Genomic DNA, 67,748 nt, shown 5'->3' on the forward strand with positions numbered 1-67,748 from the left:
AAAAAGGGTAAAATGTACATAGGTTCTAAAAATACCTGATCAAACATTAATTAAGCTAGGTATAATTATTAAAGTGACCGTGCTAGAACCACAGAACTCGAGAGTGCCTAACACCTTCTCCCGGGTTAACAGAATTCCTTACCCGGTCTGGTTTTCGCAGACTTTAAACGGAGTCAAATTTCCTTGGTTTGGGATTTTAAAATAAACCGATGACTTGGGACACCATAATAATTATTCCAAGTGGTGACTCTGAATAAAATAAATAATCTCATTTCGATTATGTCACTTTAATTGGAAAAACTTCCTATCCTCCTCGGAAAAAAGGAGGTGTGACAGCTCTGACGACTTTGTTGGGGACAATAACCCAGAACTTCTGCTCAGGGTTCAGAATTCGAGCTTGTAATGTGATCTATACTTGGCTTTATCGATTTGATGTTATTAGTGTATTTTTGGGCCTAATGTGCTAATTGCCGCTTATTTATCGCTTTGATATTATTTGAATTGTATTAAACTGTCTTTTTACGCCTCCCTTATGAGTCTTCTGAATTTATGGTGCACACGTGCGCGTGGCTCACTTTTCTGTTAGAAGTCGTACCAATTAGAACAAGGTTGGGTTAGTAACTAGGCCGGGTAGACTTTCGTGCTCCTGGTACGTTGCCCCCACCTCAGCTCGAGTTGTCCGCTTGGGTAAGCCAGGTCTAAAACACTCCCCCTAGGATTTAAACCTAGATTAACATAGCCTCATGCCGGATCCCTAGTAGGAACGTTTGTTTGCATCATGTGCATTTGACTTTGGGAACTCAACACATGGGTTGGGTCCGTCTAGGACAGGTGTACCCGAGAATCGCAAGACTATCCTAATGCATCTTATGCGTTACTTGTGCATTATGTTTGATTCGGCTTGTACATGTTGACCGATTTCTAAAAAAATAATAAAATAAAAATACAAAAATTGAGGGAAAACCAGAAGGGAGAAAACAAGAGAGAAAATTTACCCGATTTTCAAAAAATCTCGATATTTACCCCAAAAAGATTATTACAAAATAAGCTTGAACTTTTTCAAAAAGTGTCATCCAATTCCTGAAACATTTACGAACTATACGGGTCTGACTCTCACCGGATGTGAAATACGTTGGCAACCTTCATCGGGTCCGGCCTCTCATTTTCAAAAATCCCAAAAAAATATTCTCTTTTAATTCCTTCTTTAGAAGTATTTCTTTAAGACGTCAAATTCAAAAATCCAAAAATATTTTTCACCTTTTTAGAAGTCTTTCTCCTAAAATTAAAAAAAATCGAAATCCAAAAAATATTTCTTTCTTTCGAAAATTACCACAAATGAAAATCCAAAAATATTTTCTTTCTTGTTTAGAAGTATTTCTTTTGAAAATTTTAAATAAGAAAAGAGAGATAGAGAATTCCAAGTTCAAAAATATTTTTCTTGTTTAGAGCTTTTACGATTTGATTTTTTTAAAAGTAAAAAAAGAGTTAGTTTATTTATTTTATTATTGATCTTCTCGAACTACGCAAGATCTGATTCATGTCTCCATATGATACGTAGGCAACCCACATCAGGTTCGATCGAATCATTTTGAAAAGAAAAAAAGAGAAAAAGTGGTAAAAAAGAAAAAAAGTGTTTATTCTAACATGCTTGTTGTTTTGAAATAAAAGCTAATTAAGGTGATCGGTTTGTTGGTTTGTAATGGCGGGTCACGCAAACAATCCAAGATCCTCGGAAGTAAAAGGACCTTCTCAACAAATGGAACAAGCACCACCGTTGTTGATCCAAGATCACGAAAAGGCAAGTAGGCAAGTTGGTGGTGAAATATAAAAAATGAATGCAAATATGGGTTGGCTTTACCAGATTTGAGCAATAGGACATGGCCTGCTCGGGATGGTTTGATGATAGAGAATTTAATCCATCATTGAAATCCATAGTAGCAATTGCCACGGCAGAAGAGAAACCAAAAAACGGGCGCCAAACCAGAAACTTTCCTTATCAGACGGGAGACTCGGTAGCCGGTCTTGCTATCTTTTCTGCCTTTCGAGTTATTTTTGTGTCCTCCGAATGTTTTTACTTTACTGTCTTACATTCTAATGTAAACCCTTCTATATTTTTTTTCTTTTCTAAAAAAAATTCAAATAAATGAAACCAATATTTCATCATCCATGAATGTCTCTTTTCTTAATCTTGTCACCTTTCTTATTCTTTTTTCAGTTCTGTAAATGCAGATTTTAATAACATGACATGCTTGCAGACTTCATGCCCGGATCCTAAAATGCTGCTAGATTTCGAAATTATGAACCAAGAAGCATAATTTGTTGAAGATAAGGCTTGCAAGAAAATAAGCAAATAATTGGAACGAAAATGAGATTCCATCTCTTTAGATCATTGTTGGAGCCGAGATCGATGATGAAGATTGAGTTAAAAACCGATTGAAACACCGTCTTTGATTGATGGAAAGTGATTTGCCGGAGTCTACCATGGGCAGTTGTACAACAAAGAATGGCCCATGCTTACAACAAGAAAGTGCGTCCTAATAAATTTGAAGTGGGGCAACTCATCCCGAGACATATTCTCCCGCACCATGAAGAAGCTAAGGAAAAATTTGCTCCAAATTGCAAAGGTCCATACACTGTAACAAGATTATTTCCAAATGGAGCGTTATATTTGGGAGACATCGAAGGGAATATCCCCGAGACAACAATCAATGCAGATGCAGTCAAAAGGTACTATGCTTGACTCACTACTTGGTGTTAACATTCTCTGATTGGGATGACGAAGGCTTTCATTTTCGCTACCCAAACACTAACAACCCATTGCAAACCCTTTGAGCTAGATACGTTTTCCTTGATCACCCTCTTTGAAACCTTGCATGTAAAAAGAAAGAAAAGAAAAAGAAGAAGAAAAATAGACAAAAAGGGGAGAGAAGAAGACAAACAAAAATTAAAACAAGTTCATGTAATTGAATTAGGTCCGACCTAATTCCAAAAGAATACGTAGGCAGTCTCACTCTGAGATTCGGTCACACCAAACAAAAAATCCACATTCCCCAAAAGTGAAAACTAGGGCCGATGTTACAATGATTCGGCGATGGTTTCTCCGAAAGGTTCCAAAGTTGTAATTCAATCCAAATTCTTTTTACCCAAATCCTTTCAAGTCCTTTCGATCAATCGGCGAGAACGTTCAAGAATTGGAGGATACGTTACTTGGATCGGATGCAACCAAATGAGAGAGTCCTATTGGTGAAAACCCTCATGGGCATTGTAGGGTGATGGTGAGTAGACAAAATAAAAATGAGAGAGTCTTGTTAGTGAAAACCCGCAAAGGGCATTGTTGATCGAAAAGAGGATGCACGCAGCCATGACATCAACACAATCATGAGAAAGATTTCCCGGTTTCAAGTCAAAAATTGTGATGAGTTTCTGAGAATCGGACGGTTTATACATATCAGGCATTCAGTCCAAAAGGCATGTCATGTTAATTAAATTCTGCATGTACTCCCAGATAAGTCCGTATTTCTGTTCCCCGAAATGGACACCTCTTATTTTAAACTCATTCTCTATTCCATTGTTTTTCTTTTCTTTGAATCTCTTTTGGTCTAGCTTTGTTACAAAAATAAGGAAAAGAAAAGATGGCAATACCGATTTACAAGGTTCTCGTTTGAAGTGAGCAGATATATTCAAAAGGCACCCAGCCTCGACAAAGGCATCAAGTCAACCCCGACTGTCCATGATTGGCCGATGCTTTGAAATGGAAAATATTAAAAGAAGTCAAAAGTGAAATTCCCACAAAGGCAACATAAAGTTGAAAAAGGTTAAGTACCGTCATGGCAAAGTTTGGAAAAGCCAAAGGTTCTCCAGGGTCAGAAATGTAGTTGGTATTCAGGAAATAATCAGTTGCAGTTCAAATCAATAAAGAAGATGAGCCGAGATCAAGATATTTAAATAATCAAGGCCATAAACCGGCCTCCATTTTAAAACTAACAAATCTTTCGTTGTTCAGAACAAGAACAGAACAATTTTAAGAAACAGTTTGTGAAAAAACGAACACCACCAAGTGAAGTTCTCAAATCCTTGATTTTTTTCCCAATATACATGTAAACATGTTATTCTTAGTTTCACTATATGGAATCAATACCTTATCTTTAACACAGGGTACTACATCCTCTGGCTGTATTTTTCTGCCAACATAGGATACGACATTCCCTAGTAGCATCTCAGAATGCCACGAGCCTCATTTTATTGCCAACATAGGGTATAATATTCCCTAGTAGCATTTCAGAGCGCTACGAGCCTCATTTTATTTCCAACACAGGGTAATACATCCCCTGGCTGCGTTACTTTCTGCCAACATAGGGTACGACATTCCCTAGTAGCATTTCAGAGCGCCACGAGCCTCATCTTATTGCCAACATAGGGTACTACATCCCTTGGCTGCATTACTTTTTTCCAACATAGGGTACGACATTCCCTAGTAGCATCTCAGAGTGCCACGAGCCTCATCTTATTGCCAACACAGGGTACTACATCCCCTGGTTACATTTCTCATTGCTAACATAGGGTACGACATTCCCTAGTAGCATCTCAGAGTGCCACGAACCTCATCTTATTGCCAACACAGGGTACTACATCCCCTGGCTGCATTACTTTCTGCCGATATAGGGTACGACATTCCTTAGTAGCATCTCAAAGTGCCACGAGCCTCATTTTTATTGCAAACACAAGGTACGACATTCCCTAGTAGCATCCCGAGTGCCACGAGCCTCATCTTATTGCCAACATAGGGTACTACAATCCCTAGCTGTATTTTTCTACCAACATAGGGTACGACATTCCCTAGTAGCATCCTAGAGTGCCACGAGCCTTATCTTATCGTCAATACAGGGTACTACATCCCCTGGTTGCCTTCCTTCTTGTTAACACTGGGTACGACATCCCCTATTATTTCTTTAAAAAATGTCTTTTTCAATTCTTTATTCTGCAATAACAAAGATAGTTTAATGTGTTTTCAATAACTCATAAAAATTTCCTAGTACAAACTGGGGCAAAAACTTTTTTGTTCGTTTTGTTTATTTGTGATGGCTTGTAGGTTTTTCTGCAAAGCACGGATTGGATATGCAAAAAAAATAAGATTTCAGTTCTTTCCAGAGAAAGTGGAACGTTTTATCCCAATATCAGTCGCAACCAGCTTTGGCGTAATGCATGCGGAGACATATGGTCAAGATCCATCTTTCCATCATCTGATCAAGAAACAAGCATGCAAGAATATTTCATAGTTTGTTGCATCGAGAGCATAAAGTTTCAATCTAAAGTCAATGGGAGTAGCAAGTCAAGAATCAAGACAAGACTCCAGATGGCATTTAGATAGGAATTTTGTAACTCTTAGATTTCAAGAGTATGTAATTTTCTTTTTATTTTGATGTAATAGTAGGAACCACGAATCGGAACCTCAGTGGACTCTCCATCTAAGTATACTCCATCACTCTTCTTTCACTTGAACTACATGTGGCCCGATTCCGCTATAACCCTGGAATATGTATGTTGCCTAAAATCAAGGTTCAGTCGCAACTCCTTTTTTTTCTTCTTTTCCTTTTTAAATAATAGCGAGGTCAAAAATTAGTCATCTTGTTTATTTTCTTTGCCTAAAAACTCTTCATTTTTCCAAGTAAAGAGGGGCATGCTGTGAACAACTAATTTTCTATCACACCCAAATTCTATACTATTTGTGTAAATATTTCTTCTACGTCTAATCTTAACATTGAAAACTTTTATCTTACTCTTAATAGGTTTTATTTAAAATATATATATATATATATATATATATATATATATATATATATATATATATATATATATATATATATATATATATACATATATATGCTAATTTTTCTTTTTTAATATCTTTTAAAGTACATGTAAATATATTCCTATATTGTAAGAAATAGTTCTTAATCTTCATAATTTAATATATCTTTAAAAAAAATACAAAAAAAGGGAAGAAAACAAAATGAAGTAACTTAAGTAAAAATGGATAAAGTTTGACAAAAAAAAAAGTCTGTTTCTCATCTTTTCCCCAACTCCTCACATCCCACTCCTCACATCCTAACCTCCATATCCCCTCAATCACATGATCATACACATAAAATTCTTTTGCACAAAAGTCGATAACTAACTTTTATCCTCTTTATAAATAAGAGAAAAAGGAGAACAGAGATATACCTGGAGATATGCACACAAGCAACCGCAACGCTCTTCTTCTTCACGCCAAAATTATAGTCATTCACCATTTTTGGTAGATTTCATTTCCACCCTTCATCAGTTGCTCAACTCCACCCTATTCATCAGCAAAAACTGTCCCAAAAACAAGTTCGAATCCACCCCCAAAACAAGCCAAAGACCTGCTGAAATCAGCTAAAAATGCTGCAAATTCAGCTCCAAAACCACTTCAAAACATCCCCCAAAATCAGTTAAAAATTCACAGCAAAACAGCCCGTAAACCAGCTTTTAAAAATCAGCAAGATTCCTATTTTGTCTCCTCATATTGGTGGAGTTATAAAAGTATAAAAGGTACGCACTTGTCACCTCACGTACACGACCTTCACGTATCACATATTGTCACAACAGTACCAAATCCTAAGGGGATTTTCCCCACACAAGGTTAGATAAGTCACTTACCTCAAACCACGCTCAATCAATCAATAAGAAGGCATTTCCCTCAATTTTCCGAATCCGAATATCTCAAATCTAGCCAGAAATAATTATATACTATAAATATAACTATAGAAAACTAATCTAAATAATGAAACTATGATTTTAACAAAGAATTGAAAAATCACCCCAAAAAGTCAACCCAGGACCACGTCTCGGAACCCGACCAAAATTATAAAATCCGAACGCCCATTCTATATTGAATCTAACCATACAAGAATTATCCAAATCCGACCTTATTTGGCCTTTCAAAACCCAAGAATTTAGTCTAAGAACTTTACACATTTTTTCCCAAAATATTAAACCCAAATCCTTAATTAGATGAAGAAATCGAAGAGAGATTAGTGGGAATTAATCAAAAAGGAGTCAAGAATCCTTACCCAAATGTTTCCTCCAAAAATCCCTCAAAATATCTGATCACGCCCAACTATGCTTTATAAAAAGACAATGCGGTCGTTGCAAATATAATCCGGTTTACAAGTCCGGAGTCGAATCCCATAGAGAACTAAGGCTTAGCTACAACTGTTCAATATTGCTAAGAAGACAAGCCCTAACAATTCCTAAGTTATAAATATTAAGATTCTTGTGTTTAATTAATTAACTAACAAATTAAAATACTAAATTAACAACTAAATATACTAAGGGTTAGAGATAAGATTAAGGAGGTCTAGAGTTATGATTTCCTCAATTGTCGGAATCCTTCCCGCTATGTCTTCTATAATTTCGCCTAAGTATTCTCTACCGATCATGAGCACTCTTATTACCGTAAATCTCTCCCGAGTAATCACGACAATTTACTAGACGCACTCTCCCGAGCTACGCTAGCTGGCTTTTGATACAGCTCACTTCAGATCGCACCCAAGGCTTCGTTATCCCTAATCCCGCCTTTAAACCCTCGGTTATTGATCCCTCATATACTCTGGGAGTGGTGTTGTTCAACAATTACCTAAATATGCACTCTCTCCCGAGTTATGCATACTAAATAGGCACAACTAATTGAGAGCTCTTCAATTAACTACAATAAGAACATAACTGAACAAATAGAGATTATACTACGGCTCAATTATATAAAAACATAACAAGAATTAATCCTACAAAAGGTTCTATCAAAACTTTAGATAACAAATTAGCTATTCATAATAGTATGTAAAATTACAATACTAAAAGGCATAACCAACAATGAAAAATAGGAAGAGGAAAGAAAAAATTTGTAGAAGAATTCCCAAGCCTTGCTCCTATTGTGTCTCTGCCTCCTTAGGTCAAACCTCTGTCAAAAATATGTCCAATTCTTTTCTTTGCCGGCTTCCTTGGTTTAATATAGGGTTTAGGGCTTAAAATCCCGTATTTTACACTTTGGTCCCTGAAATTTACGCATCCTGCCACGGTTCCACCGTGGTTACGCCGGAACCGCGACCAAACACCCTCTCAGGTTCTTCATTTGTCCGCGACTGCCTTCTGCCGCGGTGGAACCGCGGTTTTGTCACCCTATTCCGTTTGGAATTTAGAAAGACGCAAAACATAAAAGTTGTACCCCTTTGAGTTATCTTTCCAACCATATATTATAGAGGCCAAATTGAGTTCTGAGCAAAAAGTTATATCTATATTACTAGACAGTGCGCAATATGCCTCTTCGAGTTTTTGTTTTGTTGTTTTATCATCCGTTGATCCCCGAACGTGATCCCGGATTAATTCCTTGAGTTCTTACTCAGACTTCAAAGCTCCAAACCACTTAAATTCATTCCATAACATCTATATAGCTCGAAATCACTCTTACAAGGCATAAAACACACCGTTAGTGCAAAACACTAGCGATTAAAGCGCAAACTCAACTAAAGTGCAGTAAATTAGAGTGTAATAATCGACTAAAATACGTAATTATACCCTATCATCAACACCCCACACTTAAACCATTGCTCGTCCTCGAGCAATCAAACTACACTTTTTTTTATAGACACGGCCTTTTTAAACAATTCTCTTAACTCATCACACCAAGAGTATTTAAAATAGACTAAGCACAAAAGCGTAACATCTTCACCTCAAGATTTGACTCACAAATACCACGCATTATTCACAACTCACCTACTTACTCTAACATAGAGGCCACTGACATTACCTTTCCTTCATGAATCAAGTGCCCTCACACAACAAAAGAGAGTAGTTCCACACAATAAAATTTAAGAACACTTAGGAACTCAAGATAGAAAGAATTCACTCACTCTCAGAAATAACATTCATATGCCACAAAAAATGCACCATAAGCTTGCCCGTAGTGTACTACTCCACTAATCGAGCTCATTCAATCTTGGATCAATTAGGACTTTATTTGGTTGTAATGTAGGCTACGGGACGGGTAGGATACATTTAGATATAAGAGTGACTACACCTCCCTAAGCACTTTAATACATATACTTTAACATTCAAACCTCATACTTATGTCAAGCCAAACTCCACCTTCACATCAATATACATCAACTCCCAAATTATTTAAGCACAATTATATCAAGAGTCACCACTATCAAAGATTTTTTTTTTTCACAGCAATGCAACTATTTTTTTTTTCTTTTCTTTTCTTTGTCGATTCGAGTGGCTCTTGCTCTTTCAAATCAGTGCACCTTTCTCCTTATCTCATTGCTTCCACTCAAAAGCCAAACCAACCACCCCACATTTTAACTTTTACAAAGTTCATAACAATTCAAGTGCTCATGAGAGGTTACAATGGTTCAAATAGATGGTTAATTCAAACAAATGGGTAAGACTTGTAATGTGGTTGCCAAAAAAACAGGATTACAGGCTCAAAGGGGTTAACTATGATACATAACAATTAGGCGGGTAAAGTATACATATCTGGCTCAACAAAGAAATGTCTATATCACTTCCTAGACTGAATAAAACTACTATTTCGCTTTGCAAACACACAGGGCAAGTTCTAGGCATCAAATGCAATGCACAGAATAAAACAATTCCTTACACACACATGGCACATAACTCACTCTGGATTGGATTCATGGACACTCTAGTCAAAGCAGTTAAGCAATTTTATGATCATACAATTTAAGGTACTTCTACAAGAGTCAAAAACTGAGCTTAAGCGTCACAACCAAAGTACTCACTCTTCTCAAGGCATAACAAAGTCAAGAGATATTGCTTCAATTCAAAACACAACGCAGTGGCTCCTACTCCAAAAAAAAACTAACTACACCCGGTTCAAATAAAACTCTTGGAAAAGAATCGTGGTTTAAAGAAAAACCAAGGGGTAATTATTACACTACCGAACAAAAGAAAATCTTTTTGTACTTTTTCTTTAGACTTAAATCCCTCAAGAAAATTGTCTAATAGATCCATCATTGGGAAAAGTCCAATCTTTCTATTTTTAAAAAAAATTATTCAATTAAACTAACACAACTAAAATAGCATAGAAAGTCACCCAGTCAATCTCCTCACCCCACACTTAAAATTGGGCATTGTCCCCAATGCACACCATAACTAATAAAAAGGGTAAAAGAAACTCCCTGGTAGGCCAAAGGCCGAAGCATTAACAGCTCATGGGGTACTCAGACTTCTCCCCAGCTTGGTCCTTTGCGCGGGTACCTCAAACTTAGTTCCAACCATTTGGTTTGCTGTTGCATCCTTCCAATACCTTTTCTTTTCATGCTCCTAGAAAATAAAAAATCGACACTACAAACATAATACAATTAAAAATAAAAAAATAAAAAAAATAAAGCAGTAAAGCTAGGTTGCCTCCCAACAAGCGCTTGATTTAACGTCGCGGCACAACACGAATCACTTTTTGTCTCCACTTCGAATTTATGAATCGCACCCCAAGTTTTGCTTCAAGCTTATGATTATGCTCTTGGGGCGGTACAAATTCTTGCGAGCCAAAAATTAGATAGAGTCTAATGCACTTTTTGGCTCTTGACCGATGAGTGTCACCTTGCCTAGACGGCCTTGAGAATTTCAAAATATAAGGCCCATCTACCTCTTCCTTGGACTCCTTTTTATGCTCGTAAATATCCATTCCTATTTCACCGTCCGAACATAATGTAGAGAAGTGTTTGGAATGAGGTCCAACACGTTCCAATACATGAACTTCAAGATTTTCGACCTCCTCAACACCCAAAACACTAGAGTCAACTAAATTTGTATCTTCAACGTCCCTGGTTGACTCTAGTATTACTTCTTCAGCATCGGCATCCTCAAATTCTAGATGGTTAGAGTGTTGGGGTTCTACTTTGGACCCCTCCATTGGCACCTCAATTTCCGTCTCTAATGCAAACTGCTCCTGGCTTCTATCGATGTAGGGGTAAGCAACCTCCACTTCCAACCAAGAGGTTGTGAGTTTGAGTCTCCCCAAGAGCAAGGTGGGAAGTTCTTGGAGGGAAGGATGTCGGGGGTCTATTTGGAAACAGCCTCTCTACCTCAGGGTAGGGGTAAGGTCTGCGTACACACTACCCTCCCCAGACCCAACTAAGTGGGATTATACTGGGTTGTTGTTGTTGTTGTTGTTGAGCATTAAAAGCTTCAACTAATTGACTCACTTGAGCCTCTAAGTTGTAAATAGTTTCATCTTTCCTTTCTATCTGCAACAGTATTTTACTTTGTTGTTCTATAAGACACTTTAACATATCTTCGATCTTCTTTAGGTCAGCTTCCCGAGGTTCTTTGTTCCTATTATCCTCACAAGAAAACATAGAATCATCATAATAAGGGGTTGGGGGAAGATAAGAAATATAAGCACAACCATGAAAGTGACCATCTTGACCACCACTCATATCACACACATTCCACACATAAGATTGAGTTGGTGCACATAACTCGCTCTCGGAAATATTTTGATAATTTTGCCAAGGGTGGTTTTCATCATAATATACATAAGGAGAATTAAAAGAAGAATTACCAACATCAAAACTTTCATAATTCCATGATGCCATGTTTTTTTTTAAAATCAACAAGTAAAATGAAAAAAGAAAAGAAAAAAAATCAAATACAAAAAAATAAAAATAAAAGTTCAAATTTGAAACCTAGCAATATGTACACCTACAGCTACACCGTTAGTTCCCCGGCAACGACGCCAAAATTTGATCACGCCCAACTATGCCTTATAAAAAGACAATGCAATCGTTGCAAATATAATCCGGTTTACAAGTCCGGAGTCGAATCCCACAGAGAACTAAGGCTTAGCTACAACTGTTCAATATTGCTAAGAAGACAAGCCCTAACAATTCCTAAGTTATAAATATTAAGATTCTTGTGTTTAATTAATTAACTAACAAATTAAAATACTAAATTAACAACTAAATATACTAAGGGTTAGAGACAAGATTAAGGAGGTCTAGAGTTATGATTTCCTCAATTGTCGGAATCCTTCCCGCTATGTCTTCTATAATTTTGCCTAATTATTCTCTACCGATCATGAGCACTCTTATTACCGTAAATCTCTTCCGAGTAATCACGACAATTTACTAGACGCACTCTCCCGAGCTACGCTAGCTAGCTTTTGATACAGCTCACTTCAGATCGCACTCAAGGCTTCATTATCCCTAATCCCGCCTTTAAAGCCTCAGTTATTGATCCCTCATATACTCTGGGAGTGGTGTTGTTCAACAACTACCAAAATATGCACTCTCTCCCGAGTTATGCATACTAAATAGGGACAACTAATTGAGAGATCTTCAATTAACTACAATAAGAACGTAGTTGAACAAATAGAGATTATATTATGGCTCAATTATATAAAAACATAACAAGAATTTATCCTACAAAAGGTTATATCAAAACTTTAGATAACAAAATAGCTATTCATAATAGTATGTAAAACTACAATACTAAAAGTCATAACCAACAATGAAAAATAGGAAGAGGAAAGAGAAAAACTTGTAGAAGAATTCTCAAGTCTTGCTCCTATTGTGTCTCTGCCTCCTTAGGTCAAACCTATGTCAAAAATATGTCCAATTCTTTTCTTTGTCGGCTTCCTTGGTTTAATATAGGATTTAGGGCTTAAAATCCCATATTTTGCAATTTTGTCCCTGAAATTTACGTATTCTGCCGCGGTTACGCCGGAACCGCGGACAAACACCCTCTCAGGTTCTTCATTTGTCCGCGACTGCCTTCTGCCGCGGTTCTGCCGCAGTTGCGGTGGAACCGCGGTTTTGTCACCCTATTCCGTTTGGAATTTGGAAAAACGCAAAACATAAAAGTTGTAGCCCTTTGAGTTATCTTTCCAACCATCTATTATGGAGGCCAAATTGAGTTTTGAGAAAAACGTTATGTCTATTTTACTAGACAGTGCGCAATATGCCTCTTCGAGTTTTTGTTTTGTTGTTTTATCATCCGTTGATCCCCGAACGCGATCCCGGATTAATTCCTTGAGCTCTTACTCAGAATTAAAAGCTCCAAACCACTTAAATTCATTCCATAACATCTATATAACTCGAAATCACTCCTACAAGGCATAAAATACACCGTTAGTGCAAAAGACTAGCGATTAAAGTGCAAACTCAACTAAAGTGCAGTAAATTAGAGTGTAATAATCGACTAAAATACGTAATTATACCCTATCATCAATATCACCTCAATCCGAGCACTCAAAGTCCAAAAGTGAAAAATAAAACCAAAGCCTCGATTTTGAAATTTAAGTTCTGATGCCCAGTTTTCCTTCTTCGGGAACGCAAAAATAGCCTCGCATTATTGAATCACAAAATGCCTCAAGCCCAAATTCCTTTTACGCTAATGCAGAGGGCCACTCGTGAATGTGGTGACCAAAGGTCCTCAAGCTTCGTGTAACGACTCGGCCGGTCGTTTCATGAGTTACCTCTCTGTTTCCCACAATTCTGCTTCTTTATGTCTTGTTCAACTATATTATATGGTATCGAGTTGATTGGTTTGAGTTCAGAGTGGTTTTGGAGAGGTTTGAGACACTTAGTCTCTTTTGAGAAAGCTTAAGTTGGAAAAGTCAACCGGATGTTGACTTATGTGAAAAAGGGCTCGGATGTGTATTCTGATGGTTCGGATAGCTTCGTTAGGTAATTTGGAACTTAGGAGTGTGTTCGGAATATAATTTGGAGGTCAGTGGTAGATTTAGGCTTGAATTGGCAAAATTGGAATTTTAGCGCTTCCTAGTTGGTTGTGGAAATTTTGATATCGGGGTCGGAATAAAATTCCTAATGTTGGAGTAGGTTCGTTGTGTCATTTATGATGTGTGTGCAAAATTTCAGGTCATTTGGAGGTGGTTTGATTGACATTTTGATCATTTGAGGAATTCGGAAGTTTTGAAATCCTTAGGTTTGAATCTGAGGGTGATTTGGTGTTTCGACGTTGAAATGTGAGGCTTGAATCCTTAGGCTCGTACTTTTGGTTGAGGTCCCGAGTATCACGACCCATTTCCATAATAGGTCATGATGGCGCCCAACACCGTTGCCAGACAAGCCAACGCGGAAATTACTAAATAAACTTTGATTTACTTTTACCCAAAATGGTTGAAACAATTCTTTAAGTTGAAATAAAATCAGAATTTATCAGTAAAGTCAAAATAATCATACAACCCAAAAATAATACAATCTACTAATGTGTGTGCCAAGACCTAGTGTCACAAGCTGTGGGCAACTAGTAGAATATACAAAAGAATCACACTATCCTACTGTCCGAAATAGAATAGATAGCAAAAATACATAAGAAGGACTTCTTCAGGCTGCTGAACGGCATGGAAGGGAAGCAACTCACCGTAGAAGTCTCGAAGTCCGCTCAGGGATGCGCACCAGACTGATAGCCAGATACACCTGCCTCAGATCCTGTACAATTAAGTAAAGAAATGTAGTATGAGTACATAAACAATATGTACCCAGTAAGTATCCCGTCTAATCTCGAAGAAGTAGAGATTAGAGATCGACTTGATACTTACTAGGGTCAAATAATATGAGAAGAATTTATAATAAGCATGGGTACCACAACTTATTAACGTTTTATGCCGATGAGTAACAGTTCTTTTTCCAAATAATGCCATGGTACCCATTTACATTTCAAGGCATATATGAAGTTTAGTCCACCGAGAAATACTAAGTAAAGCATGCGCAAATAACACCGACGGACGTACGGCCCGATCCAACATAAAAGTAAATTGTGCACAGCCGAGGGTCGAACGGGTAGAACCATAGATGCATCTATTACCCCGCTCGCGAATCACACGTGCGACGCGGTCAAATATAAATAAGCTCATCAACAAGCAGACATTAATATATATATATATACGAGGAGTAGTTATTCACAGGAATATCCAAATACTCTTTTAAAAGACCAAGCAGGATAAGGTTCTTCCACTAGTCTCATTTACCGTAATCAAAATAATTTATACGAATCCGAATTTATCATCAAGTTACAAGGATACCACGTAGAGCATGCTTTTGGGTCCTAGACTACCCGGACTTAACATAATAGTAGCTACGCACGGACTCTCGTCACCTAGTGCGTACGTAGCCCCCACATATAATAGCAATTAATTCAATTATTACACCTATGTGGACAATTCCCTCTTACAAGGTTAGAAAGGAGACTCACCTCGCTCCAAAGTCCACTTCTAATACCAAGAACGAGCCTGAATTCTCAATTTGGAGCCGAACGATCCAAAACTAGTTAAATGAGGTAGGAACTAGTCAACATAAGCTCAAAAGATCATATTCTAGCTATTCAAGAAATTTCCCAACCCTTAACACAAGTTTTCCAAAATCCGACCCCGGGCCCACGTGCCCGAATTCCGAAAGTTTTCGAAGGAAGTTGCTCTCCATAACCTAAAGATCAATAATATATGATTTCTAATTCATTTCATAACAAATTACGTGGTTAAATCTAACTTTATTAAAACCATATGTTTTTGCTCTAACCCCATGATTTCACCTTAATACTAGCGTTTAATCTACCTAAGACATAAATATTAAACTAGAAATAGGTAAAACACACTTACCTCAAGATGCTTGGTGAAGGTCTTCTCTCAAAAACTATAAAATCGCCCAATGGAGGAGTGAAATATACAAAAATGAGCTTAGAACCCGTAATAAATGAACTCACTGCCTCTGCGATTTCCGCATATGTGGTCAGGAGACCGCATCTACGAGAAAGGGCCGCATCTGCGAAATGGGCAAAAAGGGTTTGGACCGCTTCTGCGGAGCTACTTCTGTTGTTCGAGTGCCGCTTCTGCGGTTTGGTCCCGTCCTCCCCTGGGCCGCATCTGCGATAGATAGACCGCATCTGCGGTCTCGCACCTGCGGTCCACCAACCGCAGAAGCGGTTATGAACGAAGCAGCAACTTCAACACTTTCTCAAAAATTTCCACTTCACTCGAGCCTCGTCCAATTGACGCCTGGGGCTCCCGGGCCCACCCGAACATATGAACAAGTCTAAAATCACGAAACGGATCCACTTGAACCTTTGGAACTCCCGAAACAAATCTAAAAATCACTCTTTAAAACCAAATGAATCAAACTTGTGAACTTCAAGTTCTCAATTTTCCTTCAACGGGCCAAAATACCCTTACACTACTCGGATTGACACCAAATTTTGTGGAAAATTCTTAAATGATATTTCGGACCTGTACCGCGCTTCAGAACTAACATACGAGCCCGATACCTATGAAATCAATCATTAATTAGTTTCTTCAAATCCTTAAAACTTCAGATTAACAATTTCTAATAAAAATTCATTACTCGGGCTAAGGACCTCAGAATTTGATTTCGGACATATACCCAGGTCCCATATTTTCCCATGGACCCTCCGGGATCGTCAAATCACAAATCCGGGTCCGTTTGCTCAAAATGTTGACCAAAGTCAAACTTAGTCTTTTAAGAAAATTCTAAGGAATCAAATGGGCATATTTCACTCAAAACTCCTCCGACTCCCGAACCAACCGTCCCCGCAAGTCGTAAATTAGCTAAAGCAAGCGCGGGAAGTTTTATTTAAAGGAACGGGGTCCTAAAAGGTAAAACGACTAGTCGGATCGTTACATTCTCCACCTCTTAAATAAACGTTTGTCCTTGAACGGACATAAAAAGTACCTGAGCTACTGAATAAATGTGGATATCTGCTCCGCATGTCCTCCTCGGACACCCAGGTCGCGTCCTCGACTGGTTGGCCCCTCCACTGGACCCTCGCTGCATAAATCCTGTTGGACCTCAACTGGCGATCCTGTCTATCAATAATGGCAACTGGCTCCTCCTCATAACCCAAACTCTCATCCAGCTGAATAGTACTGAAGTCTAACACATGGGACAAGTCGGCATGATACTTCCGAATACATGAAAAACTGGGTGAACTCCCGATAGGCAGGAGGTAAACCTAGCTCATAAGCAACCTCCCCAGCTCGCCTCAACACCTCAAAGGGGCCAATAAACCTTGGGCTCAATTTGCCCTTCTTCTCGAACCTCATAATGCCTTTCACTGGAGAGACTTTCAAGAGAACCTTCTCTCCAACCATGAATGATACATCACGCGCCTTATGATCCGCGTAACTCTTCTATCTGGAGTGATCTGTGCGAAGCCTCTCCTGGATCAACTTCACCTTGTCCAAGGCATCCCATACCTTGGCCTCACCAGGCTCAAACCGCTTGATAGGAGAACGACAACGGCAACCATATAAAGCCTCGTATAGAGCCATCTCTATGTTGGACTGATAGCTGTTGTTATATGTAAATTCGCCAAGGGCAAGAACTGATCCCACTGCCCTCCAAAGCCAATCACACATGTTCTGAGCATGTCCTCCAAAATTTGAATTGTCCGCTCCGATTGCCCGTCGATCTTAGGATGGAATATTGTGATGAGCTATACACAGGTCCCTAACTCACTCTGAACCGCTCTCCAAAAATGGGAAGTGAACTGAGGGCCTCTATCGGATATGATGGAAACAAGCACAATGTGCAATCGAACTATCTCTCGAATGTAGATCTGAGCGTACCTCTCTGCTGTGTAAGTAGTGACCACTGGAATAAAGTGGGCCAACTTGATCAACTTGTCCACAATGGCCCATACTGAATCAAACTTCCGGAAAGTCCGGGGCAACCCAACTACGAAATCTATGGTAATGCGTTCCCACTTCCACTCTAGTATAGGCATCTGCTGAAGTAGGCCACCCGGCCTATGGTATTCATACTTGACCTGCTGGCAGTTCCAACACTTAGCCACATATTCCACTATGTCTTTCTTCATCCTCCGCCACCAATAATGTTGCCTCAAGTCACGATACATCTTTGTAGCACCCGGATGGATGGAATATCGCGAACTGTGAGCCTCTTCTAGAATCCTCTCCCTCAGACCATCAACATTAGGAACACATAGACGACCCTGGAGTCGCAAAACACCATCCTCGCCAATAGATACCTCCTTGGCACCTCCCTGAAGCACCGTCTCTCTGAGAACTACCAAATGTGGATCATCTAACTGTTGGGCCTTGATCTGCCCCAACAATGAAGACTGAGCAACCACACACACAAGAACTCGGCTGGGCTCTGAAATATCCAACCTCACCAGTTTGTTAGCCAATGACTGAATGTCCAAAGCTAGTGGTCTCTCTTCTGCTGGAATGAATGGCAAGCTACCCATACTCTCTGCCTTCCTGCTTAAGGCATCCGCGACCACATTAGCCTTGCCCAGATGATAAAGAATGGTGATGTCATAATCCTTCAGTAACTGAAGACACCTGCGCTGCCTCAAATTAAGATCCCTCTGTTTGAACAAATGCTGTAAGCTACGATGATCCGTATTAACCTCACATGACACCCCATACAGGTAATGCCTCCATATCTTAAGAGCATGAATGACCGCGGCAAACTCTAGGTCGTGCACAGGATAATGTTTCTCATGAACCTTCAGCTGGCACGAAGCATAGGCAATAACTCGCCCCTCCTGCATCAATACACATCCCAATGCAACGTGCGAAGCATCGCAATATACCATATACATCCCTGAACTGGAAGTCAACACAAGAACTGGTGTTGTAGTCAAGATTGTCTTGAGTTTCTGAAAGCTTGCTTCACAATCATCGGACCAATGGAAAGGAGCATCCTTCTGGGTCAATCTAGTCGGAGGTGATGCAATAGATGAAAAACCCTGCATGAATCGTCTGTAATAACCTGCTAACCCCAGGAAACTCCTAATCTCGGTCACCGAAGTAGGACGTGGCCAACTCTGAATTGCCTCAATCCTTTTGAGGTACACCTTAATACCCTCTCCTGGCATAATATGCCCCAAGAATCCTACTAACTCTAGCCAGAACTCGCACTTGGAGAACTTAGCATATAGCTTCTACTCTCGCAAGGTCAGAAGCACTACCCTCAAATGTTGCTCGTGCTCCTCCAGGCTACGGGAATATATCAAGATGTCGTCAATGAAGATGATGACAAATGAATCAATATAAGGCCTGAATACCATGTTCATCAAGTCCATGAATGCTGCTGGGGCATTAGTCAAGCCAAAGGACATCACCAGAAACTCATAATGGCCATATCTAGTCCGGAATGCAGTCTTCGGAACATCCGAGTCCCGAATCTTGAGCTGATGATACCCTGACCTCAAGTCAATCTTGGAGAACCCCCCGAGCACCCTGCAACTGGTTGAACAAATCATCGATACAGGGCAATGGATACTTGTACTTGATGGTGACTTTGTTCAACTGGCGGTAATCAATGCACATCTGAACAGTCCCATCCTTCTTCTTTACAAATAACACGGGTGCACCCCAAGGCGATACACTAGGTATAACAAACCCCTTTGCTTACAACTCCTCAAGCTGCTCCTTCAACTCCTTCGGAGCCATACAGTACGATAGGATAGATACAAGCTGGGTGCCTGGAGCCAAATCAATGCAGAAATCAATATCACGATCCGGTGGCATGCCACGAAGATCAGAAAGAAACACATCGGCAAACTCTCGAACCACCAGGACTGAATCAGTCATCGGAGGCTCTGCGGTGGTGTCCCGAACATAAGCTAGATAAGCCAAACACCCTTTCTCGACCATATGTCGATCCTTTAGGAAAGAAATAACCCTACTAGATGTATCAACTGCGGAACTCTTCCACTCCAACCACGGGAAACCTGGCATCACTAATGAAATAGTCTTGGCATGGCAATCTAGGACGGCGTGATATGGGGACAACCAATCCATGCCTAGGATGATGTCAAAGTCGATCATATCAAGTAGTAGGAGATACACACTAGTCTTAAAACCACAGAATGTGACCACACAGGACTGGTAGATCCGATCCACAACCACAGAATCACCCACAGGAGTGGACACATGAACGGGAGTGCCCAAAGGCTTAGGAGAAATAACCAGGAAGCGAGCAAACAGAGATGATACATAGGAATAAGTAGACCCTGGGTCAAATAATACTGAAGCATCTCTACCGCCGACGGAGATAATACATGTGATGTCATCATCTTAGGCCAATGCATCTGGCCTGGCTGGAAGGGCATAGAATCTGGCAGGAGCGCCAGCTAGCTGGCCTCCACCTGACTGAGCAATAACTGGCTGACCTCTCCCTGCCTGGCCTCCACCTCTAGGACGACCCCTACCAGAGTACCATCCACCTCTAGGTGGCAGGGCAGCCAGTGCTGAAGTCATAGGTTGTTGACCTTGCTGCACTGCCTTGCCTCGAAGTCTGGGGCAGGTCCTCTTTATGTGACCCGGATCTCCACACTCGTAGCATACTCTCGGTACCATAGCCTGCTGACTCGAATTACCACTAGAAGAGACCTGGATGGCTGGTGGGCGATATGAACTCTCTGGCACGGCACTGAAGTGAGAACTGGAAGAATCCTGATGACCAGAATACCCGCCGGAGGAAGCCTGAATAGCTGGTGGGCGGTAAGAACTCTCCGGCATCGCACTGAAATAAGGCCTCACTGGAGCACCCTAGGGAGGGGGTGGTGGTGCTGAATATGGGGGCCTGCTAGGCTGACCCCTCCTGAAGTGACCTCTACCCCTAACTGGGGCGCCTCTGAACTCTCTCGAAAATCGGGCCCTCTTGTCCTGCTGAATCTGCTCTTTACCCCTCTGGCGATACCCCTCAATCCTGCAAGCAATTTCTACCACTAGCTGATACTTAGTACCCATATCCACCTCTCGGGCCATGCCAGCTCGAATACTGGGGGCAACCCCGCAACAAATCTCTGCACTCTCTCTGCATCTGTGGGAAGTATCATGAGTGCATGGCGAGAAAACTCAGAAAACCTCACCTCATAATCGGTCACAGACATCTGACCCTAAAGATGTTCAAACTGATACCGCAGCTCCTCCCTCTCAAAGGGTAGAATATACCTATCCAAGAATAACTGTGTGAACTGACCCTAAGTGAGGGGATGGGAACCTGCTGGCCTGCTAAGAACATAAGACTGCCACCATCTACGGGCCCTACCCTCCAGCTGAAAAGTAGTGAAGTCAACTCCATGCGACTCCAATATCTCATGTTGTGCAGTTTGTCCCTGCACCTGTCAATGAAGTCCTGGGCATCCTCATGTCGCTCACCCCCGAAGATAGGAGGGTGAAGTCTAGTCCATCTATCCAATAACATTTGTGGGTCACCGTCTGCAGCTGGTCTGAGCTAGGGCGCCACTGCAGCAACTGGCTGGGCCCCATCTGCGGGTAGTGCACCCGGAGTTTGATATACTACAGTTGCATGTCCAGGAGCCTGGGTAGTAGGGGTCTATGCTCCCCCTCTTACGTGTGATGTAGCTGGATCTGCTGGAAATAAACCAGCCTGAGACATAGAATCCATGAACCGCAGTATACGGCCCATGACCTCTTGGAATCTCGGTACTATCATAAAGTCTGCCAGGGTGGGCTCAGCTGCGGGCACCTCGCCCTGCTCCTCGATGATAGGATCTCCCATGGGATCTGCTGGTGGTACTACTAGAATAACTCTGGTCGGTGCCCTCCCCCGGCCTCTGCCTTGGCCTCTAGCAATGGGGGGAGCAGCTCCGCCCGGTTCTGGAACATCAGCCGTACATGTCCTCACCATTTGTGAGAGAATTGAAGAGAGAAATTTAGTATACCAACCACTGCACGATAGGAAATGAATAAAGAGTAGTTTTCCTAACACCCTATAGCCTCTCGAAGATAAATACAGACGTTTCCGTACCGATCCACAAGACTCTATTAGGTTTGCCCATGACTTGTAAGACCTACGTGAACCTAGTGCTCTGATACCATGTTGTCACGACCCATTTCTATAATAGGTCATGATGGCGCCCAACACCGTTGCCGGGAAAACCAATGCGGAAATTACTAAATAAAATTTGATTTACTTTTACCCAAAATGGTTGAAATGATTCTTTAAGTTGAAATAAAATCAGAATTTATCAGTAAATTCAAAATAATCATACAACCCAAAAATAATACAATCTACTAATGTGTGTGCCAAGACCTGGTGTCACAAGTTGTGGGCAACTAGTAGAATATACAAAAGAATCACACTATCCTACTGTCCGAAACAGAATAGACAGCAAAAATAGATAAGAAAGACTTCTTCAGGATGCTGAACGGAATGGAAGGGAAGCATCTCACCATAAAAGTCTCGAAGTCCGCTCAGGGATGCGCACCAGACTGATAGCCAGATACACCTGCCTCAAATCCTGTATAATTAAGTACAGAAGTGTAGTATGAGTACATAAACAATATGCACCCAATAAGTATCCCGTCTAACCTCGAAGAAGTAGAGACGAGAGGTCGACTTGATACTTAATAGGGTCAAATAATATGAGAAGAATTTATAATAAGCATGGGTAGCACAATTTATTAAAGTTTTATGCCGATGAATAACAGTTCTTTTTTCAAATAATGTCATGGTACCCATTTATATTTCAAGGCATATATGAAGTTCATTCCACCAAGAAATACTAAGTAAAGCATGCGCAAATAACACCAAGAGACGTACGGTTCGATCCAACATAAAAGTAAATTGTGCACTGCCGAGGGTCGAACGGCTCGAACCATAGATGCATCTATTACCCTGCTCGCGAATCACACGTGCGACGCGGTCAAATATAAATAAGCTCATCAATAAACAGACAATAATATATATATCTGAGGATTAGTTATTCATAGGAATATCCAAATGCTCTTTTAAAAGACCAAGCAAGATAAGGTTCCTCCACTAGTCTCATTTACCGTAATCAAAATAATTTATAGGAATCCGAATTTATCATCAAGTTACAAGAATACCATGTAGAGCAAGCTCTTGGGGTCCTAGACTACCCAGACTTAACATAATAGTAGCTACACACGGACTCTCGTTACCTAGTGCGTACGTAGCCCCCGCATATAATAGCAATTAATCCAATTATTACACCTATGGAGACAATTCCCTCTTACAAGGTTAGAAAGGAGACTCACCTCTCCAAAGTTCACTTCCAATACCAAGAACGAGCCCAAACTCTTAATTTGGAGCTGAACGATCCAAAACTAGTTAAATGAGGTAGGAACTAGTCAATATAAGCTCACAAGATCATATTCTAGCTATTTAAGCAATTTCCCAACCCTTAACACAAGTTTCCCAAAATCCGACCCTAGGCCCACGTGCCCGGATTCCAAAATATTCGAAGGAAGTTGATCTCCATAACCTAAGGATCAATAATATATGATTTCTAATTCATTTCATAACAAATTACGCGGTTAAATCTAACTTTTATTAAAACCATAGGTTTTTGCTCTAACCCCATGATTTTACCTTAATACTAGTGTTTAATCTACCGAATACATAAATATTAAACTAGAAATAGGTAGAACACACTTACCTCAAGATTCTAGGTGAAGTTCTTCTCTAAAAAACTCTAAAATCGCACAATTGAGGAGTGAAATATGGCACAAATGGATCTAGAACCCGTAATAAATGAACTCACTGCCTCTGCGATTTCCGCATCTGCGGTCAGGGGATCGTATCTGCGGTCTTGCACCTGCGGTCCACCAACCGCATGTGCAGTTATGATAGAAGTATCAACTTCAGCACTTTCTCAAAAGTTTCCACTTTACCGGGTCGTTACACCGGAGGCCTCAGGATGATTTCGGATGGTTGACGAAAAGTTTGGAAATTAGTTTGAGCAGCTAAAGCTGCTGAGGTTCTGTCATAACCACACCTTCAGTTAGGGGACCGTAGGTGCGATAACCACAGATGCGAGATCAAGCCCCAGACACGGCCACAGGTAAAGAAGGCAGAAGCCGCAAATGCGGAGAGTGGAGCGCACCTGCGAAGCGTAGGTGCGGATATTTGAGCACAGGTGCGAGTTTGGGTGGATAAGTGTTTTCTGCAGGTGCGCACCTAGGACCGTAGGTGTAGGTCAACAAGTGTGAGTAATTGACCGCAGATGTGGTACCGCTAGGCAGAACATATAAATAGATGCCTTCGCGAATTTTTGCTAAGTTTCTCCATTTTTGAAGACGGGAAGAGAGCTAGGGCAGTGGTTTTTCAAGGAAATTGAAGGGTTTCAGTTGGGTAAGCTTCTTAAGCCTTATTACTTGGTTTTATGGCCATTTTTCCATTGTTTAATCATTGTATTAGTGGAAAATTTAGAAAGAAAGTTGGGAGATTAGGGCTTGGAATTGGAGACTTTGATTAGGGATTTGAGGGGTCGTTTGTGGTTGGAATTTGGCGTATTTGGTATGTATGAACTCGTGAGAGTGTAAGGATTCTAGTTTTGTAAATTTTATTGGAATCCGAGATGTGGTCCCGAAGGTTGGCTTTGATCAATTTCGGGATTTGTGATGTAATTTGATTATTTTCGCGTGGGCTTTATTCTTTGAGCATATATTGATGTTATGGTTCTGATTTTTGACTAGATTTGGGGCATTTGGAGGCCGAATCGAGAGGAAAGGGCATCGCATGCTAGAGTTTGGCTTGGCTTGAGGTAAGTAAAGCTTCCAAACTTCGTTCTGAGGGCTTGAAACCCCAAACTATGTGTTCTATGATTACTATTGAGGTGACGCAAATGCCAAGTGATGGGCGTGACCATGAGAAATGCGGCCTAGATCATTCCAGACTACCATTTAGTGACTCTTTCTTGCTGATATCTGTGTTGTACTTATGTGATTAAGTTAATGAGCTGCAAATCATGATAATTATCATGTTAAGGCTTCACGCCAATATTGTTGAGACCTGAGAGGTCGTTTCTTGCTGTCATATCATTAGCTTTATTGATATTATGTACTCAGTCCTGTTCATGCATATTATATCCTGCCTCAGTCTCAATTATTGCTATTGGACATATCATATCATTGTTCGGGCTAGTATCATGACATTTTGAGCCTGTGTGTGTGAGACTGGAGAGTAATGACTGAGTGAGGCCAATAGTCTGATATTGAGTGATAGTATGGGATTGGGATGCACGCCGTAGCGAGATATTGAACTTGCCTTTGTTGGCTTGTTATAGCGCTTGGGCTTAGAGAAGCCCCTCCGGAGTCTTTACACCCCAGTGAGCGCAAATGATGATATTGAGGGATGGATCTTCCCTGGACATGGATCTTATCCGAAGTATTGATATCTGGAGATGGATATTCTCCATAGGGATGGAATGGCCTTCCTCGGTACTGGACGACTACGGTCAGTGATGTATATATTCCAGGATGGATCTTCCCTAGGCCGGATGGCCATATACAGTACCGAGTGGTTGAGAACTTGTGAGTGGAGGCATGTAGAACATTGATCATACGATTTATGCATTGGTACTTAGAGTTTTACTGAGATTATTACTCCGTACTGGTCATATTGTAAATACTTACTGTTGAGCTTTTATTTGAACTACAAGCATGTCTACTTTTTCGTACAGTTATTTGATTACCTGTTGAGGTTTGGTTCGTCACTACCTGTCAGTCCATAGTTTGGACTTGGTACTTACTGAGTTGGTGTACTCACGTTATCCCCTGCACCTTATGTGCAGATCCAGGTATCTCGGGCCATGGTAGCGGTTGTTGATCATATCATTGTGGACTTTTCCTTGGAGATCGCGAGGTAGCTGCTTGTCGACCGCAATTCCGCCTTCTCTTTCCTATATTCCTTTAGTTTATTATTGGATATTCTCAGACCGTGTTGGTCATGTTATTTCGGACAGTTGTAGTAGTTTTGACTCATGACTTTGTGACGCCCGAGGTCGGGCTTGTATTTCTTTCCGCTGGATTTTGATTTCTACTTTTATCTTATTGGATTTCTGTTAAAAATATGATTTTTCTTAAGTTTTAAATGGAAAAATAGAGTGAGAAAATAAATGGCTGGCCTAGTTTCACGATAGGCGTCATCACGACCGGGTCGGTTTTTGGGTCGTGACATTTCGCGAACGCAAAGCTCTTCTCTCGAACATGTAGACCACGCTTGACATTTACCCCATCTCCCTTCCTCTTTGCAAATGCATTAACTAGTTCGCGATCACGTAGCACCAAGACCTGACCCTTTCGCGAACACGGGACCTTCTTCACAAACGTGAAAGGAAAATTTTCCAGCAAAACTCAAACTCCTATACGCGAACACGGGAACACCTTCGCAAATGCGTAGAAGAAAACTAGAAGCACCAGATATCAGCAGTCATAATATTCAAAAATGCGTCGAACATGGTCCGAATCACCCCCGAGGCCCCCCGGGGCCTCAACCAATAATACCAACAAGTCCAAATTAATTGTGTGAGTGCTTGTGTCTTATAAAAACAGATTTGTGCATCTTTCAGTTTTCCTTTTTGCTTTTACTCCTCCCAATTTCTATTTTTCACTCATTTCCCCAAATACCCGACCCATTTTTATTATTTTATTGTCCATTAGTCCTTGTCTCCTCTTCTAGAACTTCTTTCTTTTACCCCTCTCCCTTTACTGTTCTGTTTTACCTCTAGTTTAAAGTTTTACCAGATCAAATCTCTAAAATTATGGGCCTAAAATAAATCCATGTGAAATACCGGGCCTAATTAAACTGGGCTTGAAATCTAACATATCCTTTGTTCTACTCAATCCAAGAAAATTAACTAACCAATTTTACTGATTGATTAAAGTACTATTGTGATTAACGAGAACTAATAAGATTAAACACATAATTAGAAACAAATCCAAAATAATTAATCATGCAAATATAGAATCATTAATCTAATTAATATAAAGCGTGCTAATCAATGTAGAGAACACAAAACAAGGTAACATACTTTGGCGAAAACAAAACAGAAGAAAAGGAAAGGGGATTACCCATTGAATGAACTCAGGTCGGAGAAACAAACTCCGGCCAGCAGGAGCCAGTTCTCCATGACCATAGGTTCAGGCTTTTAAACCTATCATGTGATGCATGGAACACTATTTCCCGCAAGCTGGATGAAAAACAAGACGGCAAAGCTGAGTGGGTCTGTGGTGGTCAATGGCGGTTGACTAATCTCCGGCAGTCGTGTAATGGTGGAAAATAAACATCAATCAATAGCTCTCATTGAGAGGAGTCGATTAATGTAAGTTACAACTCGAGAAAAACCAAAAATTGAGAAAAAATCAAAAGGGGACTGTCACGACCCAAAATCCGATTAGTCGTGATGATACCTAACCCAACCTGCTAGGTAAGTCAATTAGTAACAATCCTATTCAAATGATATTTAATTGAGAAAATAAATGATGAAATAATTGAGCTTTCATACAAAATCACAAGGACTGGTGCCTGTACAGCATGCAGCCTGATCCCATCAAAAGTAAGTAATTGCGGCGTGCAGCCCGATCCATATATATCCATAAGGCCTATTGTGGCAAGCAACTTGATCCACATATAGCCATATGGTTTGTTGCAACGTGCAACCCGATCCACATATAGCCATAAGACCTATTGCGGCATGCAACCCAATCCACATATAAATCACTAATACACGTTGTGTTGTGCAGCTCGATCCCATCATGAATATAAGACTTGTTGCGGCGTATAGCCCGATCCCATAAATATCACTCACAATCCAACATTCATGCCCCAACTCAGTCATCAATCTCTCCAGTCTCTTGGTCTCACAAATCTCATGACAAAAAGTCCAACAATGATAACGTGATGTGATAACAAATGATAATAGAGACTGAGGTATGATATGTAAAAGAATGAATATGACTGAGTATGTAGATGCGATTTAAGCAAAGAACTCACTAGTAGAAATGACCTCAGAGAGTCCCAACAGGATAAACATATAGCCTAAACAAGGTTTCTAACATGGATCAAAGCTCAATTACGCTAGCACGTAGAAATTTCATGGATACAAATGAGATTAGGTAACTACACAGTGACACAAAGTCAACTGAGTCATAACTCACATGATTCATGCCTACACGCCTGTCACCTAACATGTGCGTCACCTCAACACCAAATACATAACACGTATATTAAGGGGTTCATACCCTCAGCACCAAGTTTAGAAGTGTTACTTACCTCGAACAAGCCAAATCCAATACCAAGCAAGCCAAACAATACTCTAAAAATACTATTCCGCGCGTACTGACCTCCGAACAGCTTAAAACTAGTCAAAAGCAATTCAAGATCATCAAATAATGCCAAAGGAAATAAACTCAATCGATAAGGGTGGAATCTTTAATCAAAAGCCCAAAGTCAACATAAAGGTCAAACCCGAGTCCGCACCTCGGAATCTGACGAAACTCACAAAATCCAACAACTCATTCATTACGAATCCAACCATACTAGTTTCACTCAAATCCAACTCTGAATTGATGTTCAAAACTCAAAAATTCACTTTATAAAATTTTAGACAAATACTCACAAATTTCACTTTGAAATCATCAATCAAATGCCAAAAACAAAGATGGATTCATAAAATATAATCAAAATCAAGTATAAAACACTTACCCCAATCCATGTGGTAAAAACCGCCTCCAAAATCTCCCAAATCCGAGATTTCCAATTCAAAATATGACCAAATGAATAAACCCTCGATATTATATGTTTCTGCCCAGTTGTTCTGCCTTATTTCTCATGCTAAACAATCCCGAAACTCGCTTTTGATGCCTCAAATGAATTTTTTGTAAAATTCTACTCAGGTTAGGCTTTTGAACCACTCCATTTGACATTATAATAAAGGAGATATGTTGGTTTCAATGTTTGAAAACCGCACAGATTTTTAAATACGAATTCAATTACAATTTCATAATTAATCTGGAAAAAAAATCTGGCAACCTAATTCTTAGTAAAATGACCATAAATTCCTCATACGATATTGAAACTTAATATATTTCAGTTGATATGATTCCAAAATTATGATATGGATCTAATGCTTCAATCAACACAGAAATTGAAGCTCATTTACTTAATGTGGTACCATTTATGCTTGAAGAAACGCGTCGAAACATAAAAACGAGTGCAACACAACCCAAACCTATCAGAAACTCACCCGAGCCCCTCGAGACCCCGTCCGAACATACCAACAAGTCCTATAATATAACACAGACTTACTCGAGGCCTTAAATCACTCATAACAACATCAAAACCACGAATCACTCCTCAAATCGAACTTAATGAGCTTTTGAACTTTTAACTTCCAAAACTCATGCTAAACCATATCAAATCAACTCGGAATAACCTCAAATTTTACACACAAGTCACAAATGACATAACGAAGCTATCCCAATTCCCGGAACCATAATCCAAACTCAATATCATCAAAATCAACGCTTGATCAAACTTATGAACATTCCAAACCTTTAAATTTCCAACTTTCGCCAATTAGTGCTGAAACCTTCTAAAATATCCAATTGGAAATTCGGGCATACGATCAAGTCCAAAATCGCCACTGGACCTAGCGGAACCATCAAAACTCCGATCCGAGGTCAAATACTCAAAAGTCAAACTTTGTCAATTCTTCCAACTTAAAGCTTCCTAGTTGAGAATCTTTCTCCCAAATCAATTCCGATTAACCTGAGAATCAAAACTGACGATTCACATAGGTCGTATGCATCATACGAAGCTACTCAAGACTTTAAATAGTTGAACATAGTGCAATTGCTTAAAATGATCTCTCGGGTCGTTACAAGGACATATTAGAGTTTTGGAATTTCCTAGTTCTACTAGACGTGGAGTTTGGGTGGTTTTCTAGGGGAATTGAAAGCATGGGAGGCATGAGGAAGAGATGGGGAGTATCTGGCGATAGTTTGGGGTTGATTCGAGGTGGTCGCTGTCGTGGGCGATTTTCGGTGGCGGCGAAAGGCGGAATAAGAGAGAGAGAGAGAGAGAGAGAGAGAGAGAGAGAGAGAGAGAGAGAGAGAGAGAGAGAGAGAGAGAGAGAGAGAGAGAGAGAGAGAGAGAGAGAGTGAGGGAGAAGACTGGACATTCTAATCATCAATTCTTTCTTTTGGACAGTTATAAGGGAAGGGATGGCTAGTTCTCAGTCGTTCGATCAAGAGAAATGAAAGGGTGAGGATTAACTAATACTAAAACACCGTCGTTTGGTCGTTAAAAGGAAATGGGCCGGGTACGGATCGGGTTTAGACGGGCATGGAACGCATTAAAATAAGCAGCCCACCAAAAACGTACCCAATTCGAAATAACTAAGCTAACAGTCGGCTTCTTTCTTCTTTGTTTTAATCCCAAAATTGACCACTTGTTTAATAGAACTAATTTTTGTAAAGTTAGCCTAATTACTTAATTTCCTAATTAATTAACTAACTAAATGATTGATATTAACTAATTTAGACCTAAAACAATTAGGGATGGAAATTGGGGCAGGGTAGGGCGGGGCGGGGCGGGGGCAGGGCAAACAGTAAACGGGGCAGGGCAGGGAAATATGTAAATGGGACGGGGCGGGGCAGGGCAGGGCAAAACTATATTTTTGAAAAATTTTAATGGGGCAGGGCAGGTTGTAGGTCAGCCCCTTGCTTACTTTATTGTTCATGTCTTCTTTTTCATAAATTGATGTTGAAGTAGCTAGAGGATGTCACAGACACAAATTTGGAATAATACCTTTAAAGGATGGTAGAATTTTCTACGTATTAATGAATGTAACATGAAAGCTACAATTAAATAAATAGACAATCCAAAATATACATACTATGCGTTATTTTGAGAGTGAGAGAAGCCATGTGTTGTATGATTTTCAACCGTGACATTTACTAATGCCAACTTTAATTGTTCGCAATTTATAATTCGTGATAAAATTTTAAAAAGAATGTCGAAGTCCCTTCTTAATTGTCAATATTTATAAAGACAAATATTGACAATTAAGAAACAAATATAATTACAATATAATTGAAATATTGAAATATTGAAACAAATATAATTACAATATTTCAATACATGTTAAAAATTATGTATCTTCTCATAGTTAATCTTCGAAGATGATGGTTAAAAACCAAATAGCACGTTAATCTTCGAAGATGATGGTTTAAAACAAAGATGATGTTCTTTGTTTTTCTTTGGCATAGTTGATGTAAAATATGGTATTTATATAAATATACGGGTAAGACAAAGTATTTACTGGAAAATAAAAAAAATGAAAATGAATCTAAACGGGGCAGGGCAGGGCGGGTCAAAATCTTAGTGGGTCAAAGGTTGCCCTGCCCTGCCCCAATTGCCATCCCTAAAAACAGTTAACATACAAAACGGCTAATGTATTTTTTGTTTTAGTATTTTATAAACGCAATTAACATGTAATTAAGATCTAACAATGCAAAGAGTAAGCTATAAATTTTTTTTGTCATTTTATGATTTAAAATGCTGCTAAAAATGCACAAAACAAATCAAATAAAATATAGATATTCCTAAAAATTTATAAAATAATTAAAAGTTATGTTGGAATATTTCCAACCGAGAGGTTGTGAGTTCGAGTCTCCCCAAGAGCAAGGTGGGAAGTTCTTGGAGGGAAGGATGTCGGGAGTCTATTTGGAAATAGTCTCTCTACCCTAGGGTAGGGGTAAGGTCTACGTACACACTACCCTCCCCAGACCCCACTAAGTGGGATTATACTGGGTTGTTGTTGTTGTTGTTTGTATTACGTGCTCACATAGTTGATTTAGGCTAGCCAACAACCATGGGTTATTTAGGATCATATAAGGGTGAACGGTATCATCTCCCATATTTCAAGCATAACTCTAGTTTTGGAAATTCAAATGAGGCATTCAATTTTTTCACTCCGGCCAAATACAAACTTTTTTTAAAAAAAAAAAAGTATTTTAAAAAAAATATTTTTCAAAATAAACAGTTTTTGGCGGCTTGGCCAAACGGGCTCTAAGAGGAAAATTCAAACAAGTGGGGCCACATATGATTTTGGCCATTAATCAAGTGTTCTGCATTCAGATTTCAATTCCTTTAAGCTTTTTATTTTTCTTTTACAATTTCTTTTACAAGTTTTCTTACAGGTTTCGCTCTGATGTCTTCTTAGACTTATGCTAACTTTAAATCTCTAAACATCATCTTTCTAAACGACAAATTTATCAGCTTATGATCTAATTTTATGAATTAATTAATAAGTAGATCATCAAAACGAGATATATTTCTAACGGAGGCTGCCATCCCTCGTATTAGTTGTCTATTTTCTCCATAATTTTTTCTGGCAGGGTTCCTTCACGTAAGATGAAGAGGGCTTATTAAGATATACGTATAAGGCGCTTGGACAATATTTGGTTGAAATTGAGAAAAACAAAAGAGTATTTGAGGTTAAAGTCGAAGAAAATATTTAAGAAACAAAATTGTGTCTAAAGATGAACTTTACTTGAAAGTAAATTTTATGAAACTCGCAAGTGAAAATTATTATTTCACTTGAAATACTGTTCAACCCATTATTTTAATATTTCGTCAGTATTTTAAACATTGAAGTTAAATATTTGCACATACCGGTATTCAAACCAATATCTGCAAATACTAAATTTCAGAAATTGAATTATTAAAATGATATTTGATGTTGAAATGGGCCTATATACCAGTGACAGCTCCCTACTTTTGCTCTTTCGCTGCATATGTGTTATGAAATCTATTTTATATTTGAACCCAATAACTCAAATAATCAATAATTCAGTGACATTGTGAACTCAGAAAAATTAAATTCTGAATTCACCTTTGCTCCAAAGAAATATTAGCTTCTCCCTAACCCCAATGGCTCAATCCCAACTGAACCTCCATATTTCCAAGTCAAAAAAATACAGAAATAAGAAGCACAAAGTACGTACAACTACCTTGAATTAAAAGGAAGTGTTTCCTACAATTGTACTTATCTCATGTGTATTTCTATTAAAATGAATTCCGACGGACATTTACGTTATGTAGTAGAATCCTTAAAACTTCTTTTTTCTTCTTTTTGTTAACTAGCAAGACGAAGGGGCTTTCGGCAACAGTAAAATTGTCTCTGTGTGATTTATAGGTCACATATTTGAGCCGTGAATGCAGTCACTAATACTTATATTAGAGTAAGTTGTCTATATCACACCACTTAGGGTGCGTCCCTTCTCCGGACCCTACGTATACGCCGAATATTTTGTGAAATGAACTATTTTTTTGGGGGGGTTAACTAGCAAAAGATGCAAGATGCTTCTCTACCTTACCTGACAATCAATTTGAATCTTTTCTATATATTGTGTAAGTGTCAACTTCAAATCATTATTATTACCAAAAAAAAAAAAGGAAAGAAATTAGTAAATTCAATACCAACCAAACCAACTGTTTATACATTATTGGATGGGATCATCACATCACATTGTAAAATCCATCACCCTTTTGTAGTTGTTTGTCTAAATGACAATCCAACTGCTTAAATATTAGAAAAAGCTCTAAGCTCAAAATATAGCTTTCAAAGGTAACAACCAAAAGGCAAATGACCAAAAGAAAAGAAAAGAAAAAACCAAAAAATTCATTGAGCAGAATATCCAAACACCAAACTAAGTAAAATGATAGAAAGTTGATTTGCCACCATTTGCATGTATTAAACAAAGGAAAAGGTTGTTCCTTTATGTAAACGGCCCATATGGGTTGGTAGGCCAATGAAAACTATATATAAAACGAATTCCAACAAACACTTTGCCTTTTAATTTCTTAATTAATTACAATGTACATCTTCCAACTTCCTAAATAAACAAATTGTGCATTATTGCTCTCTCCCTCATGAGAATTTTGTACTTTTTGATTGATTCAAGACCCCACAACATCCTCAAAAGGAAACTTCATCAAACTTTACAACCCCCCCCCCTATGTGACCTACAATAATGACTTGTATAAAATAGTTTTTTAAAGGATATTAAAATAAATATTTTTGAGATTGAGATATAGTTATTATTGTTGTATCCGTATCTGTTAAGAGCCGAGCGGAGCTCTATGGGGAATGCCTTTTCTTCTTCTAGAATTTGAAGGTGGCGGAGGTGGGGTGGTTGGGTATATGTCATGTTGTGAGCCTTCACGCAATTGATCTCCAAATAATTCTTCCTTTTTTGATGATGGAATCACTCTTCCTTCTCTTGATGATATCCCTTCACCTCTTTGCAATGCTACTTCATTCTTGGAATCTAAGATAAAGCTTGCATTTCCATTCCTCTTTATTCCTACAAGCTAAGTCATTAAAAAAATTTGATATAGTCCAAAAATGTAACTCATCTTTCAAAACATAATTCATAACTTAATTAAATGGGAATCAACATATAGTGTATACCTTGTGTGCCCAAAAAAGAAATTGCAATAATAGCATCAAAAGTTAGGCCGCTTATATTCATGAAAAAGATGGCATGGGTATTATATATCTATATACATTTATACCTTCTTAGATCCCAATGTGGCTACTATGGGGAGTCACAAATTTAATTAGGGGATTCGAAGATGCAAGATTTGAACCCGTGACCTGAAATAATTATTAAATAAATTTTATTACTATATTATAAATTTTTCTTATGTAAAGAAGATTCAACAATTTATATATGTACGAATAAATTATTTATACAATGTTTCTCGGCCAGACGGATTCAATTCAACCTCATTTAATAAAAAATAGCTCCACCCTATCTCTATGTACATGTGTATAATAAAATGCCAATCCACGATTTTTGAGTTGTTAGCATATGATATGATAGGAGATGATTCTTTGGTAGGGAGTTACAATCAATGATGGTGATCAAGATGTGAAATATGAAGAAGAGTGGGACATGGTCATGAATCATGATGTATGAACGATGCTATGCCATGGCTAAGATAGCTAGCTAACAAGGTAGTCTGGTGCATAAGATATCTGGGAAGGACCGCACCCTAAAGGATGTGATGTAAATAACATACCCTAATGCAAGCATTAGTGGCTGCTTTCACGGCTCAAACCGTAACCTACAGGTCACATGGAGACAACTTTACCGTTGCTCCAAAGCTCCCCTTCCCCTTCGACTAACATAATGAAGTAATACTGAATAAGAAAAATGTAGGAAAACAAGATTAATATAAATGGGGAGAAAATAAGTAAATAATTTACCTTACATCCGAGAGAACAGAAACGGAAAGTGTCCAAAAGGCTTCTCCCACATATTTCACAAACGTGAGAACTTGCTTTGCCAGTACTCTTTGGTTGTGGCCTTTCATTTAGGAACAAAACCCTCGCACTGTTAATTACATATGTCTGCACTCCACTTATATCCAATACCTTCTGAATCTCTGAAACCCTTACCACATCATGATATGAAGATCTCCTTATCTATTTCAAGAAAAGGGGAAAAAAATACACATTACTAATTAATTTCAACCGCATTTTGTGGAAAAATAATGTCCAAACCACATACCTAACTTTTTTTCTAAAAAATTGAAACAAAAAGGATACTTACCATGTAAGAAAAGATACATTACAAGAATCAAGACATGATCATAATGATATTCATAATGTCAACATTTAAGATACCAAAAATTTACTACTAATGCTACTACTATATAATGGACTTTATATTGCGCGAATTCAGATTAATCAGGATGGTGTTTTAGACCTCGAATGATTGGAGGGGAAAAAAAGAATGTTGCAAAGGGAATCAAACAAAATTACCTGAATGACTTGATGGTCTTTGTGTTTGGAGGAGCGACAATAGAAGCAAAACGCATTGTCATTGCAGTCTAAGCAGTACATATTACATTCACTTCGCGCAGCGTCACCGTGCGTCCGGCAGATAGAGAAAAAAGCAGTGTTTAATAAAGGTTCTAGCCATGGAGGAACCAGCATTGTCATGAGAAAGACTTGTAATCCGTCTAAACTTCCGACTAGCGACTTATTGTGACCCGCTCAAAATACTCCAGACTAAGACCTTATTCACACGGCGAAAGAATCAAGAAACAATGTAATGTGAATAAGTTGGACAAAGGGATTCTTGGATTCTTGTAATGATGGTGAAGAATCCAGAGAAGAATTAGGGGGGGGAGAGAGAATTGAGGAAGTGGGGTTGGAAAAGGAAGAAGGAAGGCCTAACCTAAACAAACAGCAACTTAGAATTCAACTACAAAAGCATTTAACTAATATACAAGTAAATCAAACGGCTGATAAAGAATGTGGTGGCTGAGGCTAGATTTCAGCCGTTAGATTATGGGGAAAAAAGGAAAGAGAAAAAGGGTATGGGTTTGGCGCTTACGTTACTTTGGATGTTCTTTGCGTCTCTATGTAGGCAGAAAGGTCGGCTATTAAGCTACGTCTAAGCTAAAACAGCTGGTCACTAAACGACGTCGTTGTTGTTGTTTTTATGCAGCTTCTTACGTGTCATTGTCTCAATGGAGGTTTGATGTGGGTCCCACGATATGGTTTCTTATTGTAAATTACGTCGATATGAGAATTGAGTATAATGAGCTTTTTAAAGTTCCATAAATACCCTTTATTGTCTAAATATTTACCATTTCGGTCGATAAAATTTATAGTTTGGCGAGGCTTCTCCAAAACGGAGAAGCACTTTTTTTTATTTTTTTTTAAAAGTTGAAATATTGGGCCAAGGTTTTGGAAGAAAAAAATTTGAGGAAAAACAGAAGTAGTTTTGGAGAAACAAAAAAAATAACTTTTTCATAAAAGTACTTTTTAGAAAAATACTTTTGAGAGAAATACACTTAGAAATACTTTTTAAAATTTTGGTCAAATAATAATTGCTGGTTGGAAATGCTTTTTAAATTAGTTAGTTAAACACAAACTGATTCTACCAAAAATACTTTTGAGACAACCATTTCTCAAAATAAGCTGATTTTCAATGTTTGGCCAAATAGGTTATTAGAGTTTCTTGAGAATGGCTTCTTTAATTCATAATTTTTGGCAGTATGAATGTCAAATTTTCAAAAGGAAAAAATGTGGTGACATGGTTTGGATTCGATAGAAATTTTATTTTAGTTTATTATTTATAAAGTTACATAAATTTATAAAAATTAGTTGTAAATTGAAATAAAAATATATATTAGTAACTATAATTTAGTGATAACAATTTATAAGAAGCACATGTTATGTAATAATTGAGTTGACATAATAAGCATCAATGTAGATAAATTCTTTCTTTGGGATCCTTTTATCTTTAACTATATATTTTACTTTACTTTTCAAGCTCCCATTTGGATATAGATTTTTTTTTTTACCTTTTTGACAAAAAAATATTTTAAAATACTATTTGTTCATGAAATTTTGATCTGTTTTTTTAAAAAAAAATGAAGAAAAAATTTCAGGTTCCAAAAAGCAGTTTGGAGCAATTTTTGGGTGAACATCTTTTCTTCCACTCGTAAACTTCAACCTTTTTTCAAGTAAAATGCATGCCCAAACACAATTTTAAATTCTAAAAATTATTTTCAATACAATTTCAAAATTCTTTTTTAAAGTTTTAACTAAATCTATGTCTGAACGCTAGCTTAGTAGTTATACATGTTATTGATTTGGCTAGTAAGTTTCTAACATTGCGCGTCTAAGGAAGAAAAAATAATTAATATTCTGAAGGATGATTTTTTTAATTCAAAATTTTAATAAACTAAGGATAAGGTACAATAGCACCACGGCACACTGATAATATAATACAAAAAAGGAACAATAATACAATATTGCAGATGAGAAATAAATCAAAAATGTTTTAGAGAAAGAAGACATAATTCAATTCTTCATATAATTAGCCGCGATTCAAGATTAGAAAAGATCAAAATGGTGTACCCGGAAATACTTAAGTAAATTGCTTAAGTATAATATTCTTAGGAACTAGAAGCGATTAAGGTTCTTTTTATTATTTCGCCTATCACTTTCAACAGTACTTAATTAATCATAAATTGAATAAAAAGTACTACTTTTTCAAAGTAGTTTTAAAAAAACGAAATATAATCTCATGGATTTGGAAAAGAGAAATATAATAGAAAAAAACAGAAAAGAACAGCTCAACGGAGCTGCCAGCATTGAGTAGCTTATACAAATAATTTGTCTTTTACTATGTACCCTTGGAAAATAAAATAAAGAGGAAAAAAATAGGATATGAACATTCGTAATTTGATATATTTATATACACACATACATTTGTTTATTTTAGCTCTATGTATACTTGAGTGTAGATCAGTTATTGCTTTGGTTTCTCATTTGGTGTTTCATATTTATTTTTGAATTCCGAATAATTCGAATTTTTCATCACATGAATTAATTAGAGAGAAAAATATTTTTTACTATATTAGTTTATATTCTCAGACCTTAAACCCGAAATATTTAATTAAGAATAGAGATCTTATCCGTTTCACCAAAAATCTTGTTGGTTATTGCTTCTATTATCTAACTAATAAGGAAATTACTATGCACAAGTTGGCGAGATAACAAAATAAAATCCGTTTTACAACCTAATATATTATCATATTTTTTCAATAACATTAATTATATAAGAATAAAAGTAATATAATAATCAAACACTAAAGTAAGAAGAAACATGCAGCAGCATCTCCCCGGCATTAAAAATCAAGAGGCCATTTTTTCTGGTCTTTATCGGTCGTTAGTTTGAACATTCTGATTTTTTAGTAACAGCTTATTTATTTATTTATTTATTTTTCAAAGAACTTTTCAATTTCAATTTTTTTTAATTAATGAAGAGTTGTAAATGATGCAGTTTTTCATTAAAAATTGACGTTCTCTTCCACTAATCAAAACACACAATTCTTTAAACTTAACCTGCAAGCATCTAAACAATTTTCCTTTTTCCACAAAAAATTTCTGCAAAACCCTTTTTCATGAAGTAATCCAAATGAAAAGTAAATTATGGGCCACATCAAAAACACTTAGTTGTGGTAGGATGACTGAGATCCTTCTGCCCTTAATTAGATGTTTCGAATCGAATACAATATAAAAATTCTGCTAAAAGTAGTTCCCAACATGAATTTGAATACATAATAAGGCAAAGTTGATCGTGTGATAATCAAGTCAATTTGAACAAGTATAACTTGACTTAATTTTAGGGGCAGTCAATTTTTGGTTATACATACATTTTCACAAATAAATTGTCCAAGATTAATGATTTTAGATGTCTATTTAAAATAAGTGTGACGGAAAAAATACTAACTCAAATTGAATGGATTTAAAATAATGTTACTATATGAATCTAGTTTTTGTCTGTTCATTTTTCTGCTGAAAAAAGACCACCACGTCAATAAAAGAATTTCTGGTGATGATTTGACACTTGACAGTTTCTTGCATGTTAGAGGTCAAGATCTGAGAAAATTGAGGGAGATGTGGGAATCCTTTTTGTCCGTCAATAAATTACGATATTGCATTCAACTATTCAAGGGGTATATTAAATGCCTTTTCTTGACAAATTCTAATGTCTCAACGCTCCTCTCAATTGTATATACGTCTAAGGGGAAATTGCCCAACTTTGTCTATCACTTGTATATATGGATTTGGATCTCTTAACTCATCCAATAGTACTAATAAGAAAAAAGAAATACATTTTTTACCTTGAAGAAAAATGGAAATTAAAAAATAGATATTTGAGTTGCAACTCATTAACAAACTTCTTAATTTGAGTCTTCTAGCTGCAAAATTTAATTTTCATTGGAGGTTTTTGTCACTTTGAAACTCGACTAACTTATATTCGTGCCCAAAATTTTCGGTATGTAAGTATTCCCTGTAAGAAACGATTCTATACAGGACTCTAACCAAAACCTCTAATTTTCTAGCGAGCCTCCGCCCAAACATTGCACAAATTCCTTTCACTAAAACAAATAAATAAAATTGCTGGCGTATAAGTGATAGCAAAACCTTATCCACCTTCAACAAAATCAATAATTTAATGGTTAGGTAATCTTTCTTCCTTCGTTACATAGTCGTTGTTGTGGGAAAAAAAACAATATGAATTGAGGAATTGAATTTGCATTGGGGAAATAAAGAGGGAACTTTTTTGCATAAATTTGGGACGACTTTATCAAAAGACTATAACCGAAAAGAAATTGTTTTTCAAAACGACAATTGCGCTCCTCAATTGCAAAGTAGCTTTATGCATACTTATTATAATACTCTTCTTTCTTTCCAGAAGTAAAACTCTATCGTAATACTTCTAAATTACTACTAGGAGATAACAGTATTTGGAATTAAGTTTTAGCTATTAGTATGTTTAAATGATTCTTTTAAACAACTTCTTAGTTATGTAATAAAATATGAGATAGTAGAAAATATAGAAAACTTCTTTATTTTATATTTTTAATTTTTATTTCATATAATATTGGATTCGGATTAAATTACTTTAATGAAGTCACATGAATAGCTACCGGCGAAAAATAATAATAAAAATCCCTTATTTTGGGGATAGGTTCAAAAAGGTCACTTAAATATACTCTTGAGCGGTTTGGATCTTTTGAATCGTCAAAAGTGAGTACCTTTAGTCTCTGTCAAATATTTATCAAACTATGTCTGTTAAATTTTTATGAAAATTATGAAAAAAAAGATTTAAATTGATTCACCATGAAACCCCGTCAATCACAAAAATCACAACACCAAAAATATACTACTAGACACCAAAAGTATGTTAAAGCAGTAGAAATTACAACAACAACCCAGTATAATTTCACTAGTGGAGTCTTGGGGAGGGTAGTGTGTACGCAGACCTTACCCCTACCCTGGGGTAGAGAGGCTGTTTCCAAATAGGCCCTCGACATCCTTACCTCCAAGAACTCCCCACCTTGCTCTTGGGGTGACTCGAACTCACAACCTCTTGATTGGAAGTGGAGGTTGTTTACCATCAAAACAACCCCTCTTGTCTAAAGCAGTAGAAAATGCACTTATAGAAATAAGACCAAAAATAACAGAAACCACTAAAATGCACCTCCAAAAGTGATTGTAAGTTAAATAGGGTTGTCAATGAAATTTAACAATCATAACATGGGAAAAGGGCCTGATTTACCCCTTTACTTTGAAAATAATACTTATATTAGCCCCCATTATACTATCAGGCCATTTAAACCCTTACTGTTAGTGAAGTAGCCGTATTAGCCCCTATTTTTAATAGATTTCCAACTAAACGGAAAAAACTTTAAAAAATTATATTTTTACTGACATGACTACTTTTTTAGCCATATATTTTATTTTTTATTAATATACCATTGCGTTCTTCCCCAAATTTGGCTTACTCCATGGCAGGACCTTAAGTTTCTTTCCAAACAACATCATATAAAAGAAATCTCTTTCCAAGCAAAAACAAAACAAAAGAGCATAGAGAGATGATGTCGAAAAAATACAAAAATACCTAATAATTTGGCAGGATCTTATTTACTGAGCCTAGTAAAAAAAATATCTGGCAAAGCGACTCATTGCTCTTGCAAAAATTTATTGCCTTTATGGCATAAAATAGCAAAATATGAAAGACCCCATATCCACAATTATTTCAAGAGTTCCAATTAAAACCAAAGAACTATGAAGTTGAAAATTGAAATTAAGAGTTGAAACAAATAAATTTGCAAGTAGAGGAAGACACAAGAGAGAGAGATTAATGAAGGATCAAGTGGTTTAGACCTTAGAGTTTTAAGGCTTAGACTCATACATATATTGTAGAGGTCAAAAATTCAATTTTTGTTTTGGTAAATTTCGAAGCCAAGAATTTATTCTGAAATTGAAATTATTTAGGTTGCCTCTTATTTATTTGACGGGCTAAATGGGTTATAGGTTTTCGGTAATTAGTTGCTATTTCATAGGATATGAGTTTAAATTATCATTAGGTATACTAATACTCAGCCCCCCATATCAATTTAAAAATGGGTCGTGAGTAAGAAAAAGCAAAAGAAAAAAATAAGTAAAAATTAAGAGTTGGTGAGGTAGCATATCACTTGGCGTACACCTCACCAAAAATGTCAGGCCATAATGGACTTAATAACCGGGTCCTTGCCACGATGGAAATTTGTTAAAAATAGGGGCAAATGCGATTACTTTACTAACGGTAGGGTTTCAAATGAGCTTATAGTATAACGGGGATAATATTGTATTATTTTGTAAAGTAGAGGGGTAAATCAGACCCTTTACCCATTATTAAATACTCGATAGAGGATAAAATACTCAGTTTTAACAAACTTAAAGAATCAAAACAGCACATAAATATGTTTAAGGAACCATTTTGAATCTACTCTCAAAGCAACCACTTTCCACCAAGAGGTTGTGAGTTCGAGTCTCCCCAAGAGTAAGGTGGGAAGTTCTTGGAGGGAAGGATATTGGGGGTCTATTTGGAAACAACTTCTCTACCCTAAGATATGGGTAAGGTTTGCGTACACACTATCCTCCCCAGACCCCACTAAATTGAATTATATTGGGTTATTGTTGTTGCTGTTGTCGCACTGGTCTCAAAGCATAAGGGACCATAAATAAATTACATAAATAAATTAAACTAAAGGAATACAAAAAAAAAAAAGGAAAAGAAATAAAAAACAATAACAGAAAATAGAACGAAATTGAGAAGCTCTTTCTTTGTTCGTAGTCAGAAAAGGAAATCAGTCAATTGAAAGGTAACAGCGTTTTGCAATCCGATCATCAAAGGCATAGCTTGCGTCATACTTCTCATATGTTCAGATTCTGGTAATATTATTTCTTTCAGATTTACGGATTTCACTTCCTTTTCCACTTCCCAATCTGATGATCGCGTTTCGTAGTTGAATTGTTCGTTTGTTTTTCGTTTTTTCTCATTTTTTGCTAATTTTGAAGAATCTGCTAAATTTGCTTTACGCACTGTGTTAGGGTAGATCGAGGATTTAGACGCTGCGGGTTTTGAGTAGAGATAGAGAGAGAGTTACGAAATGTATATCTAACTCTATCTATAGTTGTTTTTCGCACATATATATTGCGTTGGACCTTGATACACTAGGTTCTACCCAACCCACGAACCTGTTGTTGGATCACCACTGATATCCATGTAATTTCAATTGGATGTTTGATTATAGCTAGTAGCTGAGCAGGAATTTTAACGAAGGGATTCAGAATTTCAGAACTTGCGACCTATAGTAAGCCAAAGGGATTCAAAAGTACACATACGAAAAAAAAGATTTGGCCTATTTGTGCAGTCCGATTTTCTAACGAAGGGAATTCAATTGAACCCCCTTCATTGGCTGTGACTCCGCCTTAGATTATAGGATAACTTGTTTTGACTTGTGCGCTGCCGTGCCATGCTGTATGTAGTAGAATATATGAGTAAGACGTTAACTTCTAATCTGAGTTATCTTTAAGACTTTGGCATACATATCTCAATCACTCAATTATGCCCCTCAATCCTAAATTAATTGGTGTCGACTACATGAGTTCTTTGTACCTATTCTCACTTTGCGTCATGTTAACAGGGGTTCTGAAGAGCAACAAGCTCAGCCACATCCTCAGGAAGCTAATAATGGTTCAATGTATTCGCCATCTGTAGTCAGTTCACCAAGTTCTTCCCGCCCTGCAACCCCTAGTTCAAGCTCGTCTGGCAGCTTTAATGTGCAGAGGCCAACAAACAGGCCAAGCTCTGTGTCCCATGTTTCTCCAGCAGAGGCTGCTGGCATCATTGCTGCTTTAAAAGATAAGAGGTAGATGTTAGTTGATATGCGAAAGCAATTACACTTATAAAGCAAGGATTATCAATTACATTTTAGCATACAGTTCTTGCAGTTTTTCTTTCTACAGGAATTAGGTTCTGAACTTGCTGGGATTTGTAACAAAGATTCTCTCTGCATTTCCTATCTGGTTATCAAGACCAGCTTAATGTTAACATCTAGAAATGAAAATCAATATATTTTGGTGTTTCCGATATAATAGTGTGAATAAAAATCCTAAAAACTTTATAGTGGTGATAAGTATGCTTTAGGAATCAACCTTTTTGAGTGTTGATGAATGCTCTTCCATGAAAGAGTTTTGCTTTCTTATCTTATGGCACGTTATGAGCACCAATTGTGCAACGAACGGAGTGCATTGGGAAAATCTGTACCTTAGTACAGATTTTGTCATTTGGTAGCAGAATCCTTGCAATACATGCAGAGAGGCTGGCTGATAGGAAATGCGTTAATCAAGATATATGTTTTCCATCCAAAAATAGGTCCTCATGGTTCGCTTCACAGTCAGAGACATCTTTCTGGTACATGAAAGAGCATATATATTTTAGTTTTATCATTAGTATCAGAGAAAGCATGTAGAAGGAGCATTTAGTGGCATCCTTTAATGCACCATTCGTGCATGTTTTTAGTATAAGTTAGTATTAGTAAGTTTTATCTGTGAAATATGAATTTGTGTTTACAGTATCTTCTGCCAGCAGATGAATGTCAGCAAATATTTCATGACTTGGTCATCTAATTTTTGTACTTGGGATTGGAAAAGGAAAAAAGAGAGATATTTTCCTGATAAAGAAAGATGATGACTTTATATTTTTCGGTGATTAAACAATTAAGTGAAAGGTTTAGCATTTTTCCTTATTCTTCTTTGCAATTGTACTTTCTGATTTTCTGGCGTGCTTGTTAATTTATTCAGTGTTGATGAACTTCGGAAGCTTCTTTCTGACGATGATGCTTATCGCAACTTCTTACTTTCACTTGAGGCTGTCAAAACTCAGAGTAAAGTAAGTAGTATAATTATTTGTTTCTTTCTGCTCTGTGTTTCTTGCTGCTCTGTGTTTCTTGCTATACCTTGTTCACTTTGATTGTTAAGCATACGCGATGGACCTGATACATTCTCATTTTCTCAAATAAGGCGCTGTGCTCCACCAAATTATACATATATCAAATTGAATGTAAAATCGAGTGAGTTTCTATTTCTTGTAGTAAAGAATCAAGTTTTACGTGTGAGATGACTGAAATTAGTTTTTCTGTCTGTGTGGGATTTTACATTCATGATGCCATAATGTATTGAAGCAATTCAAGTTGCTTACAATCTTATCCACAACAGTGTATTGCTTTTTGGTAACCCCATCTCATACAAATCAAGTATCACAATACTTGCACGTTCAGAGTTCAATGACCGTGTTCTTGCTTTCTTTTTTTCCCTTGCCAAAATGAAGTAGAGTGAACTTTCTACCCCCTCTATGCTCTGCCCTTCTTCTTATACACTTAATGCATGTGATGGATTGTGTATCCTCGTGTTTTATGGCTGTTAGTAGGGTAATATCAAGGGAAGAAGACAATTATTTTATCAGTTATAGACACCATGATCATGATGTAATGTTTTTTTCCTGCTCTATGTTGATTTTTGTGGTTACATGTTACTCTTACTGTTTTCCCCATATCTGATCAGGTCAAGGACGAGCTTCGGAATGAAACTCTGCAGCTTGCTAGTAAGTTATAGATTGCTCTTTGCCTTATTGTGCGTAATGCTTTATTGACCAGTATTGCAGATAGTTTATGGTGAACTCTTTTATACAGGGGAGAATTTAGAAAAAGAACCTCGGATAATGGAGCTCAGGAATCAGGTTAGATACTTCACATTGTTTCTAGGATATTGATTTCTTTTTCAAAAGCATTTTTAACCTTTCAGCATCAAAGCACTGATAGTGGAAACTTCCATGTACCCTCCATTATTTTTGTTTACAGTGTAGAATCATCCGCACAACTGAATTGGCTGCTGCTCAAGAAAAGCTGCATGAGCTAGAAAGGAGAAAAGAAGAGCTTCTGAAGTTGTACTCCCCTTTATCTCTCCTCCATCACCTACAAGGTAAATAGTGGAAGCACATAAACTTGTATACTTTTTTGCTTCTTTTTGCTTCTTCGTTATTCTTTATGCATAGGTAAAATAATTTGAACTAAGCTTAGATTAACAGGGCTATAGCATACTTTTAGGGTACTATTCTCATGAGGCTTTCACTTCAACACATTGAGTGAACAGCCCGGTAGGAGTCAAGTCAGCATTTAAATTAGACCGGTCGAAATAAACTTTTCAGGTCTAGACATAGTAAGAGCTTGACATAGAGAGTGCTTTGTTGACTCGGTTATGTTGCATGATATATCTGAAATTGCGTAATGTTCTTCTAAATCCTCTAGGGCTTTCTGCTAGAGCTCCACAAAATAGTCATAATTCAATAGCGCGTGTATGTTTTGTATTTCTTCATAACCAGTTCATATGCTAGGCTTCGTCTTTAATTAAAACAAAAAATCATGGGAGATCAGGGTTTAAATCCCTGCAGAGACAAGAAACGCTAGGTAGTTTTTCTATCTGGCTAACCCTTAGTAGGCAGCGTTAGGTGGGAGATAGCAGGTTGAGGTGTGCGCGAGATGGCCCGAACACCACCTTTATGAAAAAGAAATATCCAAATTGGACCTTAATAATATGCACAACGCGACCAGTATATGTCAGTACTGCATTATTATGTGCATTCTTCATTGGTGCCCTCTTGATCTACTTTAACAATATGCTTATTTTCCTCAACCTCTTGCAAAACCTTTAGTTTCTCTCGATAAGTTTTCACTCTACTCCAATATTCAAATACTTTTTAGAGTAGTACACTCTACAGCATTTTTATTATGTCCTAATGAACAAATTCCATCCATATGAATGTTATCATCAGATTGTGTCCGAGTATTCTGCTTGGTTCAAACTTTTTTTCTTTTCTACACCTCAATGCTATCCGTTCTTCATCAGGAGCTCAGTTCAACTCTTTTTTCTTTCTTTTTGGGCAAAGCATTTCAACTGTTAAAATGGGTCTACATTTGCCAACTCCAAATAGCTTTGAAATTTTTGCTATGGCGGTTCGCAAACCTAAATTGCCCTATCAGTGATGATTTAAGCTGCTAATGAAGGGTGACTGAATCAAAATTGCTAACATTCTTTTTTAAGGAAGTTCAAAATTGCTAACATTCTTTTTGCCTGCTCTAGCTGATATCACCTGGAAAAGGATGGGTAGATGCGAACACCCTGTATAACACTCAGATATATTAAGGATCATCTTAAGATTATTGGGTTTTAATTTGGCAATGAAACTTTTTCTCTCTTCTTGCAGAAGTTCCACGTAATGTGAGCAACTATATGTAGGATCGGGAATTTTAGCTTAATAGCTTATGCTCAATTTAGTTCACATTGTTACTTTGTTCTTGGTAGTGGTGTTATGTTGGGGAATAAGGGGATTGATTTGTAGATCAACAAAGAATTTCCAATTTGAAGTTTCTATTAGATGCCTCTTTCCACCGCACAACTTCCTAAATGATTATGTGAATAAAAAGCTGGATTATAGTAATTAAGGAACTTCAGTTACTCAGTGATGGGATTAGATAGCTGAAAAATCAGACTTGCCAGAGAAAAGACTGTTAACTGATGTTGCTATTGCTACAGATGCCATGAAGAAAACAGAGGAGGAATCTGAAGCCATGCTTGGCCAGCTTCTTGATCGAGAAATTGATCTTACAACATTCGTGCAGAAGTACAAAAAACTGGGATGCAGTTACCACAGACGTTCCCTCACACATCTTGCTGCTAAGTCATCTTTTGCTGCTTGAATGATTTGATACATGGATATTACAGCTTTGGCAGCTCGTTATTGAAACCATAGAGTGTAAATATTCTCCAGATGTAATTTTGGGATCAACTTCAGGCTCACTGCAAGTTTCTACAGGGACAAATTGAACTAATTGTCATTGAAATATCTGTCACTTATCATGCTTACGCTCTAACACAGACAGGCTTTTGTATGCCAATTCCTCATGCCTCATCTGGCTTAATAATCTTTGTAGGGAAAGAGGAAGAGATACGGCTTAATGTTCACTACTCAGTTCAGAGGCATGAAATTTGTTGTTAGAATTGCATTTTTACCATAAGATTTCAACCATGGGTAGTTACTCGTTTTGATTCTTATGAAAGTAACTACTGAAGGTGCAGGCCTTTTCGTTTTTACCACCTTTACCAGTGAACAATGCACCATGGGATAGAGAAATGATATGACAACTCGCGTTTCTCCCCCGCCTTTACCCTCCCTCCAAACAATTGCTATGTCTTAAATGTCTAGTTAGTTGCAATCCGCTTGAATTTCAACCATCTATTTGACTCATTTTGACTTCATTCTGTTATCAGTATTAGATTCAGGTTATCTAGCAGCAGATGTTTTCAGCGATTTCTGATTGTATACATATCTCTAAACTGATTAAGAAGTATTTCTAGTACTAGCAAATACTTCATGTAAATGTACTGTCATGACTACTTTAAACTCAATTTGTTTGTATTTCGTATCGCCCGTATGGCGCGTCTATTTTCATTTCTAATGTGTTTATCAAAGTTCACATGAATTTTGAGAGATTGCAGGTCTTCCGACAACTTATTTCGTTTGATTTTAAGTCTATTTGATCTTGTTCTAACACCTCCAGTTATCATGGTGCACCTATATAACATATTTATAAGCTGACCTTCGGTCTGAAGTGATCATTTCTAACCTCAACTAATGTTGCGATGGCTACGCATCTTATCATCTACATTTTTGTTCAGTCATCCTGTGAATATGTTGGGGCTATTAAAATCGAACTTTGCTCTTTCCTCCTTCACAGAGACGTCCTGCAGCTGTCTTCCCTATACTTTCCTTCACCAGTAATCAACAATCAACATCGACCCAAACTACTCTAAATATGTAAAAAAAAATTGATGAAAAAGAAAAAATATCCCGACAATGCCAACAAACTGTTTGAAACTTATTGATCAATCGATGATGAAAACATAGAGCAAAACGCTTTATATCTTTTTCACAGTCATCCTTCAATTTTTGATCCCCTATACGCTTTATAGGTTTCTCATTGTATTATCAAAAAGTAATGACCATCCAAGTACAAAGGTTAGTGGTTAAGGACAAGGAGTTAGAGCCAACGAAAAGGAGCTCAAATCACCTGGCACTGCACAGAAACGTCCAAAGAGAAACAAAATAACAGCTATTCCTTTCCTACAGTTTTTCAAACTTCTGCTGTTGTATCGAGTAGAGCGAGATGCTATAGGAATGTTATTAAACCTTTGATCAAACTTATAAGACAGAGACTACAGTGGCTACACCAGAAAGCCAACAAACTGAGAACCCTCAATTCACAACACTGATTAGGAGCTACAAAGAAGAGAACAAGAAGCAAGAACATAAGAAACCACCCTTGTCTATAGAAGTTCCACCCTCAAGTGAAAGACTGCACCAGCAACAAGACCCAGAGAATTTTCAGCTCCCTGTACGTTCCTCGTTCAGTCTGTCAATTTCCTTCTCCCACTTGAGTACAAACATTTGGCGGCCAAAGGGGACAATGAGGTTGTATCGGAAAACCTGCACCAACACCCATGTATTAGTAGCAGCTCTAATTTACTATGCTAAACCTCAACAATTCCAAAATGAGCCAGCCAAACAATTTTCTAGACGAATTTGAAAAATGTGTTTTCCAGAACCAACACAAGTTGGTTTTGAGAAACAAAACCACGACCAAAGAGCAGCTCAAGGTCCAGCTTTGGCTGAAACAAAGGGCCAGTGTCAGAAGTAACCAACAATTCTTTTCTCCTTTTAACCATTTCCTTTTCTTTCCATTATAATGAAACACATTTAGTAGCATTTAAATATGTCTTAAGACAGTTTTGATCTATTAAGTTTCACCTATACGAAAGTGACTAATAAAGTTTTAAGCTTTGTTGAAATGTGTGATCATCTCATCTAAAAACTTAAGGCGTTAGAGAGAGCACATTTAATTTACTTAATTAAACCTTCAAAACACCCCTTCACGTGCAGGCCTGATTCTTTTTCAGTTTTGATAATAGGTGGCGATGAGACTTGAACCAAAGACTTCTGCCTACTCTGATACTACGTCGAACCGTGTGACTATCTCATACAAAAGCTTAAATTGTTAGAGAAGCACACTTTTATTTACTTAATTATGTCTTTAACATGTTTAAGTGATGTTTTTTCAACACAACTGATTTGCTAACTAAACTAAATCCAAATCTGTAGGTTGTTTTAAAGAATCAGACCCAAAAAACTAGAGATCCCTAAACCAAAACCAAAAACCAAATTGTTTTTCTCAACCAAACATTTAGAAAGATATAGCTGCAAAAATCATCCTAGGGGATAAAATTGAAGAAAGGTTCAACCCATATGCAATATATCTGCATGGATCGTTATCTCATTTTTCCAAAACCTTCTACTTAGTTGTCGAAGGACAGTAAACAGTTCATCTCATGTATCCAGCTAGGTGACCATCCCTCAACCAGAAAACCTGAAGAGAGTTCTTTTTCTAAATGGGCATGGCTGTTATGAATCTTTAGTGACTTTGTCCATCAAAGCTTAACAAATTTTGACGCTAGTACCCTAGCTCAACCATCTCGCATAAAAGGGTATAAAATCTGATAAAGCATCAAATATGGAAAATCCAGATGCATCTATGTGCACGCAGAAAATACCGGACATACTTTGACAATAAAAACGGGGTAAAGGAGTAGCAGTTCACCATACATGGAATAGGGGAAAAAAGGAACCTAAAAGCTAATTGAAAAGTAAATCAGTTCCTCACTCTGCTCACCTTGTTATTGATGTCACGCATCTGCAGCTTTAGAGACTCGGATGCCTCGATCCATTTAGAATCACCGACAGTGTCTTTATGTGTCCATGCCTTTTTAAGTGCTGATCTCCAATCAACTACATTACTTCTTATTTCTTTGTTCAATTCAACCCACTCAGGTGCACATTTATTTCTGGAGAGAATCCTATACAAGGTATCTTCAGCTGGATCAACATGAGGATTAGTATTGAGGTCCAAGGGTTTTCCCTTCCCTGGCAAGTTCTCAAATTGCCCTTCTTCCATGGAATGCCATATTCGTTGTTCAACAACATTTATAATATCAGTTTCTGACCTGACCAATGGTCATTCAAGATTAAAAACCAGAATTTCATTAAGAAATTTTCCAAAATAAAAACTGTACGATTGTCTCTTAACACTCAGGATAAATCAGAATCCTATTAACCACAAATGCAGATGCTCCAGCCAAAAACAGCAATAGTAACTAAGCCAAAGCTAGAGAATCATGCAACATACTTTCATGAATTAAAAGAACATTCTTCTGACTATTTTTCCATGACAAATGAAGTTATATACTAAGAACGTATTCTGGCACACACCACACCAGTCATAGCATTAAGATCATAAGTTCTCCCCTTTTTAACAAACAGAGGTGGAAACTTAAATCAACATCACCGAATTTTTTTGTTATAGCAATTCATGCACAAAATTCAACATATTATCCTAGCAGCCGTATTAACACATTATATCATTTTCTCAAATACTAGGTGACGGAAACTATAATCTGCAACACAAACGAGTTGCACTTATTATTATCCCGTAAAAATCACAAGCTTCCAATATCCAATCATCAACTAATACAAGGAGCTAGTAGAAATGAATTCACTTACTACACAAAGCAATATTTCAATTGCCATTTTTCTACGTAGAATACGCCAGTGAATACGAAAGTTAAGTAAAAATATTACCTAACGGAGTTACGTTGACCACGAAGTTCAGGCGGAAGCTTACGGTCGTTGACGGAGTCGATAACGCCGGAGAGACGATCGGTGATTTTCTTAGTAGGCTTAGGAAATTCACTATCAGAAGAGGAAGAATAAGATGAACATCGTAGCTTAAACGCACCATGGCTGAAGGTTTCAATTCTGGCCGCCGATCTAAGAGCGACTGAGGACGATAAAACTCCGACCGATCTCGCGAAACGAGCTGCCATGGCGGTGGAGGGAAATTCCCTCCCTCACGCTGTTTGGGCTTATTGGGCTTGGGCCTAAGGGGTCCTGATGATTTTGACAATTTTAATTTGTTATGCGGCCGACTCAAAATTTTTGGGGAGAAATTTAAAAATAGCCAGATTTACAACTGGTCGTTCAAAAATAGCCCAATTTTAAAAGTAATCGAGATTTAGCCACTTTTCATGTAAAGATAAATCTGAGCGAAAACACTGTTCAAAACTCGAAAAATACGCCAGTATATTATACTGGAGTTCCAGCATAAGTATGCTTGAACTCCAGCATATTATACTGGAGTTCTAGGATAAGTATGTTGGAACTCCAACACAATATACTGGAGTTCCAGCAAGTATAATTGTCCAGTATAATATATTGGAGTTTGGAGCACCGGTGCTCCAGTCTCCAATATATTATACTAGAGTCAGCAAAGTATACCGATCCAGCATAATATGCTGGAGTTCATACACAGGTGCACCAGAATCCAGTATATTATGATGGACCGGTCTCTGTTGCAGCAAAATAGTGGCTAATTTTCATTGACTTCGTAAACGCTGGCTATTTTTGAATGACTAGTCCGAAAACTGGCTATATTGTGCTATTTTTACAAATTTTTGCTATACGTGGCCTACTCTATATCACTAAACGAAACTCAGCTCTAATTGGACCTTTTCCTGGTCTAATTCTTGAATTCGGGTAAGGAGCATTTGCATCTATACTCGCTTTTTGTGTCACGTTTTAACTTGTGCTCGCTTTGTAAAAAAATTGCAAGCGAACCCGTTTTTTCGCATAACTTCAGCATACAGGGCTGAAGTAGCAAAGGCAGTCACGCAAAACATCAGCATTCTAGTAGCCGGACCTGAAGTTCAGCTCTAGAGCTGAAGTTTTTGTTTTGTAACTGGCGAACTTCAGCTCTAGAGCTAAAATTTTTATTTTTGTAACTGACGAACTTCAGCTCTAGAGCTGAAGTTTTTGTCTTTGTAACTGGGGAACTTCAGCTCTAGAGCTGAAGTTTTGTTATATATTTGTTCTATATTAATGAAAAGTTAGTTTCCATTAATTTTGGAAATATTGTACCTGTGAGCACGTGATTTTTGTTTTTTGCGCGACAGTCGCTCCAAAAGAATAAAAATTGATCCTGCTGTACAATTTTGGATTTCTGTGCGGCACTTTGTTGATTTATTTGTGACCTTGGCCCATTTTTATTTATTTACTTTATTAAAACAAAATTCAAAAAATGTGTACGTGTCATGCATAATCTGAACCGTAACATGGTTTAAATAGAAAGGCATAAACAGGCCTCTTTGTCCGTGATTTTGTTTTGTTTGATTTTACCTGTTTTGAAATATCTTTAGTGTGTGTGCAAATAATTGTATTGAGTGTGTATTTAATTTTAATTTGATTTTTTTTGCTTAGTTTTGTTTTTAAAATGAATAAGAAAACAAATAAAAAAAAGAGAAAAGGGCCCTTTCTTCTTCCGGATTGGGCCAATTTATTAAATAAATTGGCCCAAAACAAACAGCCCAAAACCCAGGCCTGCCCGGTCCAACACCAGTGGATGCCCAGGGTGTCTAAACGACACCGTTTTAATCCAGTGTGGTTTGGGCCGTTGATCTCAAATTGATCAACGGCCAAGATCAATTCCCCGTAACCCACCAACAAACCCGACCCGTTTCCACCCGGACCAACCCAAACCCCTTACCCTCAAAACGACACCGTTCCACTTAAGCCATCAGATCCAGACCGTAGATCTAAATTGATCTAACGGTCGAGATCCGCCTACCCATTCCATATATAAGCCCTTAACATACCCTGCCCCCCTATCCGATACCCCAGCCTTCGTCTTCAACCTCATCCCCTTCAAACCCTAGAGCCGCCCCTGTATCCCCCACCATGAAAACCGGCGGCATGAACTCCGGTGACCTTCCCCTTAACACCCTAGAACGCCCTTGTCATCCTGAACCCAAATCTATCAACCATGTAGTTCGAATCCCTCCCCACCTTCTCGAATCTTCATTTGAAGATTCGAGTCAAAACTCGATCTACTCAGTTTAACCCCAGTTTCATACCAGACACTCCCCAGACCCCCCTCGTGACCAAACCATACTTGGTTTGGTCCGAATCTGATCAGGGAGGCATGAATCCCGGATCTGAGTTTTGGAAATTTTGTGTTCCTCCGTCACTGGTTCAACCGAAGAGATTAAGGTCTAATGGACTTTAATCAAAGTGTTTCTCGTCTGAGAAACACTTCGTTTAAAGTCCGTTCAGTCTTAAGAAAGGCCTGACCAAGTCCGAGTTAAGGTTTTGATCTTTGGCGGTTTAAGGTGAGTTTTCTTTCTTTTCTTAGTTGTTTTGGTTCGTTTGATTGTTGTAAGGGTCTGTTCATTTTCTGTTTATGTCTTTGACCTCTATCAACTGTGCTTCAACCACTTTGCCTGAGCCTCTGTTTGTTTGTCAAAATCCCCCTCTTATTCTGATAAGGCATTATGTATTTGTTTGTGCAAGTAGCTGATTTTCGAGTTTGGACTGACTAGTTGACTCCTCGAGTGCATTTCTGCTTAGTCAGTATAATTCGAACCATGTATCGATACTGTTTAAATGTCTGATTTTTGGCTACGATTGTGTATGTTAATGCTAATATAGTCGAGTCGACATGTGTCGTCAATTAGTTTCAACTGTCCGAACAATAACAAATCGATTTGCTTCTGTTGAACATTTGCCTGAATCAATTAAGAACCAAGTCCTGTTACTTATAGTCGTTAATATGATTTCAGAAACCTAAGGCTTGATCTGTAATTGAAATCTGAGTTGATAGCATGTGCACTTGTGCACAGCATGTGCATTGTGTACAGCCTGGTTTCCTGCATAAAAAGGCTTTTGATTTTAAAAATGGTTTGACAGCATATGCTGTCAGATATATTCTACTGCTCATATTTGCTTTTGGTTAATAAAATGGGAAAGTTTAAGGCTGCCAGGGGAATGATGGGGTTTTATACTTAATTAGCTAAAGTGGAACTGAAAAGAAAAAAGCACATGGGAGGGGTGTTTGATATACTCTAAACAGGCTGTTAAAAGGGGTAAGGAAGGCTTATAAAAGGGGAGGACATCAGAGAATTGGGGAGAGGACCGGGGGAGAAAAAAAAAAGAAGAGATACAGAGGATTGGAGAGATAGGCAGATTTGAGAGAAAGAAAGGGAGATAGAGACTGAACCCTGAAAGCTGAAAAAGAAAAACACACACACAGAGAGAGAACACTGAGAAAGAATTCTTTGATAGCTCAAATAGATTTCAGGACTGAACATTTGAGAGTTCAAATTCTGGAAACAGAAAATTGGAAAAGAAATTTTTGTCTGATAACTCAGACAGACAAAAACTAGAAATTGCTTCCTTTCCTTTATTTTGATTTCACTAAATCTAGACCTGTTTTTGTGCAACACTAATTTCTCCCAACTGAGTCTGCTTGGTTGTTGCTTTGTTCCATTCTGAGACTTGGTCTAGCTGGGATCTAGATTCTGCCCCAATTATTTCATTTGTTGCTGCTGCTGTTACTCTGATTCCTGTTGCTGCTGATCTTCCCTGTTTTTCTCCTTCTCCTTTGCATTTCAGTATTTCCAGGTACACATCGAGTCCCCATATTGGTGTAACCGAAACAGTTTGAAAGCATGAAATGAAAAAGAGTTGAAAACGTTCAAAGTTATTTGTTGTAATATTTGTGGTATATTAATGGGCCTGTGTAGTTGTTAGTTTACAATTCAACAGTACGAAAATGTATGTTAACTAACACTCATCTGAGTTTAGTCCTTCATGTTTTAGTTTGTAGTTGTTTTGTTAATACGGGGTATAGATACTCCAAACTTATACTATGCTGCTTTGTTTTATTTTATTCCTTTTGCTGTGTCTCGTTAGGTAGTGCACAAGATCACATTCAAATCACCTTAGTAACAATGTCTAGTAGTTAATCCCTTTAATCTTGCCTAAGTAAGTTTAGCTAAATTCAACTCAAGAAATGTTCGGAATATGTAGCGTTTCACCAGCCTGTATGTCATTTTTATCAAAATCAAAGAGAGGGTCCGCGAAATACTGCGTTTTTCATCTTGCAAACAATTCACCAAATGAATCAAATGATTGACAGGAAATCTGGATTTGGTTAAGTAAATTAGCACGTACCTTTTTTTTTTTTTTAGAGACAAACATAATAAAAAATGTAGCTACTTTAGGATATCTCTCGTAAATAATAAGACGAGCCTCGCCAAATAAAAAATACAAATTGCGGGGCCCTCAACAACTAATCATAATATTTAGAATTCGGGCTAGGCCGTTTAGTGAATCTCATGGCCTTCTCAGAAAATAGTAACGCGTTAGACTCTTTAGGCGCGGCTTAATTAAATCATATTCTTAAATTCGGGTGCACATTGATGTGACCCAAATCCAAGTCTCAACGGAGTCAAAATGTATTAACAACTACGGGTGCATTGATTGTGACGTGGTTCGAGATGCATTTTCACGACGTTGCAATTCTATAAAATAAATGATAATAATAAAAGCGGTTTAAACTTAATAAAAGCACATAAGTCACAACCTGTATTTAAATCAGATACTTAGCCATTATAACAATTTAAGCGACCGTGCTAGAACCACGGGATTCGAGGATGCCTAACACCTTCCCTCGGGTCAACAGAATTCCTTACTTAGAATTTCTGGTTCGCAGACTTCATTTGGAAAAGTCGAAAATTTCCTCGATTTGGGATTCAAGATAAACCGGTGACTTGGGACACCAAAAACCAAACCTTTCCCAAGTGGCGACTCTGAATTAAATAAATAATCCCATTTCGAATATTGTCACTTAAATTGGAAAAACTCCACCCGCGCATCTTACCCTTCGGGGCCGGGCGCGCAAAAAGGAGTTGTGACAGCTCTGGCGACTCCGCTGGGGATTTTACCCAGAACCACTGGTTCAGGGTTCAAGAATTCGAGCTTAGAATAATTGTTATATTTGGCTTTATTATCTGATATTTATTACATGTTTTTTGCATAACGTGCTAAATGTTGTCTTTTACCGCTTTGATATTATCTGAACTGTATATAAACTGTGCCGAAACCCTTCTCTTCTTACCTCCGGGGAGAAGCTCGCTGGTCGAGACTCCCTATTCTGTTAGTGTCAATACCTGAAATAAGAAAAAGGTCGGACAAGTTACAAAGCCGGACGATCTCGCGGGTCCCCGGTACGTAGCCCCTTCCTCGACTCGAGTTGTCCGCTCGGGTACACGGTCTAGAACAAATACCCAGGTTACGAACCTAGAATAACTTGACTTCATGCCGGGTCCCTAGTAGGAACGCTTATTTGCATCATGTTGCGTTTGACTTAGGGGACTCAACACAGGGGTTGGGTCCGTCTAGGACTAGCGACCTGAAATGAAAAGACCATCCTGTTGCATCCTATTTGTTTCCGCGCATTTATTTGTCTCGGACATGCATGCTGCCTGACTTTGGAGTATTTGAAAAATATAAAAAAAATAACAGTGTATAGGACTAATTTTCTACTTTGAAAAATAGCAATGCCCAATTACTGTCAAAACTCTGCCGAAATTTTGCGATAATAAAAAGGGAAAATGTTTTGTCTTCAATAATTTGCTTTACTAAGAAAAAAGATAGAAAAATAGTCTTTTATTTTTGGAAAGTTGTTTGTTGAAAAGGAAAGAATTTTGTTCTAAAATAATTCGGTTAATTTGACCGAACTACGCGGGTCTGATTCTCACCGGATGTGAGATACGTAGGCAAACCTTATCGGTTCCGGCCCCAATAAAAAAAAATCCAAAAAAAAAAATATATTTTTCTTTAGAAAATACAAAAAAAAATACAAAAAAAATAATAATATAGAAGTTTTCTTTAAACTCCAATATATAAAAAATAAAAATAAAAATAAAAATAAAAATAAAAATAAATAGTCCTCTTCTTTCTGAAGTTTTTCATATGAAAAATGAAATAATGAATTAAAAAAAAAAGCAGCAGCAAAAAATAAAGAAAAATAATACTCTTTGCTTTCTAGTCTCTTTTTGTAAAATGTCCAAAAAAATATATATATATATTTAAAAAAAAAATTGAATTTCAAAATATTAGGATTTTTCTTTAAAAGTGCTTTTGTAAATAAATAAAACTCAGAATTCCGCATCATTTTTTTTAAAAAAAAAATCTCTCTTTCAAAATTTAAGAGGCAACATCGTACACATTCTTTCTTCCGTAGGAAATGTAAAACAAACTAAACAAAAACCAAACATATTTTCCTTTTAATAAATTCCCAGAATTCAAGTCAAAAGCAAATAAATTTTTTAGAAGTCTCTCTTTTAAAAAAAAATAAAACAAAAATCAAAATAAACAATTTTTTTTTTCTTCTTTTAAAGTATTCCTTTCAAAAAGAATTCCAAAAAAAAAAAGAATAGTCAAATCTTTTGAGCCCTATACTAAACGAGCACCTGCTTCTTTATTTTTATACTTGTTAGTTTCGAACTACGTAATGATCTGGTTCACGTAGGCATCGTGATACGTAGGCAATCCTCATCGGATTCGGTCGCATTTCTTTTACTGCAAAATGAAAAAAAAAACATAAAAGAAAAAAAAAAGAAAAAAAGAAAAAAGGGGAAAACTAATAAGAGGAAAAATGCCGGAATGACGCATGCTCTTGTAGCAAACGTGTAGTAATCCACTTGACTGTGTAGGTGTATCATGCCCAACGTGAGATTGACTATCTGTTGCTTGCTGCAAATTAACCGTGCGTTTGTCGTTGAGTATTCCAGGGTTTTTGAAAAGACGTTTGGTTTAGTGAAAGTCTGGCCTCACACTCATACTTCACAAGGTCAAGGGGAAGTGTTCAACTACCTGTTGTTAGGACCAGAAGCAGTACTCACACTTACTTCACCAGGTCAAAAGGAAGTGTGGAAATGTCTTCAGAAATTCCATTGCAAACAATCCCTGTTTCCGAGGAGAGCTCGATCTCAGCCGTCCTCACACCTGAATCCGCAACTGCGGAGGAAAATAGAATCCTACGGCTCCGCATGCTGGAAATGCTGGACGACTGGAACAATGGGAAAGAGCCGCCAAGTGTCATCCCCGGATTCCCTGAATTATTCTCCAGGTCAAGTGGGACTTCAAATGTTCCCATAAATTATCCTGCTACCCCATTCGGGTACTCAGCCTTCTCTGCTGGATCGCCTTCTGACCCTCATCCCCGAATGACAGCCACCGATGCAAGCATGAACATCTTTACTGCATCGCCTTGCCCGATTACGGCACAGCCTGCCACGTACAAGCCAAGCTTTGACTCATCCTCTTTTACATTCCAAGCACCATCGTTCTCAATGGAACCAACTCGATTCGCTACCAGCACTAATCCTCTACCGCCTCAGTGCGAGCTTGCGCCCAGGCAGGATCAGAGCCCCAGGTTGCAGAACAAAATGAGATTGCCAAAAGAATGAGAAGCCTTGAACAAAGTTTGAAGAATATGCAAGGACTGAGCGGACAAAAGAGCGTCTCTTACGCCGACTTGTGCATGTTCCCTCATGTGCACCTGCCAACGGGTTTCAAGACCCCAAAGTTCGAGAAATACGATGGGCACGGTGACCCCATTGCACATCTTAAGAAATACTGCAACCAATTGCGGGGAGCCGGCGGAAAAGAAGAACTGCTAATGGCATATTTTGGGGAAAGTTTGGTGGGAGTCGCTTCGGAATGGTATATGGACCAGGACATATCTCGCTGGCATATATGGGATGATCTTGCCAGAGACTTTGTAGGGCAGTTTCAATATAATATTGACATCGCACCAGACAGAAATGCTTTGTCAAACTTAAAGAAGAAACCCTCGGAAAGTTTCAGAGAATACGCCATCAAATGGCGTGAGCAAGCGTCAAGGGTAAAACCTTCCATGGACGAGATAGAGATGGTCACTACTTTTCTCCAGGCTCAAGAGTCCGACTATTTCCAAAACATGATGTCGGCCATGGGAAAGCCTTTCGCAGAAGCGATTAAGATTGGAGAGATGGTGGAGAACGGTTTGAAAACGGGAAGAATTTTGAGTCAGGCAGCCATAAAGGCAACCTCCCAAGCCATCCAAAGCGGGTCTGGAGGAATAGCAAGAGGGAAGAAGAAAGAGGAAACATCCATGGTAGTGTCAGAGGTGGGAGAATATCATAATCCCGGGCTTTGTTCTTCGGAAAGAACCTCGCAACATTATTTCCCCCACCAAAATGCGACCTACGCTCCTCAGCCTTACATGGTTATGAGCACCCAGCCTTATATCCAGCGGTCACAACCAGTCAATCGGGGGCAGGCCCCACATCCTAGGAATCAGCCTCCTCATCGAAACCACTACAATCCTCGACCTCCTCAGAATAATTTCCGTCCTCGGGAACCACCCAGGAGACCCAACTACACACCGATCGGTGAACCCTATTCCGTCCTATTCCCTAAGCTTGTCCAAATGAATTTGTTGCAGCCCATACCACCAAACGGGCAGAACCCGGGGTCACCATCATATCAGCGGGGTGTCAGATGTGCGTACCATTCAGGGGTAGAAGGGCACGACACCAACGACTGTTGGACATTGAAACAAGCTGTAGAGAATCTGTTAGACCAAGGGAAGATTGTGTTGAGAGACGAGGATATCCCAAATGTGACCAATAATCCGTTGCCCGCCCACGACAACGGGCCGATAGTTGGGATGATTTGTGAAGACGAGGAAGTCAATCTGGCACTGAAAGCCATAATTGCTATTGTTGATACAGAAAAGGGACCCAAGGTAACTCCGAAACAAGAAAAGGGAATAAGTGATGTATTCAAGCAGGCCTCCATGGTATGGGGGACGGTCAAAACACCTCGGCCGAACGAGCCAGTGTTTGTCGGACGCATACCACAGGAGCCAAAATACAACAAAGAGGAAGATGATAAGGTGTCCCCGCTCGACGAAAGTGAGGAAATATGTGAGGCAACAAGGGAAAATCTATGCGAAATGCACATGGTCCAGCCAGGAGAGGGCACTAGCACCGTTGAAGTATCGTACATGGGGCCAAGCACCAAGCTTCAAAACTAGAAGGCTACACCATTCTTGATCAAACGGAAGTCCTAATGAACCTGTCTTGCCACTTTCTCTGCATCACGAGTAACCCCCGAGGGTGACTCAGATGTTTTTCTTCAGTTTCATGTTTTAATTTCCTGAATGTCGACCTTTTTTTCCTTATCTTCCCCAAAATGCCAAGAAATGAAATCATGCTTGATTACTCACTTTCTTCTTCTATGTTTTCTTTTGTGTTCTCTTCAATTCTGATAAATGCAGCTTTAAATAACATGACATGTTTGCGGACTTCATGCCCGGATCACGAGAACTCCGATCAGACTTCAAATAATGAGTCAAAATTTGAGATATAAAGAATTTGAAAGTAGGAACAACTAAAGAAAATTGGTTCATGGTTTGGAAAATGTCCGTCACTAAAGCAGAATTTGAGAGCAGTAAATGAGTTTAGACCCGTACAGAATGATAACCTTAATAACTGCGGTTTGTCACGGGCAATTTTACCCAGAAAGAATGGTCCATACGTCATTGAAGAACGTTACCAAATGGAGCATTTGTATCTGGGCGACGTCGAAAGAAACGACGTCAGCCTTGCTTGGAAAGCAGGTGCAGCAATATGTCTAAATCACTCTGGCGATATCTTTGCACAGTTTGAGATGACGAAGGCTTTCATTCTCGCTACCCAAACACTATCAACCCCTTGTAAAACCCATTTGAGCTGGTTACTCTTCTTTGATTACCCTCTTTGGAACCTGAAAATATTGTTAAAAATAAAGTGAAAAAAAAAACAAAACAAAAACAGAAACAAAAACAAAAAAAAAAACAAAAAAAAAATCCAAAAAAAAAAAAACAAAAGTGTGCCTGAACTACGTTTGACTTGATTCCGAAAGGATACGTAGGCAACCTCTCCTTGGGGTTCAGTCACACCAACAATAAAATCCAGGAATTCCCCCCGAAAGTAAAAACTGGGCAGAAGATATAATAATTCGGCAATAATCCCACCCAAAAAAGTTCCAAAGTTGTAGTTCAATCCAAATTCTTTTCACCCCAAACCTTTTTAAGTCCTTCTGATCAATCAGCAAAGTATTTCAAAATAGGAAGATGGAATTATTTGGACCCGGTACAACAAAATGAGGGGAATAAAGATGAGAGAGTCTTGTCGGTGAAAACCTTTGGGCACCATGAGGCGACGCGAGAAGAGAAATTGAAAATGAGAGAGTTTGTTTAGTAAAAACTCGCAAAGAGTACTAGCAGGCGACAGTAAGAAGAGAAATGAGAGAGGTCGACTAGCGAAAACCCGCAAAGGGTGTTGTCAGCCGAAAAGATGATTCCACCTCAGAAAGTCCGGGCAAGGTTCCCGGGTTTTGATTCATAAAGAAATGCAGGTTCTCGGAGGTCGGGCATCCAGTCCAAAAGGCATGTCATGTCAGTTGAAGCCAGCATACACTCCAGATAAGTCCTTCTTTTCTCCCCGAAAGGGGCGTTTCTCTTTAAAACTCATATATTCTCCTTTACATAGTTTTCTTTGAGTCCTTTTTGATCTAACTCTTAATTCCGTAACAATCGCAAAGAAAGGTGGCAGGACCGGTTTTATAGGGCTCCGTTTGGCAAGAGTCAAATAAATGTACGACCTCAGTGGCGCGTCAGTCCCATCCCGACTGGCCATGGTAGCTGATTGCTCCCAAAACCGACAAATCCCCACAGGGTATCCCTTGTTACAAATCCCCCATGGAGTCTCCCCTTGTACAACTCCCCAAAGAAGTTCACCCCAGCACATCCCCAGCAAGTTTGCTAAAAAAGAAAAAAAAGAAAAAAAAAATCCTCACAAAGTTCGCATTGGACAAATCCCCACGGGGTTTCTCTTGTACAAATCCCCACAGAGTCTCCCTGATAAAATCCCGCCAAAAATACCCAAGCAGAACGGGACGGAAAAACCAAAGCCTTATAAGGCAAATCATCACAAAATCTGGAAACGCAAGTCTGAATAGTCCAAAGGTTTTCGCATGTGAATCCAATCAATAGCAGAGTTTCTCAACAAGAATTAGGCCAAGACAAAGCAATTAGAACAGTCAAGGCCCCCAAACCAACCGCCGTTGTCAAACTAATAATCTTTCTTCGTTTAAGAAAATTGAGACAGGTGCGACACAAAGCGGCTGTGCAAGAAGCAGGTGTAGCCCAAAAGAGATAAAGCGCGCAAGCATTGAAACAACCCTGCAGCAGAAAACGACCAAAGGTAAGTTTCCCATAATATTTTCATGCATTTTGATAGATCTCACTGGCATAACCCAAGGAACTTTTCCTACCCAAAACCCCCGGCATAACCCGATGAATCTTCCCGGCATAACCCGATGAATCTTCCCGGCATAACCCGATGAATCTTCCCGGCATAACCCGATGAATCTTCCCGGCATAACCCGATGAATCTTCCCGGCATAACCCGATGAATCTTCCCGGCATAACCCGATGAATCTTCCCGGCATAACCCGATGAATCTTCCCGGCATAACCCGATGAATCTTCCCGGCATAACCCGATGAATCTTTCCGGTACAACCCGATGAATCTTCCCGGCATAACCCGATGAATCTTCCCGGTATAACCCGATGAATCTCCCCGGCATAACCCGATGAAGCCTCCCGGCATAACCCGATGAATCCTCCCAGCATAACTCAATAAATCTTTTCGGCATAACCCGAGAACCTTTCCATGCAATCAGCATTAGGGTTTTAAACCCTAAACTGAATTTTCCTTTAGTCAGCATTAGGGTTTTAAACCCTAAACTGAACCTTTCCCCAGCTAGCCGGTATTAGGGCTCCAACCCTGAACTGAGCATGCATATCCTCTTTCATCAATTTTATGAACTTCCTGGTAAATAATTAACGAAATTTTCCTAGTGAAACTGGGGCAGAAATTTTCGTTCGTTTGTTTGTTTTTCCCGCAGGTCTAACCTCGAGCCACACGGATCGAAATGACCCACGAGATGAGTCTCAACTCAGAATCAAAGAAGAAAAAGACAAAAGGAGACATCCCGAGATATCAAAGTGAATGGAGAGCAGATCGACTCCAACGTTTAACTAAGGTCCTAAACCATGCCAATCGCGTCTCACTCAGTATCCCAGAGGTTGAACAAGTCGCTGCAACTCGCAAGCATCAAGATTCAGATCGGAGTCTACAAGCAGAATCAGCTAAGACCCAAGATCAAGTCGTAAAAGAATCATAGATAGGAATCTTGTAACTAGCAGTTGACATACATATAAGTAGTTAGTTCAGTTTCTAATTTTCGTTTGGTTGTAATAAGGCGGTCAGTGACGTAGCAGTGACAACAGCAGCAGCAGTAGCAGCAAGCATTGCAATCCCATGGTAGTCCCAGCTACCAAAACTTCTCGAACTACATTGACCTGATTCCTGTTTAGCCCAGGATATGTAGGAAATCTTTGAAGCAAGATTCGGTCAGATCTTTCAAAAAAAAACATGCTTCATACGGAGTGGTCCATAGGCAAAAATCGCTCATACACGCTCACTTTATCTTTGCACGAAAACTCTTCGTGTTTCCGAACAAAGAGGGGCAGCTGTGAGCACGTGATTTTTGTTTTTGCGCGACAGTCGCTCCAAAAGAATAAAAATTGATCCTGCTGTACAATTTTGGATTTCTGTGCGGCACTTTGTTGATTTATTTGTGACCTTGGCCCATTTTTATTTATTTACTTTATTAAAACAAAATTCAAAAAATGTGTACGTGTCATGCATAATCTGAACCGTAACATGGTTTAAATAGAAAGGCATAAACAGGCCTCTTTGTCCGTGATTTTGTTTTGTTTGATTTTACCTGTTTTGAAATATCTTTAGTGTGTGTGCAAATAATTGTATTGAGTGTGTATTTAATTTTAATTTGATTTTTTTTGCTTAGTTTTGTTTTTAAAATGAATAAGAAAGCAAATAAAAAAAAAAGAAAAGGGCCCTTTCTTCTTCCGGATTGGGCCAATTTAATTTATTAAATAAATTGGCCCAAAACAAACAGCCCAAAACCCAGGCCTGCCCGGTCCAACACCAGTGGATGCCCAGGGTGTCTAAACAACACCGTTTTAATCCAGTGTGGTCTGGGCCGTTGATCTCAAATTGATCAACGGCCAAGATCAATTCCCCGTAACCCACCAACAAACCCGACCCGTTTCCACCCGGACCAACCCAAACCCCTTACCCTCGAAATGACACCGTTCCACTTAAGCCATCAGATCCAGACCGTAGATATAAATTGATCTAACGGTCGAGATCCGCCTACCCATTCCATATATAAGCCCTTAACATACCCTGCCCCCCCTATCCGATACCCCAGCCTTCGTCTTCAACCTCATCCCCTTCAAACCCTAGAGCCGCCCCTGTATCCCCCACCATGAAAACCGGCGGCATGAACGCCGGTGACCTTCCCCTTAACACCCTAGAACGCCCTTGCCATCTTGAACCCAAATCTATCAACCATGTAGTTCGAATCCCTCCCCACCTTCTCGAATCTTCATTTGAAGATTCGAGTCAAAACTCGATCTACTCAGTTTAACCCCAGTTTCATACCAGACACTCCCCAGACCCCCCTCGTGACCAAACCATACTTGGTTTGGTCCGAATCTGATCAGGGAGGCATGAATCCCGGATCTGAGTTTTGGAAATTTTGTGTTCCTCCGTCACTGGTTCAACCGAAGAGATTAAGGTCTAATGGACTTTAATCAAAGTGTTTCACGTCTGAGAAACACTTCGTTTAAAGTCCGTTCAGCCTTAAGAAAGGCCTGACCAAGTCCGAGTTAAGGTTTTGATCTTTGGCGGTTTAAGGTGAGTTTTCTTTCTTTTCTTAGTTGTTTTGGTTCGTTTGATTGTTGTAAGGGTCTGTTCATTTTCTGTTTATGTCTTTGACCTCTATCAACTGTGCTTCAACCACTTTGCCTGAGCCTCTGTTTGTTTGTCAAAATCCCCCTCTTATTCTGATAAGGCATTATGTATTTGTTTGTGCAAGTAGCTGATTTTCGAGTTTGGACTGACTAGTTGACTCCTCGAGTGCATTTCTGCTTAGTCAGTATAATTCGAACCATGTATCGATACTGTTTAAATGTCTGATTTTTGGCTACGATTGTGTATGTTAATGCTAATATAGTCGAGTCGACATGTGTCGTCAATTAGTTTCAACTGTCCGAACAATAACAAATCGATTTGCTTCTGTTGAACATTTGCCTGAATCAATTAAGAACCAAGTCCTGTTACTTATAGTCGTTAATATGATTTCAGAAACCTAAGGCTTGATCTGTAATTGAAATCTGAGTTGATAGCATGTGCACTTGTGCACAACATGTGCATTGTGCACAACCTGTTTTCCTGCATAAAAAGGCTTTTGATTTTAAAAATGGTTTGACAACATATGCTGTCAGATATATTCTACTGCCCATATTTGCTTTTGGTTAATAAAATGGGAAAGTTTAAGGCTGCCAGGGGAATGATGGGGTTTTATACTTAATTAGCTAAAGTGGAACTGAAAAAAAAAAGTACATGGGAGGGGTGTTTGATATACTCTAAACAGGCTGTTAAAAGGGGTAAGGAAGGCTTATAAAAGGGGAGGACATCAGAGAATTGGGGAGAGGACCGGGGGAGAAAAAAAAAAGAAGAGATACAGAGGATTGGAGAGATAGGCAGATTTGAGAGAAAGAAAGGGAGATAGAGACTGAACCCTGAAAGCTGAAAAAGAAAAACACACACACAGAGAGAGAACACTGAGAAAGAATTCTTTGATAGCTCAAATAGATTTCAGGACTGAACATTTGAGAGTTCAAATTCTGGAAACAGAAAATTGGAAAAGAAATTTTTGTCTGATAACTCAGACAGACAAAAACTAGAAATTGCTTCCTTTCCTTTGTTTTGATTTCACTAAATCTAGACCTGTTTTTGTGCAACACTAATTTCTCCCAACTGAGTCTGCTTGGTTGTTGCTTTGTTCCATTCTGAGACTTGGTCTAGCTGGGATCTAGATTCTGCCCCAATTGTTTCATTTGTTGCTGCTGCTGTTACTCTGATTCCTGTTGCTGCTGATCTTCCCTGTTTTTCTCCTTCTCCTTTGCATTTCAGTATTTCCAGGTACACATCGAGTCCCCATATTGGTGTAACCGAAACAGTTTGAAAGCATGAAATGAAAAAGAGTTGAAAACGTTCAAAGTTATTTGTTGTAATATTTGTGGTATATTAATGGGCCTGTGTAGTTGTTAGTTTACAATTCAACAGTACGAAAATGTATGTTAACTAACACTCATCTGAGTTTAGTCCTTCATGTTTTAGTTTGTAGTTGTTTTGTTAATACGGGGTATAGATACTCCAAACTTATACTATGCTGCTTTGTTTTATTTTATTCCTTTTGCTATGTCTCGTTAGGTAGTGCACAAGATCACATTCAAATCACCTTAGTAACAATGTCTAGTAGTTAATCCCTTTAATCTTGCCTAAGTAAGTTTAGCTAAATTCAACTCAAGAAATGTTCGGAATATGTAGCGTTTCACCAGCCTGTATGTCATTTTTATCAAAATCAAAGAGAGGGTCCGCGAAATACTGCGTTTTTCATCTTGCAAACAATTCACCAAATGAATCAAATGATTGACAGGAAATCCGGATTTGGTTAAGTAAATTAGCACGTACCTTTTTTTTTTTTCAGAGACAAACATAATAAAAAATGTAGCTACTTTAGGATATCTCTCGTAAATAATAAGACGAGCCTCGCCAAATAAAAAATACAAATTGCGGGGCCCTCAACAACTAATCATAATATTTAGAATTCGGGCTAGGCCGTTTAGTGAATCTCATGGCCTTCTCAGAAAATAGTAACGCGTTAGACTCTTTAGGCGCGGCTTAATTAAATCATATTCTTAAATTCGGGTGCACATTGATGTGACCCAAATCCA

The 67,748-nt window shown here is 38.3% G+C and overlaps 3 protein-coding genes across 5 annotated transcripts; 1 reads left to right on the forward strand and 2 right to left on the reverse strand.

The window, feature by feature from the left end:
* Window positions 1-33,669: 33,669 nt before the first annotated feature.
* Window positions 33,670-36,268, reverse strand: LOC107812519 (protein RGF1 INDUCIBLE TRANSCRIPTION FACTOR 1). The gene is made up of 3 exons (XM_016637647.2): window positions 35,665-36,268; window positions 35,107-35,325; window positions 33,670-34,205 (listed from the first exon to the last, which is right to left on the reverse strand). The coding sequence occupies exons 1-3, from the start codon at window positions 35,842-35,844 to the stop codon at window positions 33,954-33,956; spliced, it is 651 nt and encodes a 216-aa protein (XP_016493133.1). The 5' UTR covers window positions 35,845-36,268; the 3' UTR covers window positions 33,670-33,953.
* A 6,217-nt stretch (window positions 36,269-42,485) lies between these two features.
* Window positions 42,486-47,868, forward strand: LOC107812520 (vacuolar protein-sorting-associated protein 37 homolog 1-like). Of its 2 annotated transcripts, none has more exons than XM_016637648.2 (7): window positions 42,486-42,648; window positions 43,404-43,628; window positions 44,563-44,650; window positions 45,322-45,361; window positions 45,450-45,496; window positions 45,618-45,738; window positions 47,350-47,868. In XM_016637648.2, exons 1-7 carry the CDS (start codon window positions 42,635-42,637, stop codon window positions 47,511-47,513), a joined length of 699 nt encoding a protein of 232 aa, XP_016493134.1. In that variant the 5' UTR covers window positions 42,486-42,634; the 3' UTR covers window positions 47,514-47,868. The 2 variants fall into 2 exon arrangements, with proteins under 2 accessions (XP_016493134.1, XP_075110244.1); XM_075254143.1 differs by lacking the exon at window positions 42,486-42,648 and adding an exon at window positions 43,119-43,257.
* A 1,116-nt stretch (window positions 47,869-48,984) lies between these two features.
* Window positions 48,985-51,827, reverse strand: LOC107812521 (uncharacterized). 2 transcript variants are annotated; one of them, XM_016637649.2, is made up of 3 exons: window positions 51,506-51,827; window positions 50,541-50,871; window positions 48,985-49,300 (listed from the first exon to the last, which is right to left on the reverse strand). In XM_016637649.2, exons 1-3 carry the CDS (start codon window positions 51,748-51,750, stop codon window positions 49,199-49,201), a joined length of 678 nt encoding a protein of 225 aa, XP_016493135.1. In that variant the 5' UTR covers window positions 51,751-51,827; the 3' UTR covers window positions 48,985-49,198. The 2 variants fall into 2 exon arrangements, with proteins under 2 accessions (XP_016493135.1, XP_075110245.1); XM_075254144.1 differs by having other exon boundaries at window positions 50,541-50,866; window positions 51,506-51,812.
* Window positions 51,828-67,748: the final 15,921 nt, after the last annotated feature.

The sequence above is a fragment of the Nicotiana tabacum genome, chromosome 5 (genome assembly GCF_000715075.1).
Source record: "Nicotiana tabacum cultivar K326 chromosome 5, ASM71507v2, whole genome shotgun sequence".
Lineage (NCBI taxonomy): Eukaryota > Viridiplantae > Streptophyta > Magnoliopsida > Solanales > Solanaceae > Nicotiana > Nicotiana tabacum.

Coding starts and splice junctions, on each gene's coding strand:
- LOC107812519 (XM_016637647.2), bottom strand. CDS start 35,844: ATGACAATGCTGGTTCCTCCATGGCTAGAACCTTTATTAAACACTGCT. Junction 35,326..35,664: donor AAGACCATCAAGTCATTCAG/GTAATTTTGTTT, acceptor TTCTTGAAATAG/ATAAGGAGATCTTCATATCA. Junction 34,206..35,106: donor TCTGTTCTCTCGGATGTAAG/GTAAATTATTTA, acceptor TTAATGACTTAG/CTTGTAGGAATAAAGAGGAA.
- LOC107812520 (XM_016637648.2), top strand. Junction 45,362..45,449: donor TGAAACTCTGCAGCTTGCTA/GTAAGTTATAGA, acceptor TCTTTTATACAG/GGGAGAATTTAGAAAAAGAA. Junction 45,739..47,349: donor TCTCCTCCATCACCTACAAG/GTAAATAGTGGA, acceptor CTATTGCTACAG/ATGCCATGAAGAAAACAGAG.
- LOC107812521 (XM_016637649.2), bottom strand. CDS start 51,750: ATGGCAGCTCGTTTCGCGAGATCGGTCGGAGTTTTATCGTCCTCAGTC. Junction 50,872..51,505: donor GGTCAACGTAACTCCGTTAG/GTAATATTTTTA, acceptor ACCATTGGTCAG/GTCAGAAACTGATATTATAA. Junction 49,301..50,540: donor TGCGTGACATCAATAACAAG/GTGAGCAGAGTG, acceptor GTGTTGGTGCAG/GTTTTCCGATACAACCTCAT.